Source organism: Ascaphus truei, chromosome 1 (assembly GCF_040206685.1).
Source record: "Ascaphus truei isolate aAscTru1 chromosome 1, aAscTru1.hap1, whole genome shotgun sequence".
Taxonomy (NCBI): Eukaryota; Metazoa; Chordata; class Amphibia; order Anura; family Ascaphidae; genus Ascaphus; species Ascaphus truei.
The window spans coordinates 45,536,052-45,608,140 of NC_134483.1; the positions used below are offsets into that span (position 1 = coordinate 45,536,052).

Genomic DNA, 72,089 nt, shown 5'->3' on the forward strand with positions numbered 1-72,089 from the left:
CCCAGGAGAAGACAGCATTTGTCTGTCCCCTTGGGTTCTACCAGTTTACCCGCATGCCCCAAGGCATTTGTGGTGCCCCGGCAAAGTTCTAACGGTTGATGGAGAAGCCCATCGGAGATATGAATCCCCGGGAATGCCTAGTATACCTGGACGATATCATCGTCTTGGGCAAGACTCTCGAAGAACACGAGGAACGCCTTCTAAAGGTATTAGACCGATTAGACAAAGAAGGTCTGAAGTTGTCACTGGACAAATGCCGATTCTGCCACACGTCCGTAACCTACGTTGGTCACATAGTGTCCACAGATGGGGTGGCCACTGACCCAGCTAAGGTCAAAGCCGTTATGAACTGGCTAACACCAGAAAAAATAATGGAACTACACTCCTTCATGGGATTCTGCGGGTACTACCGCTGCTTCGTGGAAGGATACTCTAGCAAAGCGAAGGTCCTGAACAATCTACTGAAAATATACCCAGAGGATTCTCGGCAGAAGGCCACATCCACGCGGCTACCCTTCGGGAACAAGTGGACATCAGCCTGCGAAAGGGCGTTCATCGGCCTCAAGGAGAGCCTAACGGAAGCACCTGTCTTGGCTTACGCCGACCCCGAGCAGCCGTATATCCTACATGTGGATACAAGCTTCAACGGGCCGGGAGCGGTACTGCACTAGAAATACCCTACTGATCTTTGCCCCGTGGCATATGTGAGCCGTAGCTTGACTCCCAGGAGTAAAATTACCCCGTCCAGAAGCTGGAATTCCTCGCCCTCAAGTGGGCAGTAGGAGATAAACTTCACGACTACCTAAACGGAGTTTCCTTTGAAGTACAAACGGACAACAACCTGTTGATGTACATCTTGATGTCCGCCAAACTGGACACCAGAGGCCGCTGGTGGCACTCTCTAACTATCAATTTACTTTGAAGTATAAGCCGGGCCCTTTGAACATTGGAGCCGATGCTCTATCCAGGAGAACTGGGCTGAGTACAACACCGGACGACAGTCTCTGGGATTCGGGCCATGTGCTCGACGGCCGCCCTAGTAGAGGGCAAAGTGGCGTACTCGGAGCTGAGGGTTGCCGACTCGCTGAGATGCAAATCCAAGGCAATCTCTGCTGCCCATTGCCATCCAGAAGGCATGAACATCATCCCCTGGAAAGAATTGGTGATGCACCAGATACAGGATCCAGTGGGTGGAACTATATGCCAGGCCATCCAAAAAGGCAAACCATCATTGGTGAAACAGGCTCCCACTGACATGGTCGCCATAATAATGCGAGAATGGGACAAGTTCCACATCGATAAGGGTCTACTCTATCAGGTGGTTCCATATCACAACCATTCAGATAGAAGGCAGCTGGTTCTACCCAGGAACCTACAGCATATTGTCCTACAAGCTCTACACGATGACCATGGACATCTGGGAGTGGACAAGACCTTCGGCCTAATACGAAATCGGTTCTTCTGGCCCCGGATGAGGGAATCGGTAGAACACCATTGCCGCCGATGCTCGCGGTGTTTGCAGCGGAAGACACTGCCACCAGAGCCGCTCCAATGGCCCATCTGATGATCTCCGGTCCCTTAGACCTCGTATGTATGGACTTCCTATGCATTGAGCCAGATTCGAGGGTCATCGGTAATATGCTTGTGATCGTGGACCGCTACACCCAAGCCTTCCCCCAAAGACCAGAAGGCCATTATGGTGGCTAAGATTTTATGGGAACAGTACTTTGTACACTACGGGCTACCGAAGCTCCTACACTCGGATCAAGGACGGGACTTTGAAAGCAAGCTTATCCAAGAGTTGCTGAAGCTGCTAAATATTGACAAGTCCTGAACGACTCCTTATCATCTGGAGGGAGATGCTCTGCCAGAGAGGTTCAATCGAACCGTACTCGACATACTTGGCACCCTAAAGAGCTCTCAGAAGACTGAGTGGAGCAAACATGTGGAGTCCTTAATGCATGCTTACAATTGCACCAGACATGAATCCACCGGATTCACTCCATATTTCCTATTGTTCGGTGAGAGGCAGTGTGCCTGTGGACATCTGTCTGAGGGTATCTACCGACAGGGTACCCAACGGGATGCACTACAAGTACGTACAGCGACTCCAAGAAAGCCTGCAACGTGCTTACCAGCTAGCGGAAAAAGTATCAGCCCATCTGAACGCCTGCAACAAATGGCGGTACGACCGCAAGGTTCGGCATTGGGAGCTTTATCCTGGAGATGCCATTCTCCTGTGCAATCTAGGGATCCCTGGCAAACATAAGCTGGCTGACCATTGGCGCGACTGAGTTTTTGAAGTGGAATCTCAGATGCCTGGCCTCCCTGTCTTCCGCATACGAGACACAGATAGCAGGGTAAAGGTCTGGCACTGCAACCACCTGGACTACCTATCCCGCAAGTGGGAGACAATGATCCCGAAATAGAGACTGTAGCATTGGCCAGTGAGCCAGTGAGCCAGTGAGCCAGAGGGATCCGGCGAGAACTCGGAGTCTGTGACAGAACAAAGTGAGGATCCTATGGAAGGTCCCTTTCATAGCACGAACAGAGATCAAGGGGCACTTCCCAAAGGAGCAATGGGTAATGGGCCTGTGCAGCATGTACCAACACCGGTGGCTTCAACAAGCCCTCCTCTGGACCCCAAGAGTCCAAGTTTTGTACCGTTAAGAGACTTTATAGAGACTGTTGCACCCCCTATGAGAGAGCCAGAGCTTCAAGCTCACGATTGCTACTCCCCAGAAGGATTCGCGGAAGAAGCACTTCACCGCAGTCAGCGAAGTAGACGCCCTCCTAATAGAGTGGCATACGACTCATTAGGGGCACCCCACTATGAGTCTCAGCAGCTAGCTAAGAGTAAGCTGGCCTCCGTCATCAACATTTTTGTGATGTACAATATTGTTTAAAGTTATGTACACTGCGTTAAGTTGTATTATATAACCTGCTTTTTTATTATATAATTCTGTGTGTATTTGTATGTTGTTCCCAAGTGGGGACGTTGGTTTCTTCACCAGGGGGAGGATGTAGCCAGATCCCCCCTTGTCCCTTTACCTCCCAGTTGGTAGCGCTGCTGGGGGGAGTCTGCGGCTGCAGCGGGAGCCACTCCGGGGCGCTGAGGAAGCGCACAGGTGCTGGGCGGCTGCATTGAGACTGGGGCAGTGGTAGGAGAGCTCCAGTGCTCCGGATTTCTGCATTACTGGCAGTGGCCATCTTGGAGCCTTGCGCATGTGCAGAGGGCAGCCCGCACATGCACAGTGCGGCAGCCATTACAGGCAGGCTCCGCAAGGGACTACAAGTCCATGCCTGGGTTAAAGTCCCTCGGCTTTGCCTCATGCCTTCAACTCTTCCAGCCAGTGCATTATTGGCCAGTAATGCCCTGTTCTGAGGGAATTATTAATTAAATAATCCATTGCAAACACTCTAAAGTGACTCCTAAATCAGAGCTGAGCTTAGAATGACACATTCTTCAATCAGATGACTGCACCAGCTAATATGTTACCATTAAGTTGAAGTATCAGTCATTTGGATTCTGTGAAGTGGAATCAGATGCATAATTAAGTCTTTTACTGCCGGGTCCTGCAATACACAGAAAGCGTTAAACATTATTTTATTCTCCTTTTCCTTGTGGCACTATCAAATATAAGAATCGGATTAATCATGTCTTTCCTTTGGACGTGGTATGTTTAGACTGAAATATACTGTAAATCAGCAGTCTTGCTTGAGATTATTGTGGCTGATAAAAAGCATAAATGTTTTGTCCCAAATGCAAAGTATGATACTTTCATTATGATATGTGACACCTCAAATATTCCATATCAATACTTATTACATATAGGTTTATAGAGTGTAAAAGGTGTGAAAACACATCTACAAACTGGCATTTTAAAAATAAGCCTTTGGGCTTTAATTATATGGTTACTTAGACAGAAATACAGTAGTATTGAAGACAATCACTTAAGTTATAACTTGTGATTTACAGTATTATCAACATTTTGGTTCAATATGGGACATGTGTCAAGATCAGTAAAAAATTGCAGAAGATGAGTAGGGGGATAAGTACTATGTGTAAATCAGTGGGTCTGCGCTGACGCATTTGCATCTAAATATATGTATTTGCTTTGTGGGATTTGCGGCATGTGTATGAATAGTATTTAAACTGTTGTACAATTTTGAAAAAATGTTCCTCTGTAATTATGCGCAGAATACGTTCTACTCCACCTTTTAAGGTGATGGAGGAAAACAACGCAGAAACCCCTAATCAAAAGTGATGCAACAAACCGTACATATGCTGTATCTTCATATACAGTATACCATTTCCATACCTGCACCGACATGCAAATGTAACTCCTCCCTAATCTCCTCCCACTTAACCCATACATCCCATACTGTAGATCTTCTCAGACCAACATACAAGAAAAATGCACACAGAAGAATAATACTTAGACACTGCCTGTTGCTGAGCTATGTTGCAGCATGATTTGCAACGAAATAAGCACTCTACGCTAACATCTAGGGGATGATACACAGACACCAGAGTTTTTAATATACCAAAGCAATCTGTACTTGTTATTATTGTTTATTTGTAAAGCGCCAACATATTCCGTAGCGCGGTACATACGAATAAGGACAAACAAGCACAAACAGATACAGAAGGCAATGAGGGTCCTGCTCCTGAGAGTTTACAATCTGGAGGGAATAAGGGGCAATGTTGAAACTAAAAGTAAAGTGACTGCTCATTGTGGGGGTGGAGAATACAGTATGCCTCACGATAGAGAATGGGCCAGCCTCACAGCTAATCCCTTTAAGTTGGGGGAAGGGGGGGGGCTGTTCAGGGTTGTTAGTGTGGAGTTTGGTTCAGGCACACAGCTGGTCCTAATAGATTTGGAGGTGGGGTGCTGGTAAATATTAGGGGTATGCCAGGTAGGCTTCCTTAAAAAAATGAGTTTTCAGAGAGTTTTTAAATGCCTGAAAGCTGGGGAAGGGTCTGATGGTGCGTAGTGGGGAATACCAGAGAGAAGGGACAGCACAGGAGAAGTCTTGTAGGTGGGAGTGAGAGGAGGCAATAAAGTCGGAGGAGAGGTGGTTTGGGGGATATATTTGGGGGTGATGGCTGAGATGTAAGGGGGGGGCACTGTTTTTTGGTGCTTTGTAAGTCCAAGCTAGGGTTTGAAATTTCATTTGAGAGGATATGGGAAGCCAGTGTACTGCATGCCAGTGTACTACATTTACATGCAGTAAATGTTATTCATATGTAGCAAATTCCACATATCATCCAAAAAGTTGCCTAATCTATGGTGGCTAAAAGTGTGTATCCAATGTGAAAGCCTTCAATTGATATTTCCACTTGTATCAGCATGAGGTTTGGGGGGCTGGTAATATAAAGCAATACCAAGAATAAGGGCAGTTTCTTGAAACACACATGGTAATGAGATGCACCAATGTTTGGTTATTTTTCTCTGTGTCTATACCCCAACACAAAGTTCTGAGCAGATGTGAAGCTATTATCATAAATACGGTTCTTAAAATGACAGATGTTATTAGTGAATAGTTTTCCACTGGCTTTACTCAGTGAGTAAAGACACTGACTGGCACTGAGTTTGAAGCAGGTGGGCCTGGTTCAATTCCCGGTGTCGGCTCCTTGTGACCTTGGGCAAGTCACTTTATCTCCCTGTGCCTCAGGCACCAAAAAAATTGATTGTAAGCTCCACAGGGCAGGGACCTGTGCCTGCAAAATGTCTCTGTAAAGCGCTGCGTACAACTAGCAGCGCTATACAAGAGCATGCTATTATTATTATATGAGTAGAAATGTGTACATGTTACTGAGTGTATCTATTTCACCTTTCCTGGCATGACACTGATTTTATGCTGTAATACTCCAATACTCATCTTTCAATAATGCTTAGCTATTTGGCATGAGATGGTAAACAATTGTACTGGCGTACAAAAAATATTATATTACTTTCTAATAATTCAATACATCTTCTAAGAAAAAAAACAAAATTGCAGATTTTTTTCAATAATATTTTTTCTTGTATCAGATATAAGTCTCAAATATAAAAACACCTCTGCAATAATAAAGAGATTTGCGATATACATGGAATTTAGTAGCATAAATGGAAAATATATGCCAGTGCATAATGGCTAATTGACTGCCCGCGATTTATAACGATAAGGAAAAAAAAGACATGAATAAACTCCACATTAAAAAGAAACTTTACCTGATTTCATTTCTGAACAGCATGATGAAGTGAAAGGCAGTGTAGTGTGTATGTATATCAATGTATTGGATCACTTCACGTGTATTCAAATAAAATATTGCCCAATGGTAAAATAAACAAATACATATTTTTGCACATAGTTTATACCATGTCTAGGAAGACATCCATCTTTATTAACAAAAAATATTACAAATATAAACAGTTGGAAGCAAAAGGTTAACGAGAATAAGAGAAACAGAGCGATTAAATAAACTACGTGTTTTATTGGGTCAATTTCGGGGATTGCACAGACTTTAGCTACAGTATGCTGTGCAATAGATCTGCTTTAAGTGGCATCTACTGTACATCCTATGGGAATTCACTGGGTTGATTATGCAAACGGTGATATTGGGCTTCCTAAAAGAAGGTGGTGAGTGAATTCAGGTTTAAGTGACTAACCCCTTAAATCCTTGGATTAAACTATTTGGATTGCCAAAAAAAAGACCAAGATTAAGGAAAGAAAATTGGGGCCACACACTCGGGGGGGGGGGTACTTCTCAAAATATTGGGAGTGTTGAAGGCTTTGTGAAGACTAAGAGACATCACCTTCAAATGTGCTGCAAAATGTAACAAATAATACAAAATCAGCACATACTGTAAAGTCCAGAGGGGGGGGGGGGACGTTATACAGAGGCTATACATCCATAATGATCTTTGTAGAGTTTGGAAAAGAAGGACCATGTAAATATACACCGGTGTTTTGTCCAGTTGTAGAAGAAACAAAAAACAGGGTAATCCATTTTTGGAAAGCAGTTTTCTTCAAAGTTACTTATATGGGTTTTTTTTCCCCCTACCTCTTTAAAAATTAATAAATACTGCCCAGTGTGAAAGTGCTAAAGGATCAGCAGCATCACTATGTTGTTATTGACAAATACACAGGACAATTATTTTTTTAATTTACAGACCCTCCCACCCCCCCCCCCCCACATTCCCCCCAGTTCCACTTCCTTTTTAAACAGAATTTTTTTTTTTTTTTTAATCTCACTTTTCTGTTTCAATGTTTCCAAAATATAGCCCGAAGAACTTTGTCTCCGTGTTAGGTAAATGTCATTATTTTGTACATCAGCCACACGATGAATAATACTTTTTGTAAACACTGGCAACAGATACTGACTTTGTAAGGAATGGAAACATTTGTAATTAGCGTTTGTGGTGGCAGAGTAAGGACAATACAAACTTGAACCTAGCTCCCAAACTGTATTGTTTCAGGCCAGCAGAGGTGAGGTTAGTGCTACGATTGTGAAGCACTGCTATATGCCCCTTAATAAAATCGGTGGATATTGGATTATCAACCTGCCTTGATTTTTCTTCAAAGACAAATTCATCATGGTCATCAATTGGGATCATGAGCAGGTGGCATTTGGTAGAATTCAACAAAGCTCCATATACAAGATAAAGAAAAACAATATTCTATCTAACGTGTCAAAATATGATAACACAGTATTGTTGTGTAATAGATTTCCCAGTCGATAGCGATTTTATAATTAAAAATGAATGATGGTGAGAAAAAAAAAAGTTAGGGTTTCTCTAAAATGCTGTCTTCTAGTTGAGGAGAACATGAATATCACTCACTGTAATCGCTTCAAGTTACATGGAAACCCGATTACCCGACTACAACCCGTGTCAGATACATAGTAGAAAACTATCAGATGCATAACCTGTACGTCTGCACAGGAGGGTCACGTATCAACTGCTTAAGCCCTCCGGTGTATTAATTTGATTTAACATAAATAGCTGCGATAGCTGCAGTGTAATTGGATATTCATGAAAACATGAAAAACAATGTTATTCAAAACTGAAAAAAGTGTAGACTTTGAGTATTCATTAAAAACACGAGAGCGTGCAAAGCACATTCTCATTTGTAAAGTCTAACACTCTGGGAAGGTGTTTTGATTTTTTTTAGGTGCTTGGCACCTGGTTGGAGAAGTCTCATCAATACTTTATCCCATATAGAGTCATCTGTAGAGGAGAACTTCCTAAATGGCCTGATGTCCCATTTTTAGATAGTTTGCCAAGGTTTCCCAATTGACTGAATGTGCTCCTTTGCTTTCATTCTCAGTGCTGCTATGCTGGTATTTCTAGGGTCTGCTTCGTCTAATGGGTATTTGTCCACATAGTTGGTCCCACATTGATAAGGAGGTGGTGGCCCCATCGCTCCTAGGGGCTGGAGAGCATGACCCACCGGTGCAGTGTTCATGAAGGGTGGTGGGGTGTAGCTGCCTGGAAGACTTTGTGGACTGGTAACAAACCCTGGCAAGGTTTGTAAGGCGGTGCTGTTGGACATTGGTGGAGTTAGCCAAGAATCCAGGGGTAAGCTGCTGCTGATCCCACTCATGGACTGTGGGGACCGGTTAAAGGAAAGCATCGGAGAATCCTGCAGCTTCACAGAAGTCATCTCCAGCTTTTCCTGCCTTCTCCATTTGGCTCTTCTGTTTTGAAACCATACCTGCAAAATGACATCACATCACCTTGACTGAAGTTTACTTACAGGCTGAGAACAATGGATACACAGGACTGCAACAGCCCATGCAGAAAAATAAACATTTGACTAAATACGAGTTAATAATGCAAATATTACATGGGGAAGAATTGAATTGGCCCACAAATGTTCAGAAGCTCAGCGTGGGATGTGTGTAAGAAACTCAGCGTGGGATGTATGTTACATGTGCATGTTCAGACTAATGGACTCTTTGCTTGGAATCTGTTCGTGTAGCTTTAGGTTAATCAATTACCTATCAATTATATTAAGATATTTAGGGATCATTTTTTTTGGAGACTACAACTTTAAATTAGCAGCACCTCCGCTATGAAGAATAAAATCAATCAGAAGATATTTCATATTGTAAACAATTTATACGATTACAAAAAAAAAATAGCATGATGAAATGTACTGTAAAATATTTATTGATAAATATAGAAAAAAATATTATACGATGTGGGAGGAATAAGGAAACCTTTACATATAACTCGGTCTTTATTTATCATTTGTATCAATTAACTATAATAATTATAACTATTATTAGAGCATTTATTATTATTATTAATATTTAAAAGGGATAACATATTGTACATTCCAATAAATATTTTTTTTTAAATAATTTACCATACAAAAATATGACTAACTCAAGTTATGCTATACAGTAGGAAAGGGATACGTAATGTGATCAAGCCTGACTGTCCATAATATTTTTCACTTTGTTAACAAAAAAAGAATTTAAGAAATGTGTTGTCCTGAAAAAATATTGATTGATTAATTTTATTTGATCAGCAGGAACTTTGTGTTTCGGAGTTTGCTTCACATATGGGAACCACAAGTTATTCTTCACAAGGGGCTGTTAGAATCACATTGGTTCCGTTTTAATTTGTTTATGCTTCACTGTTGTTATTATTAAAAAAAGTCTAATTCTCAGATGCCTTTCTTAATACCCCGGTAAATGATAACAGCTACTTTCTTACTGGTCCAAAAAAAGTAATCAGAATACATAATTATCCTCCCATCTATAAACTACGATACAATTAGTATTGTACAATTAGAAGTTATTTTCAAGTAATGTGCCTCATTTAAACATAGCATATGTGTATACCCTAAGAGGACTCCAGAAACAGTTTAATATTATTAATATCTTCAGAGCTATACATTGTTAATTTAGGTAATCCAAACCCACAGTTTTAAACATGCCAGTTTCTCACTGAACAATCCTTTCAAACATAAAGTGTAACTTGTATATACATTATAAATAATTCTTTATGTTTGTAATTAAAACGCATTGAGCAAAATATTCAACTGAAAACATCAGTATAATTATTTTTCTTAATTATATGCAAAAATATCTGCGCACTACAAAAGTAACATCGGTAAATTAACTTGTCATAAATATTTTGTAACTGGTTTGTAAATACCGTGTGTCTTCAAAATGAGCGCAGATTCATATTGTTTATGCACATACTGCATGATGCATTTGTTTATTTATAAAACGACTTTTTAGTGCTACAAATATCAGATCAGAATACATAAAGTGGTTTATATACTAAAGTCTGCTAAACTAGGACAAAACCAGTGCAAAAAAAACCCAACAGATTTGTGAAAGAAAAGAAAACAAAATTGGATTTAGTTTCTTTTTTTGCCTCTTAGAGACTGTAATAATAAACCCCTCTGACTCTGGGAGCTGTTTTCAGCCGCAGTTCTGGAATCTACCCCGCATGTTTCACAGATGAGACCACTTGATATAGAAGACTTTCAAATATTTTAATGATGAGTGACTAAAGCGTATTAAGCTTTAATTGAGGCCAATGTGTGTGCTGAATCTGGAGTTTCAGAAGGGAACACTAAAGGTTGATACTGGTCCTGGGATATTTTACTGATATTGAGAAGCAGTTCTAATGTGTGCAAATTCATGGCATATTATCTTTATTTAACCCCCCTTTGTGATTGAGTTACAGAAATAAGCATATACAACACACAAGGTCATTTAATTACTGCGGCACCAATGAATTCAGCAGATATCAAAAACAAACACTTGTAGACTTTTTTTTTTGCAGATAGATTTCTATATACTGTATATGTTGTATTCCACTGCAAAATTCCTAGTCATCTTATGGGGAGGAAGCTTTTATAATTACTGCAATTGGATTAGCGAAATCAAAGCCTTTTGATTTGCAGCTTTAGATGAAAGGGTACGAGTAATTTTTAAAGCTGGGAGTTTAGAACAAGGGGGGAGTCCCATGCCAATCTTTTTAACTCACCTGTACCCTCACTTCAGGTAGGTTGACTTTCATAGCTAGCTCCTCTCTGCTGTAGACGTCGGGGTAGTGGGACTTCTCGAAGGCTCTCTCCAGCTCGTGCAGTTGGTAAGTGGTGAAAGTTGTCCTATTCCTGCGGTGTTTCTTCTTAGGCTGGTCGTCATCTGACAATTTATTTTCACTGTTATTTGCGGAGGACAGTTCAGGGCTCAGGCTGTCATTGGAAGTCTTACTACAGTAGGATTCTGCACGTGGGGAAAGTTCATAGGGGTTAATTAACATCAGTTTCCAACTTCCATTCCTTTTATTTATTTTTGTTGAAAAGTATGTTTGGCTTTACAATAACTCAGCAGAGGAGTTTTGTACAGTGAATAAAATACAGTAAGACACGAATCTATTGGATTTCATAAAATACAGACAAACAAGTAAATCTTTCATTCATATTTATTGGTCAAACACTGGTGTGTGTGTGTGTGTGTGTGTGTGTGTGTGTGTGTGTGTATCAACAAAAGGCAAAATAGCAAATCGCTATGATATGTATATCAGTAGATATACAGGGAAATAAATGGAGAACAATTTAACTATTTTGTTTTTTTCTTGAAGAACAGAACACATTTTTCTGGCTCATTTGTCCCTAAAGGTGTTAAGGAGAAACTGTGGATCAATTCTGGGGCAAAATAACTTTACCAGGTGTATCAAACAAAAAAAGTCCCATTGAAATTCATAGGGTTTGTTTCATTTGATATATCCCCTGCCAAAGAATTGCCCCACTTTTGCCTTGATACATAGACCCCTGTATCCTATGTAATTAAATGTTTCATACACAGGACAGCCACTTACCCCCATATCCATCATCCTGTCCGTCTTCCAGCTGCTCGTGATGTGGCTGTATCTCCTCTGACATTTTGTGTAGACAGTGTCTTGAGGTCCTCTTCTCTGCTTCCTTCACATTCCTGGGACTGTCCTCAGACTGGAATGAGCCGAGGACACTGTCCTCTTTGGAAAATCCCAAGATGGCCTCTATACTGTGGAACCTGGAGGTGTTTCCTCCTGGACTTCTGACCAAGTGTCCAGAAAGAGAGAAGCCCCCATCAGCCATGTTAAGAGAGGGGCTGTGCAGGTGCATGGAGAACAATTGTGGTTCACTCTTGGGTAACAACTCCCTCTTTTCTCTCCAAGATTAGTTCTTAAACTAAAGATGTTAGTGGTCCATGTGCTTCAATATGTATATATTTTTTAATGGTAATTCCAAGAAGATGCTTCTTTCCCCCCAAACAGGACAGTTTCCTTCATCAAAACAGAAACATATATATGTATGTATAATGGTGTATGTTAAATGGCAGAATATGCACGCATATTCCACGATGACAGAGCCAGGAGAGGCTGTAAATCTTCACTAAGAAATGCTGATTCCTTTAAGCTGGCTCTGTGTATCAGAGCCTTCTGCTTACTTCCTGGGTGAATGCCTGTCCTTGAAGAGCAGAGGATCAGATCATTGTGACCTCTCTGAAAGAAATGACTCAGCCTCAGCTTGCTGAGGACTTTTAAAGCAATTCCTGGTCTCTGTTCTTTTGGGGCTGTGTCAGTTGTCCCTGCTGTGCTCTCCAAAGCTGTCACATTACCATTAAACGAGCCTTTGTCTTTTTGGTGACAGTACCTGCATGAGAAGATGCCCAAAGAAGCTCCTCCCAGCAGCAACAACTCTTAGTTGTCAGGATGAATAGCTGAAGGAAATGTTTGTTGTAATAGTTGCTTCCAGAACACTGAAAGAAAAGGAAAATTCGGCTACGCTTGTTTAACAGATTATCTATGCGCCTACTTCTATTTAACATGAGCTATTGTAGTGTAGCTAAATTTAGTATGCTGCTGTAATCCAGATAGTTTTCGATTTAGCAATAATGCTTAGATTATTCAACTGCAATTTTTTTTATTACATCTAGGAAATATATGAAATAATTGAAACACCACAGAGATTTACAATAGTCTATTTTGGTAATTATCTGACATGGTTTCTGAATAACAAAATATAATTTCTTAATATATATATATAAATATATTAATATATATAATGTTATATATATAATATATTAATATATATCACCCATTTTAAACAGCAAACAACGTTTATTTTGAAACTGTCTCATTCTTTTATTTATAGCAGTTGTAAAGTTTGTGTCACACAGTACAGTTGGGCATATAATTACTAACATACCCCGTTTGACTAATCTATATATATTCACATTAATATGTATCTTTTAAGTACATCTATATCTCTATATCATTATCATAAATGTTTATTTTATTTAACATATTAAAATCTATTCTAACAGATTTAGACAGCCCTTCGTTAATTCCCTGTTAAAGGTTTGTAACGTTTCTCATTGGCTTATCTTTCCTTTTATTTGTATTATTAAATAACAAACATGCATGATCATGTCTACAAATCTTTTGGAACTGTCTCTATATCGGTGTTTTTCAACTGGGGGTTCCTAGGAGCCCTTGGGTTCCCCGGGTATCCCTAAAGGGTTCCCTGCAATTTTCTTGTCATTAGAAAATTGTATCGAATACAGAAGAATTTACAATACATCTGATCTCAGAGTTGCTATTAGAGATGGTTGGGGGTTCCTAGGAATTTCACTCTGGGCTCCTTAACCACATATTTCTCCTGCTAAAACTTTACCTTCGTTAAAATACTGTCATCAAATACATTGTTCTGTCTGCACACAAAACAAGGACGAAGACGCGAAAATTGCATATATTTAACAATGTATGTGTTTTTGCATAAATCGTGCCCTTTACTCAAATTAATATAAACATATTTTTACAAATATATCCTCTTAAAAATATTTATCCTAGATAACTGATTAAAAATGTTTTCTCAGCCGAAAATGTACTTAATACCTGTCGCTAAATTGCTACTTAATTCTGTAATTCAATTTTGTTTCATTATTTAAGTCAAATCTATCCCCTGTTTAAAAGGCAGCATAATAACACCAACAATTACAAGTAAAAAGGTATATTTGACTAACATAAACAAGTCATTAACATACACTTTACATCACCTCGTTATCTCATGGTATGAGATCAAAAGCATTAAAAAAATAGAAACGTTACAAATTAATCTAATTTGAGGATTTTTTTTGTAATTTGGAGATGCCACCTGTTTAGTATTTTAATATGTTATTCGTCCTTTTAATGTGATTTCACTTGACTTTTAGGACATCATATACAAAAATGTATGATCTTGATAACAGTTTCTATCTAAGAAACAATGTGAATATGCATTATTTCATTTCTTTATATGTCAGATCCCACAAAGATACCAAACTTGATGTACTGGGGGGACTTTATTTGCCTAGTGAATTAATCATGCAAAGTAACCAACATGCATGGAGTTATTTTCTAAATAAACCTATTTAAAAGTAGGTAAAGAAAACGGAACATTTATGGTGTTTAATAGAATTGAGCTTAATTTAACTTAAATGGATCCCATGTGTTAGCAGCACAATCCAAGGATTTCACACAAGTACAATATATATGGATACAGTGCATGTTAATCTATTTTGTGTAAACTTCCTAAATATTAAAAAGTGTAACCACTCCCAATGTAAAATTGGCAGCATCTCATTAAGCTCTTCCCCACACGCTGCTAAGGGGCTTATGGTCTTGTTCCTACAGTTAATTCCCTTTAGAACTGCCCTGCTCTCTCTAATAGGCCCAGGTGAGGTTATCCTTTTATTTACTGTTTATTACTTGTCTTGCAATGAAAAGGAGAAAACTCAACAGGGTCCAACAGGGCAAATAGGCCAAGGACACATAAGAAAACGTTTGGGTGGCTTTTGTGCAAGGTTTAAAAACCAAGTAAATACTATTGTGAAGACATTGGAGGGTACTCAGAGCTCTCAGCCAGGGGCCATTGTTATGGTTTAATCTACATGTGTATTTCCCAAGAACTCTAATACTAAAGAGCAATGGACGTTTCTGACTTGCATGTTGCATGTAATGTTCTGGTTTCTAATGCTTCTGTGTAGCATATTATGGTCTTCTGGCAACAGCAAGGGTAATAGTGGAGTTTTCTAAGATTGAAATGAATGCAAAATGAGTTACCCACAGCAAATCAGCTAATTAGGGCGAAACAAGTTATTTAATGCCTACAAACACAATGATTCCTGATGCATGATCCGTGTTAGGTTCGGACATGGAAAACTAAGCAGATTGTATTTGACTGTCACTTAGTGTAATATGTGTGTTCATCTTCAGGTATGATACTTTTGTTGCCCTAATTTAGTTGTTCGTATTGTGCTTTCTGTTACACAGTATACAATACAGGGCATGCCAATACAGAAGCCTGAGCTGTGTGCAAATGAAACAAAACCAAGACGCTTGCCAGACGAGCTTACAATCTAATACATTTTAAACACGGAATAAACAAATGTCAATGCAGAATTTCCTAATATTTAGCTTTATTTTGAGAGACCTGAATTTTGTTATATCGCTATTAGTATAAACAAACATAAATATCCAATCAAATAGTTTGAGATGTCTACTGATATTTTGCATCAATCCGTTTTCTTTAAGCTTGCAATTAGAAGGTGCTCAGAAATTACCCTTAGCTAGTATTTTATTCAGCTTTACTGTCATTTAAGCAGGTATTTATATTGAGAAAGCCGAGATTGTTTAAATTAAGAAGATATGTGATTTCTGACTTTGTGTGCATGACACAGCTATTACTTATCATTTCTGTAGGTTGTTAACGTAGAGCGAGAAACAGTGCTTACAGAAAAAAAATCTAGAAACAGCCATTACAACATTAAATGCCAGCAGAGCCCCCTCACCTCAAGAGCTTATGATCTAAAACTTGTTCCTATAACGGAGCAAGATACTCATGAAAATATTTTATATAATAACATATATACATTTATAAAAATCACATTACATTATAAAATCCCATTATAAAATATATACATATATAAAATCACATTACATGATAAAAATCATATATTTATTACATTATTCATTTTTTCTTTTACATCCAAACCCATACAATTTCCCAGAACTGTACATGCACTGTGTGTGTGTGTGTGTGTGTGTGTGTGTGTGTGTGTGTGTGTGTGTGTGTGTGTGTGTGTGTGTGTGTGTGTGTGTGTGTGTGTGTGTGTGTGTGTGTGTGTGTGTGTGTGTGTGTGTGTGTGTGTGTGTGTGTGTGTGTGTGTGTTTATATATATATATATATATATATATATATATATATATATATATATATATATATATATATATATATATATATATATATAAAATGTGATATTGATGATAAATCGGTTTGCAGAAAATGTACATTTTCTATATTAATATAGAGTAACAAATAAACATTAGTATGCGATTTCCCACGAGAGAAGGGTTTTAGAGTTTCATGAAGCAAAGCTATATTAATGCAATCCTTCTTTACTTGTTTTCCAATTAGCTTAATTGAATTCAGATTGCATGAGAGGGGGCAACAGAGACGTTTATCTTGATGGGATGACAGCCTGAGCTCAAGCGATCCTATTAGCTGCAAGAATGCAAAGCCTAGTTACCTTCAGCAGGCACCCATGTGACTCAGAAGGAATAATCTGTCCACCCATTTACTTTCTGTTATCAGTGATATTCCACTAGTTTCCCTTTCAAACACTTTATAGTAAAAAAAAAAAAAAGTAACCTGAAATAGCCCACATGTCTTAATAAACCTGCTAACAGTTATGCCAAGACGGCTACAGCTATTTGTTTGTGCTTATGTTGTTTGTTTACATGTTGCAGACCAAAGTGATTTATTTACTTGACACTTATGCAGGTCATTGACTTGATACCCCAGTAATATAGAAGTACATTATATAGCAAACATAAAGGGTCTTTGGAGGCAGATCAACAGACCTGCTGGCTCATTGCTCCTCCTTTTCTATCCCCCAGGTCGTAACAGTGTCCCAGTGACTTCTAGTTTGAGCAAAAATGCAACTGGTTCTCCTAAACTGGTCATTATCCTAAAAGCAACATTCATTTAAATTACTAATAAAGGTTATTTTATTTTTCAACAGATGATGTAAAAATGCACTAATATGAACTGCATGCCCTGCCTTTGTGAGATCTATGCAGGAGGAGCAGGGCTATTGTGGGAGTTTGCTAGTGGAAAGGTCATGCTCAACTCACATGGGGAGGAGCTAAATGAAGTTAAATACAGCAAAAGCGACAGGAAAAAGGATGAAATAAGCCTTTATGTTGGGGATTATTTAGTCCTTTTTCTTTGCGTTCTCATACTAATCAGATGGGAGTCTTGCACCTCAGCGTTGTTTTTACTGGGTAGAACTTATTTTTTTAGGACAATTAACTGGAGTTTTCTTATTTTTTTTTCGATGTTAACTACAGATCATTGCTGTTGGGCCTGAAAACAATGTGTGGTGAGCTTGGAGCAGAGACATGAGAACATACAGGTTGGGAGCCTGGTCATTATGTTATATGTCTGTGTTCCGCAAACCACAGTCTTACAGCTGAGACTTTGCACAGCCCTTGAAAAAGGCCAAATTGAAAAATGTTTTCGGTTATTTTCCTATCTGTTTTTATTCTCTCCCAGCATTTATTGTTGTGGGATTATGCAACTTTTTTTTTATCCGACTTGGTGCTGAGTTATTCTGGTTCTTTTTAAAACCCATGTAGTCTTCTATATTTAACATACAGTCTGAAATAGTCTCCGCTGAAAGACTATCCTACTGTATGTTTCCACTACCCATTCCATGAAGATAAGTTGTACCACATTTACTGTGAGACTCCCTCCCTCCAGCTTCACTGCATGGGCTCTTGTTACATGCTGAGTGTAGTTACATATATACATACAGTAGTACTGAAGATGAGGTTAAAAAAAAGACATCCATCCATCAAGTTCAACCTATGCCACATTTAGACAACAGATACTTTATCCTATAGTTGTATTTACAGGATATTTATCCAGAGGAAGGCAAACAAAAAAAACAAAGGGAAATATCATCTAATGATATTTCATAAGGGGAAAAATAAATTCCTTCCTGACTCCAAATATTGGCAATCAGATTACTCCCTGGATCAACATCCTTCCCATGTTTATTTATTTGGTATATCCCTGTACACCTTTGCTTTCTAAAAACATGTGCAACCTTTTTTTGAAGGAATATATTGTATCTACAACAGATGACAGAGAAGCCCAATGCTACATCCAACATGACAGAAATACAAAGTAAAATGTATTAATGTAGAGAATATATAAGTATTTTACTGTGTATTTCTGTCATGTTGGATGTAGCATTGGGCTTCTCTGTCGTCTGTTGTATACATATGCCACGCTCAATAGCACTCCATTTTGACACATATACATATATATATTTTGTGGGGGCTCAGGGGTTCCCAAAAAGAACTTGCTGGGGTTCTGTGTTTTGTTAATATATTGTATCTGTCATCACAATCTCCATGGGTAATAAATTCCACATTTTATCTACCCTTACTGTAAAAAAACAAAAAAAAAACCTTTCCTTTGTTGCTGGTGAAATCTCCTTTCCTCCAACCTTAAATGATAACCCTGTGTTTGTACTGCCCTTGGGATAAATCGTTATTTTGAAAGTTCCTTGTTTTGTCCCCAAATATATTTGTATATAATTATCATATTCCCTATACTGTAGATGCCTCTTTTCTAATGTAAACAAATCTAATTTACCAAGCCTCACCCCATAAATCAGATTTGCCATCCCCTTTACTAATTTGGTGGCTCTTCTCTGCACTTTTTCTAGTTCCATAATGTATTTTCTATGGAGTGGTGCCCAAAATCATACACCATATTCAAGGTGGATAATACTTTATAAAGGGGCATAATTATGTTTACTTCCCTTCCATAAATACTTTATAAAGGGGCATAATTATGTTTACTTCCCTTCCATCGCCTTTTGCAAGATAAGATCTTGTTTGCCTTTGCAGATACTGCATGACTTTGGGCACTATTGCTAAACCTGTCATCTACAAGCACTCCTAAATCCTTCTCCATCAAGGATTCCCCTAATTTATCCCCATTTAATTTATAAATTTCTTGTTTATTCTTGTTTCCCAAATGCATAACCTTACATGTATCTGTATTAAACGTAATTTGCCATTTACCTGCCCAAGTTTCAAGTCTATCCAAGTCATTCAGGAGAGAAATTACATCCTACTTTGATTTTACTACCTTACACAATTTAGTGTCATTGTAAGAGACAAGTGCAGAGGTATAACCAGGGAGACATAGATTTGGGGGAAATAAACATTGGCTTTTATTTAGCTCATATATTCCAAAACAACACAGCTTTAAGGCAGCATACAAAATAAACATAACATCCTATCCCTTTGAAAGGGCTAACTCATACTTCCCAGAACAAATCTGCAAGACTGAGAGGATAGGCCTCTGACCAGCCTCTGACCCCAAAGTCCACAGAGGTACCTGTAAGCAGGAGGCTCTTTATATCAGTCTCTGGGTCTGGAAAAGGAAGTGGCTGGGGCGCTAGCGTGTAATATCAATGAAATTAAATAGGGCAAAAAAATTGTGATAAACACCTGTGCTTGAAATGCAATGTGATAGAATAACATACAATATAGTTCTGCAGCCGGAGTACAGTGTAGGGGGTCTCTAGCCCCCTGCAAACAAGTGAAGAAAGTAAAAAGCTCTGGCGCATGAACCAATGATCATGACTAATTGGTAATGTGATAATAGAAACAAATTTCTGACGAGGTCCTGGATGACAAAGCATATGAAATATAAAAAATGACATGTATTAAAATAGAAATTTTAAAACATTGATCACAATATGTGTTGAACCTAAACCTTGATTAAGCTTAATCAATATATATACCACAAAGAAAACCCTCACGTGTCCATTTGATGTTAAATATCCGCATTCCTCTAAAAAGGAGGGTTTGGCTATAAAAAAAAATAGGCGCAGTTTTGAGACAATAGAAAAGAAAAACAAACGTATGTCTTGAATATTTGAATCAGTTTTTCAGGGTAGGTTATACACTCACATTTTAGTAATTCAATCACACATTTCTCCAAACATAAGTTGGAACTGGAATGAAGAATCTCTCTAAGGCTGCTGGTAGTTGAGTATTTTGAACGCCTGCGGATGTCCCCGACTTTGAATCTTTGAGAGTGACGTAATTTCTGCTATTCACGGCACTCAGTATCCCATCAATGAGTTGGTATGTGAAGGTATAGATAGAGAAAACACATATAGTGTAATTCTGATTTATTAAAAATCTTCTTAAAAAACAAGTAAGCATCACACTCACAAATTGTTCGTGTGATCTGCGCAAGTTTAAGAGATTGAGCAGGTCTCTCACCCCTGTCTCTGTCGGCGCTTCTCTTCACCTGCGTTTTAGTCCGTACCCAGCTTACAATCTATGCACTTCAGCGTCACGTGGCAACGAGTTCTCTTCTCACACGACTAGGATGGGAATCACCAGCTTTTCTCCCGGAGCTCTCACAGGACCGCTCGTTATACCGCTCTCTTGCGCGTACACCCTACGGGTTTCTCCTATGCGACTTCTTCAGGGGTTAATAATGTAGCATATATCCCTATCTTTATATAGACACCTCCCTTCTTTGATTCGTCCAGGGATATGTATTCATTGACCCTTGTAGCTAATGAACAATCAGATGGTTAAAAAAACATTTATAAAGCAACACATTAAAATTTAGATTGCTAAAAATGAATTCATAGTAAATATATGTGTGTGGTTTATAAACTTCTAAGTTCTAAATAGAAATAGATAGATGTTAATGGATACATATGCTATCATATCATATGGGCATGATTAGCCACTATGGCAGTCAATGGGCAACCTGAAAAAAATACAGCACCAAAAAGTCACAACAAAAAAAACCTAAAAAGCACCCAAACAACACAAAAATAAAAAAAAACTCAAATAAACAACACAACTATTAAATAAAAAAACAAGCATCTAAACAACACAACTATTAAATAAAACCAAGCACCTAACCAACACAACAATTAAATAAACCCAAGCACCTAAACAACATGACTATTAAATAAAAAACCAAGCACCTAAACAACACAACTATTAAATAAACCAAGCACCTAAACAACACACAAATTAAATAAAAACAAGCCATACAAATACATAGCAATTAAGTAAAAACAAGAAATAAAAATACAAAATATAACAATAAAAAACAAGCATTTGCCAAAAAAATGCATTGCCTGTCATTCATTTTAGCTCTGGGGACCCCCTGCTTCCGCAGATACTTACCTCCATAGGGGGTGCCGGTATCATCTCTGGGGGTCACTATATGTCTGCATTTCAAAGTTGCCAGGCCCTGTGGGCCAATAGAAAGCCGTGATGTCATCAGGTGTGGCTTCCTATTGGCCCATGTCATGAGGAAGCTGAAAGCTGCAGAGAGCTGTAGGAGATACCGGCACCACCTTCAGAGGTCTGTATATGTGGAAGTAGGTGGTCCCAGAGCTAAGATAAATGGGGGTTAGCTCCAGAGACCCCCAGCTTCAATTTTGTACTAAAAAAAAGCTGTGTGTGCGGTGCACGCGCATAGTAAGTGAAACTTCTTTGACTTTTGTCACAGAAATTGTATTTGTGTTGGTGATGTTTTAATTAAAAATCAAAATACAATCTCAATGACAAAACGCAAATAAATTTGACTTAGAATGCGCGTGCTCGGCACACATCCCCTGTATTAGCTATTTGCACTAAGTGTGAATTCCTCGTGTGACTGAGTGTGCGTGTGACAGAGTGTGCGTGTGACAGAGTGTGCGTGTGACAGAGTGTGCGTGTGACAGAGTGTGTGTGTGACAGTGTGCGTGTGACAGAGTGTGCGTGTGACAGAATGTGCGTGTGACTGAGTGTGCATGTGACTGTGTGTGCCTGTGAGTGTGACTGTGCCTGTGAGTGTGAGTGACTGAGTGGGACTGTGAGTGTGACTGTGACTGAGTGTGACTGTGAGTGTGACTGAGTGTGCATGTGACTGTGAGTGTGCGTGTGACTGTGCGTGTGACTGTGAGTGTGCGTGTGACTGTGAGTGTTATAACCGGCAGCCTGTCTCCTCTCCTGTGTGTGTCTGGTTACCTCTCTGTGAGTCACACGGTGACAGCCTCCCCGCTGGCTGTGTTCTCACTAACCTGTTGCTCTCACACTCTTCCTATCGAGGACTCCAGCATATCTAATCTCCCCTCCTCCTCCTCCTGTATTACACTAAGCAGCACCCCAGTCTGCCCCCTGCCGTCTCTCAGCTCCTTCCCCCCACCTCTCCGTTTCTTCCCCCCACCTCTCCGTTTCTTCCCCCCACCTCTCCGTTTCTTCCCCCCACCTCTTCGTTTCTTCCCCCCACCTCTCCGTTTCTTCCCCCCACCTCTTCGTTTCTTCCCCCCACCTCTCCGTTTCTTCCCCCCACCTCTCCGTTTCGTCCTCTCTTCCGGGATCTCCGGCTTTGTCTGGACTGGGGAGGAGCCGGGGACCGGAGGAGCCAGGGAGGGGTGAAGAGGCCGGTACTGAGCCGCCCGAACGTCCTGCTCCTCTCACCAACGGCTCCGCTGCCAGCCGCTTCTGCGCATGTGCAGAAGTCCGTAAGCGTCGCCATTAGTAGTGCGCGTGCGCGGCATGGCAGCGGACGTGTGGGGGGAATGGCAGCCGTTAGGAGCGGCGCCAGCGGCTATCGCCGCCGCCGCATATGTAATCGCCCGTGTGGGGGGAGCAGCGCCCGTTTGGAGCACCGCCGGCGGCTATCGCCGCTGCCGCCGGATGTGACACCGGACGTGTGGGGGGAGTGGGGGGGGGGCCGTGACGTCACTTCCGTTTCACATTTCGCCCCCAACTCTCCATTTTACCCCATCAGAATAGGTGCCACTAAAGAAGTTTCACTTCAATAATGAAGGGCAAAAACCATCTGGGACTGTCTCTTTAATACTAACAGCACTTCTTCAGGTTAACTCCACACTTAATACAAATAGCACTTGAAAATAAAACAGTGATTCAATCAGACAAATCAGGATACGAAAGCTCATGATTCGTTACAAGCCTCTGTTTTAAAGACAGACACACACCAACCAAGTGTGTTGGGAATGCAATCAACTAACTCAGTGGTGCGCAAACTGGGGGGAATTACATTTTCTAAGGGGGCGCCGCACTTACAGGGGCCCCTCGGTCTTCCCCACAAACTTTTAATTGATTGCCAGAGTAGAGAGCAGGGCCTCTGTAGCTGCCTCTTACCTTCTCTCTGGCTTCGCCTGACGACGTGTCGCCATGACAACGCGACGTCACATGACGCCGCAGAGATGAGATGCCGGTGAGCAGGTAAAAGGCATGGGGGGCGCGACTTAAAAAGTTTGTGCACCCCTGAACTAACCACATGCACTGCAGGTTCAACTGGGCAGGAGAGGGGGAAAAAGTTACAGACTTTCAATTCCCACACAATGAAAATTAAATGAGACCACTGTACACTCCCCAAGTTGTGCCACCCCTGCTAGTATACACTAGTCCTGCGGTGTGCAAAGTGGGGGGGGGTGCCCCCCAGGGGGGGCCGCAGACTCGCTGCGGGGGGTTCAGGGTTTACAGAGGCCCCTGCATGCTTCCCGAATACATTTAAATTAATGCTGAGGGAGCTGCAGGGCCTCTGTAAAGTTCTACTTACCTTGTTTCAGATGCTCCTGGTCAGGCGTCGCCATGCAATGCAGCGACAAATGACACCGCATGGTCATGGGACGTCGTGTTGCCATGGCAACGTGACATCATGACGCCAGGACGTCTGAAGCAAGGTAAGCGCGAGGAGAGGGGGACAGACGGCAGGGGGGCGCAGCGATAAAAGATTGCGCTCCCTTGCACTAGTATACACAACACAGCACTTCCCTTCCTTTCTGTTTCTAACTGCACACTTAATACAAACAGCACTTAAAATCAACCAGTCACACAGATCAGGACACGCAAGCTCATGATTCATTCCTCTTTGTCTGAAAAATGCTTACACTTTGTACCTTATTGATGCTAAATATTTCTCTTCTTCATTCTCTCTTTCAGTGCGTCCTTTAGGCTTTTGTGATAAATTGTATCATACGAACCATGTACAACATTGCTGTGATCATGCAAGAAAAAACCAACAGGGGAAATTAAAGCCAGTGTTCTAATGTAAAGCTACCACATATCTACAAGGCACATCTGGGACATGTTTACATGATGGTGAAAGTTATGAAGGGCACTTATTTAATATAAAAAAGTTGTAATCAGAAATACAAATGGCGTGAGCATCCATCCCATTACCCAGCTCAGCACATGATACACGGTTCTTACAGTCTTGAGAAGTTGCTGTGGCCTTGATGAACAGTTAAAGAAAATCCTTTGCTGGCTTTTCCTCACCTCTTGCAAACCCTTTCATCTCCACGATCAAAATGGGGTCACATCCAACTAAAACAAAGTTGAAAAAAAAAAGAGAACAAAAAGCACAAAGAAGTATAAGAATGAATCTGTATTCAATCGTACCCAAGCACAATATAGACCTACTGTCCATTTAAAATAATGATCTGCAGCATAGCGGGTGATAATATAATATATATAATATGATATGATATGATCACCCATTATATAGATAATTATGTTAAATGCAAGTTTTTATCGTGCTAGAGCAGGGGTACGCAAACTGGGGGGCGCGAGATTTTTTTGGGGGGGCGCGGTCCTTACAGAGGTCCTGCGCTCTTCCCCAAAGCATTTCATTTAAATGCCGGGGACCGCGCGAAGCCTCTGTAAGTATTTCTTACCCTGACTCAGACGATACGTTGCTATGGCGACCCGTAGCGTCATTGACGCTGTAGGAAGGTAGGGGGCGGGCGCGAACACGGAGGCAGTGCTGGCAGGGGGCACAGTGCCAAAAGATTGCGCACCCCTGTGCTAGAATACTATTGAACACAGATTGACTCTTATACTTCCTTCTTTTTTGAAACATGATCCAAAATGTTGTGAGAACCTAGTAATAATATTCCTTTTGTACATGACTAGTTTCTGTTCCATTTGGGAACCTCCTCTGAAATGTGAGAACATTGTGATTAATATTATTTTCTAATACATGATTACACCAAAACATGAAGTCATGTACCAATAAATCATTATTATTATGTTCTCACTACACAAAAAGGCCTTCACACTGAGGATCGCGAAAGGCTTTTTTTGGTGCAAATTTGATGCAGGGAATTCTCATTTAAAATGACGCTCGTGTGTGCCTACTGTATGTACTAACCTGAACTTTCTCCATCTGTGCCAGCAGAGTAAAAAAAAAAAAAAAAAAAAAAAGTTATTTTTTTTGGCACACAGAAATAGACTGCATTTGTTTTCTATTTCTGTGTGCCAAAAAAAAAAGAAGAGTGTGTCAAAATCGTCTGCAAAGTTCAGCTTGGCAGAAGTCCTAAAAGTCTGTAGTGTTAGCAGCACAGAATTTAGTTACTTTGTATAAACTCAAGAATGTTACACGTAGCACGGATGTTTCATTTACCAATTGTAATATTTGTACAGTATGGCTATATAAATAATATTCCACTCAATTTATATTTACTAATACTAGTTATTCATATCAAAAAAATGCATAGTTTAAAATAAAATATATTTTTTGATGATTTTAGCAAACCTCTTATGCTGACCGATTCCTGTCCTTTTTTCCCATTTCGTTAGACTGGTGCAAACCAGGTCATTTTAATGATAGGGAGAAGGAGTGGCTCAGTGAGTGAAGACACTGACTGGCACCTGGTTCAATTCCCGGTGTCAGCTCCTTGTGTCCTTGGGCAAGTCATTTTATCTCCCTGTGCCTCAGGCACCAAAAACATAGAATGCAAGCTCCACAGGGCAGGGATTGTGCCTGCAAACTGTCTCTGTAACGCGCTACGTAAAACTAGCAGCGCTATACAAGAACATGCTAAAACATAAGGTTCTTACTTCCAAAAAGAGTCAGAACTGGGCAAATAACCTCTTAAAGCATCTGCATTTCTCAAAATATATTTGTGTCCATATTTCTCTTAGTAACTTTCAAGATTCTCTATGAAGCTGTGATGTCAATAGGTACCATTGTAACAACAACAATGTAGTTATAGAATCTCTAGAGGGTTTTATTCTAAACGCCTTCACTGGCAGAGGGTCTGCTAACCAATTGCTCGCTAATGCTAATTACAGGACTTTCTGGCAGAGAGACAGTTAAGACTGTCCAAGTTCCTTAGTATGAGAAAGCCAGGAAACTATTCAGGGACAAAGGAGCAGATAGTAAATAGATAGATGACTAAGAAATACCTGGACAAACAGAAATGAAAAGTATTTTTAAATGTTTTCAATATCATGTCAGGTTTATTGTGGGTCTGTTCTTTTATCATCCTGTATTATCTTGTCCACACACTTAATTTTGCAGTCTACTAGTACAACTACTTATTTACTTTAGGAAACACAACCTAGGACGCATATTGCTGGCATCATTGAAGAGATGCCTTTCATTGGGAATTTTTCTCAGATTTCTACATTTATCCAGTTGCTGCATAAAATGAATTGATGTGCCTTGTAGCCTCCTCATTCCTGGGAGGCTCAACCAGGGCAGATTTATGAGAGCCAGAACATTTTTTTAAAATTGAGTAGGGACTTACTGTAAAAACAGAATCTGCAAAACGTTATTTAACAAACCTTTTATACTAATAACTATCGTCATTCTTAACATACTTCAGCTTTTCTATAGGCTAGTAAAAGCCTGGGAGAGTCGTGGGGTCGACAAGGATGTTTGGAATGCTTTCCTTAGTTACACATGTGCTTCTAGTAATAGCAGGATGGATTGCATATTTCATGCCCTGGTAAATGTGGATGAGAAAGTAGTCAGAAATCAGATTTCCCAGGGCCCAGGACTAGAGTTACATCCGACCGGCCGGGCCCCCCCAACTCACCGGGCCCGGGACGCCAACCCCGGCAGACCCACCCTGTTGGTGGCCTTCAAAGTAGTGGTACTGTGTTGGACATTATGAACCAAAAACTTCTGATTTTATTAAACATAGCTATTTTTCCTGTATTTCAGAAAGAGTAATACAATATTTCTGCTGAGAAAGCAGAAAAGGAGAGAGGCTCCCTCCAGTTAAACAAATCAATTGATCTTTTAAGAAAAGGTGGAACAGTGTGGGTGTAAAAAAAGGTTGTGATACGTGAACTTCTAAATAAAAAGTAGTGACAGTCTTTATCACACTCCTTATCACACTCCTTATCACGCTCCTTATCACACTCCTATCATACTTTGACCATTGATTTTATGCCATTATGCTTTTTTCTGTTTATTGCAACTTCCATTTCCATTGTTAAGTGGAACCTCTACTTTAACACAAGCAGTCAATTAGGAAGCACAATACTTTCAAATTCAAAATAATTGTTGCTATCAGATTAAAGCAACTATTGTCCAAATTCCTGCCATAATACACATATCAACCGCAGTTGTGTTAAGCAGGTGAATAGGCTACCGTTGTTGTTACATGCAAATACTGTGTTATGTTCATTAGACGCTTCGCCTAATTTGAAAGGGATTAGTAGGGTTTAGTTAGTAATCACTTTGAGATAATCCTCCAGACACCTATTAAACAAGCCAGTTCCACTTCTTAACTTCAGGCATTGTTACTGAGAGACACCTGTAAAACAGGTCTAAATAATAGGTTCAAGTAAATACACAACAATTCAGTAACAATATTGTTCCTAGAGAAAATGTGTTCTTTTGGTAGTGTAATTTGCAACAAGGCATTACAGAACTAACCAATAAGGCCTCAAAAGCTCACGAACAAACTGTGTCTATCAAGTACTCTCTAGTTTATCCACTAAACAGCATTACCATTATTACCTACTATGGATTAAGTAACCCCTCCCCTATTGTTTCAATTGCTTCCTGTGCTCAATCAACCAACTATACACAAAACAGCATAATACACTGACCGAGGGATGCATACATTTTATAACTCGTACTGGGGACTGAGGTTTTTTATTTACCTCTCTATTGTGCTAAGTAGAAGAAACATGTTAATTTCTTACTGTCCAGACAAGTGGAATAGCCAGAGGTTTATACCACTTCAGAACAGGTTGATTTTAGTTACAGATAAAAGAGTGAACTGTGACAGCTCCAGACACTAAATATTATGGGGGTAATTTATCCATGTCACATGGCTGCAAAACCGAGGCAAAATCAGAGAGAAAAAAAACAGTACAATATTCATCAAGAAAAGAAATCCCATAGAAAGCAAGGGTTTTTCCTGTGATGCATCTGGTGCAGTGATCTTGTACCCGTTTTGTAGCTAGGAGACCCTGTCGGAAGTTTAACTTAATGTGAGACATACGTTTTTCAATCAGTCCAAATAACCAGGGGGCAGGTAGTCTGTAACACTAGCATTATTTATAATAAGAAAATCCTGGTGTAAATTATGGAATATTTGTCTAAATTTGGTGCTGTCTTATTGCATTAGTATGGGGCCACATTTGCAGCCCGGATATTTTGTTAAATAACCCCTTTGTATTTATAAAAGTGTTTTTTTCCTGCTATGCCTGAGATTGAGACAGCACATAAAACACAGACAAAGCTCAGTTTTAGCACATCCAGTGAAACTCATACACGGTACAGTGCCTAAATATATATGTATAAATATCTATTAAGTAAAATGGTCTTTTAGTTTGACATTTTTGGCCAAAATTGTTGTAAGCCCCTGAGCCAACGTCACGGCAGACCACGCTAATATAAATTCTTAATAACCTGTGTAATAACAGGAAGAATGATTTATAGTAAATCTGTCAATATTAGTTGCAAAGTTCTAAGTCTGATTGAAGCCTTTATTAACCTGTACATTACCAGGAAAAGCACTCTGAATTAGAGTTGTCACAACCATCCTGCAAGCAATATATTGCCATGCTCAGTAGAACTCCTCTGTGACACTCATATGCTTATATATATGTTGTGGTTATTTTGGGGGTTCAATAGGAGCTTGTTAGGTGTCCAGTATATGCCTGAGATTGACCTGCATTGTTGCTGTGCATAGTTGCTGTACCAGTGTGCTTGATGTTAAAGTTGGAGAAGATTGTTCCATTCTGTGTAATTGTTTTATCTTTATGTACCTCTCCATACACTTGGAGTTTACAGAAATTATTTGTGTATTCTAATTAGGGGTATATTATATACATATAGTATTCCAGAAATTAGGGAGTTAATTAATTGGCTCTTGTATGGTCTTAGCCTATTTGTTTAGAGAATGAATGAAAGATACAGTAAATCGGGTTGTTCTGCACCAGTCTCGGGATGTTGGTTACTGTGAAATATGTGAGAAAAGCTTCTTGGTTGTCCATGACAGAAATGATCAATTAGCCATGGCCATTCAGCCACCGAGGGACTGTTGGTCGAAGCTGTTTAGCTGCAAAATTTTTGACCCTGAGGTTTTAAGGGTTTAGGCGGTAGGGTAAGTGGTTAAGGTTTTTTGGGTAAGGGACTAAGGTTTTTAGGGTAAGGGTTTAAGGTCTTTAGAGTAAGGAGTTAAGGTGTTTGGGGTAACGGGTTAAGGTTAGGTTTTTTAAGGTCTTTGGTTAGGGCAGGGGTGCCCAAACCGGGGGGCGTAAGGTTTTCTGGGGGGGGGGGGGCATGGAGGTTACAGAGGTCCCGTGCTCTTCCCCAAGGCATTTAAATTAAATGTCGGGGGGACCGCGTGGGGCCTCTGTAACTAACTTACCTTTGCTTCCAGTGACGCGTCGTCATGGTAACCCGGCATCAAATGATCATCAACGTGATGTCACATGACCACGGCATAATTTGACACCGGAGCCGAGCAGGGGTGGGGGGGACGTGGGGGGGGTTAAGATTTCTGGTAAATTCTTCTTCTTTTTGTTTTATTAGTTCACATTTTACATGTTTATGATGTGACTTTTCAGCAACCAGTTGAGGAGTATTTTCAAAATTATCTAAATAGACAAAAGGCAAGCAGCGCCAGCAGGGCCAACAGTAATGAGGTACCCAGCTGGGCATGAGATGGAACTGTATGTATTGGAGCACTGACTATAAGGATCTTCAACATGGATGCCCCCTGACTTCGCTGCCCATACCAACATGGCCGCAGAGGTAGGAAGTCAGCCTCTGCTTGAGCTAAATTGCACACACCTGCCTTCTCCCTTTATAAGGCTTCTATTATCCTCTCTGCTTGCCTGTGCAAGGTACTCCCTACCTCAACTCCTGTTGGAAGCACTTTCGCCTGCCTCTGACCCCTGCCTCAGACCCCTGACTGCTGCCAGACTTCTCTGCCTCTATCTAGCCCTGACCCTGAAACAGTGAACATGACTATCCTGCCTCTCTCCTGACCTGACCCCACTATTCTACTGATTCAGGATCTACAGTAGATCCCATTTACGGATCGGTCTATACTCTCCACTTCTGCCTAGCGAGTCTGTCTCCTGAACAGTACAAAGCGACGTACGAAACGTAACACTAACAAGGATATGTACAACGTGCAGCAGGAGGGAGAAGTAGAGAGAGCATCCCGTCACCCTGGGGTGACGACAGCAGATCTGCGGCAGCACTGAGACATGCAGCCATTCTCATTGGCCCAAAATCATAACCCCAAATGGGGTAAGGAGGATTTAAGGAGGGCCATAGATAAGATGCAGGTAATTATCAATTATTCTGCCCTCAGGACTTGGACTCGCCCACCTACTGCAGACAGAGGCCATTGTTGATTCATCTGTCATTTCCATGTTCAGCAATTGAAAAAGGAAGAATGGTGGAGCACTACAACAATGTCCATAGAAAAATAAACAAACAGGAGAGTGCGTTTCCCATAAAAAATAATTATTTAATGGTCATGAGGACAAGAAAAGGGCAAAAAAGCCCCACCAACGTTTCATGCTTCTCAGAGCGCTTTGTCAAGGTATACACAACAAACTTTATTAACAAATATATAGAGACATTTTAAAAACGAATGACCAATGAACATAGCACAAGAGCAACACACCCTCTATAATTACTAATGATCTCCTGATGTGTGAGAGATCAGGCTACGTGTGCGGGCTCAGCAACCGATAGTCCCGCCCCTAGCAACCAATCCAGAGTCCAAACAGGTCTAGCAACAACTCAGGCTAAGAGCTTGTGCAGTGTCTGGCTGTGAATAGATCCGTTGGGACAATGGAGGCTAATTACAGGACGGGAGATCGGCGGCAACAGCACGCATTATGTTGCACAACACTAGCAAGATGCACCCGCGCATGTTAACCCCACGAGCCCCCAAGTCTCAAAACACCCGATGGCAAGAGGGGACCGGCGCGGCGGGCCAGCAACCGATGGTCCCGCCCCTAGCAACCAATCCGGAGTCCTGTCAACCCTAACAACCACTCTGGTTACGCGCTTGCGCAGTAACCGGTAGTGGGTAGATGTGTCAAGGCAATGGAGGCACCTCAAAGGGCGGGAAAAGGTGGCGCCAGCCAATCACATCACGCCAATCACAACCAACCACCATGCTCAAGCGTCGCGCAACACATAGGGCTGAAAACGTGCGCATGCGCAAACTAAGCTGCGCAACACCCAATAAACAGAATAAAGATACATATTAACCATAGGTTAGTACAAAGAGTGCTCATATGAAAAATACAATCAAACAAATAGAATATGATTAAAAGAATGATACCACAGTACATAAATTCACAATATACAACCCAAATCTATTCTGTACATTTTTAACTGTATTTCCTAGAAAGAAAAGGGCAAGTATAGGATTATGGCTGTGTGATCTGTACATGAATGTAGAGCCCTAATCTAGCAACCGAGGCTGCGGGTCAGGAGACATCGAGAAGGGATAGGTGATAAATGTAAATTTTAATAATTAAACAATTCATATATATACTAGTGTAATGTTTAATTACACCCAACCCTAATGGATGACCCCATCTGATACATCTCTACAAAATGCATGGTCAGGAAAACAAAACCGGTATATTGTATTATCCATAAAGTAAAAAGGTTAAATAAAAATATAAAAACTGGAAAATAGAACAAGAGGATATATAATTACATATTTTACACTATATCAAGTATTACATATAATAATAACCTGGTATTGAAGAAGAACAAAGAGGATCCATCTAATCCAACGTTGGCATCCGCAATGGCGTCCACCTCCGCTTGGGGTGAATTCTGGCATGGATAATATCACCTTACCGTCCTTACCAGGTAGCTGGTCTGGTCCCAGAACACAGGCCGCAGTCACCGCGTGGCGTCTCACCATGCTGTACCTGACTATATGCAGCTACCGGGGAAAGGTCCCTAACTATAGACTTTCACTATAGCAGCCACAAGCTACAGTGAGTCGGGGCCTAACTGGGGCCTAAGGGGGGAGATCTGGCCTAGTCCAAGGAAGCATTGCTTCCTGGACACTACATACTCCTCCAAGGTCCCTCTTCCGACTGGCATGGTCCCTGACGCGCCAAAAGTATAAATTCCTGGCTGTAGGGGAATGCTGCAGCCCGGTTGTTTGGGATCAGATGGCTGCAGCCCCTGGGGCTGCTGGGGATTGTAGTCCCCTGCGGAGTCCTGCTGCAATTGCCGCCGCTTGTGCTTGCAATGCACATGCACAAGGAGTCCAAGATGGCCGCCACAACAGAAACACTGCCCTGCACATGCACGACTGCATTGCGCATGCGCGAGCAATACCAAGATGGCAACGCCCTACAACGGAAGCCACCGATGCCTCCGGCGACGCGCTTGCCTGCCACAGCACTCTGCACATCCTCCTGCTGCAGCGGGGGAAACGGGGATCTGGGGAAAGGGACTGTAACGATGCGCGGAACACGCCCCCTGTGGCATGTTCCTTCCTTACCTGTTTACTTCTGATCGCCGCCCTCTAGCTGCGAGTCAAGATCCTGTGTCTTTAAGGATTCTGAAGCAAGCAACGCCATCTTGCTTTCTGGCAAACCCTGCCCTCTTCCTCCTGACAGGAAGTAAGCCTCTCTTTGACTTTCTCTTTGCATTTAGTCTTTTGAACAAGCCCTGGTGCCTGCTAGTACTCATCGCATACTGTTCCTGTCTGGACCTCCTTGGGACCTTTACTTATCTCCTGTGGATTCCGGAAGACTGGGACAGTCACTCTTATACTACTGAGGTTAGTTTATCGTCGGGTAGTGTAGGTACAGTACCTGCTTAGTAGGGTTCACCTTGACGTGGTAGCAGGCTTATAATTCCTTGGCCAATGGATTAGACTAAGAAACCTCATGTTATGTTTAGTTTTGCTGCACCTTTCTTTTTCTGGCACTATGCCTTTAAGAAGTTTGGACGTTCTCCAAGAAGCAATCCTTCTCTGGATGTTACCTTGTGCTCTGGACTCCATGCCCATGTTCCTGTACCATGTTCCTGGTTTCCGTTTCCAGACTCCTGTGCTGAAGCATTGGCTTCCCGCAACCCCCGCGTTGGTGCCTGAGAGCGCGCACACTCCCGCTCTGCTGTCAGAGCGTGCGCGCGCGTGCAGCTGGATCACTTGTGTCTCTGAGCAGGCACCGCACCTCCGGACGCATCGCGCATTCTCATGCGCGCGGTGCGGTCACGTGACTGCGTGCACCGATCCCCAGCTGCACGGCAACTTACTCCCTTCTTAACCCCTGCGGCCTCCCCACCTCGCTAGTGGGTCCTTCCCTTTCTTCCCTGCGCTTGTGAGGAGAGCACAAGCGTAACAGGGACCCTGCTACATATACAATAAATGCAGTGGCCACTATCAAACCCCATTAATAGTGTAAAGCAAATTATTGTATGCAGTATTTGGAAAGATAACGTGAGGATGGGCTGCACTGAACCTATCTTAAACAAAATCTCCAGATTGTGAAAGATAAATATCCGTACTGAACCATGGGAGGCTATGCAACAAAGTGCTTTGTGCCACATTTGCTCCAATTGCGCCAGTGAGCGTTTTGGGGAGTGGTTATAGGGGTAATTAGGGGAGGAGGCAGCAAGCACAATATTACAATAAGATGTACGGAAAGCTGCGCTCATTACTGGTGTAGTTTTTCTCTCCCTTTGCGTCAAATAAATCCACCAGGTCTTAGGTGGTTTTAACCTCTGCCCCTAAGGCCGTGATTATACCAGAAGTTGCCGGAGACGCCGCGTGGTGCGACACCGCGCGGCTTGAAAACAAACTGCTTAACTCCGCTGATGCTTTACATACCAGCGCGCTGCGTGGAGCTGCAGGGTGGCAGTGTCCTGAAGAGATTTGTAAACTTGTTTTCTTGACACGACGGCCGCGTCACATGAGCGGTTCAGCCAATGAGGGTGAACCGCTCATGGCCACGCCTCCAAGACTCCTCTGCTCTCCCTTTCCGGTATAATCAAGATGCTGCGCGGCGGCAGCGCTGGGTGACATCAAAGAATAGTTCTGCCGCCCTGCAGCACTTAGTATAATTGAGCCCTAAGAGATCTGCGCTACATGCAACAAGCTCCACAGAATTGCTGCTGGCAGCATTGTTTTCAATAGAAAAAAAAGACGTCCGTTTTGGTTAAGTAAACGTCCCTGGCACCCTTTTTGTTTTTTTCATCCTCCCCCTCTCTCCACCCTGCCTAAGATTTCCTGTAGCCATCTACCATATCCCTGAGATGCACCTTATACCAGCTGTCCTCGAAGACTATAACCATAACACAATCCTGTTGGTTGGCCAGTATCCACCATACACCGCCGGCCAGGAGGGCTACGTATGGTATTTAAGTATCTACTAGAAAGATAATGGAAACAATCGCAAGGCCAACTTCATCCAGGAAAAACATTGAAAATGTAATTTAGCCCTGGTATTAACCTGGTGTTAACCCTTTGAGATTGAGTGTTGCACAGACAAATGGAAACAATCTCCCAGTAATATTCAACAATCCTATATAGCAAGTCTCAAATGATTATTATATTATATCTCCAGTTTTTACACAAATAAAATATACGCCACCAAAATATACTGCATTAAAGCAGCTCGATGTTATTTTTTCTTTTTAATTTTTCTTAAATCTTACCTGAACAGGGGGGTCCAACGGAAATCATTGGTGGATCCCGGACGTCTGGGGACCCTGTGATTCCAGAGCAGCAGCAAGCCCAGGGTGGACCAGAGTCCACCTGCAGAACTGGGGAAACAACATGGCTCGCATGGGCAGCCAATACAAAAGTTGAGCTGATTTCTATGGGTGACCACAGTAGACATGTTTGTAGTCCCCCACAATATTAGTAGGTTTTTTTTTGTGTCAAAACTGGCCAAAAATAAATACAAAATATCTCCTGACAACAGATCATCTCTGTGGTGTGAAGAAAAAAAAACCTAAAACGAGCAGCAGGGCTTGCATCTTTAAATATTCCCAATCTCAAATAATATTTGTATAAACAATTTATAAAAACGTGATAGAAACATAATTGCTTAAAGCAGCAATCCCCCAATTTGTTTGTTTTGTGCATCATCGGGTGACGGGGGGTCCGCCAGAGCTGAACCGCGCTATTCCTAGCTCAGGTTTCTGAGATATTTACCTTTTTATGTGCCAGTCAAAATAAAGTGATTTCAAACATGGCCAATGGAGTCGTCCAATAGAAAGCTTCTCTCGTGTTCTAATTACAATACGGCTTTCTCTTGGTCAGTGGGAGTGAAGCTTGGTGGCAGCCATGTTGATTTCCCAAATGGGACCACAAACACCAGCACATACAAAGGTAAATATTTCAGAAACCAGGGGGTCATTGGAGATTAAAAAATATAACACGAGTCAGCTCAGGGGACCCACCTGGTTCTGATTTCTGTAAACTATAATTATAATAGGGGTATTGCTGCTTTGAAGCAAGGTTCAAGCAAGGGTCTCCAATACATATTTTACGATTTTAAACAAATCAAATAATTTTTAGATTGCAATGACAACTATACATATTTTTAAATATTTTTATACTTTAATTTTAAACTTTAAGTGACTCTTGTGTGTAAAAAAAAAAAAGGACTTTTCTTTTTTTATAAATAAATATGTCCCCACATGTTAGATTTAGTATGAAACACATATAATGTGACCTAGTTCCCCAATGTGATTAATTTCTATACATATATATATATATATATATATATGATATTATACACTATATAAATGTGCCCAAAATATTAAATAATTAGCTTAACCTTACAAATAATTATAATTCATTGAATTTTAAAATGTATAGTTGTCATTGCAATCTAAAAATTATTTGATTTGTTTAAAAATCAATATATATTTTTACATTGATTAAATGACCCCCTTTGTTTGGGGCATCACATGGAGACTACAGCAACTACGCATGAAGAAAAAACCTATTGTACGTAAAAACTTAGAACAAGGACTTTTGGGAATATGTCATCTAATATTATCCAATAGACTTAATTGTTCCTTGTATATTTCGTTTAATGGAATAAATATCTATATATTTTTTATTTTCTTAGGGTTATACAAATGAAAAAAATATTACAATGTTGTAGTTTTTGTTGTCCGATCCAAATGTTCTAATCAGTCAATATTCCAATGATATAGTAATTAGTTGCAATCAATGTTGTTGTCTCATTTTTTGCGAATTTACCGAATTTTTGCGAATTTTTGCTGCCATTAGCTGATGTTTGGAGATGTTAAAGCTTCTCTATTCTAATCTGAAACTCACCAACTCTTTTCTCCCTTGTACCCAATTTTCAAACTCGATCTGCCCATGAAATGTCTGTGAATTGACTGTATAACTCTGTTCATTTAATGTAACCATTATACTTATGTGCCTCGGACATACGTGAAAACGAGAGGTAATTCTCAATGTATTACTTTCTGGTAAAACATTTTTTACCTCAAATTACAGGCGCTGCATACTTCTCTGACGCAACTACCTTGAGGTTTAAGGTCTCTGTGTCCAACTCTTGCAGCTCTTCCTCACGTTACATCCGTAGAGCTTTCAAACTGATGGGTGTTCAGAAAAGGTACATACCGTAACATTCTCAAATAGATTACTACAGTCTTTGGGTACATATTGTCATGGGAGAGGGGGTTTGGCCCGGTATTAAAGGGGTTACGCCCCATTTGGCCACACCCTGCTCTCACTTGGGAAGCAAGGGGTTAACTGGACTGCGGTCCAGTAATGTGTTTTTACCATGCTTCAGCACCCAAATGTGTATTCCCCTGTAAATGTGTATTGTTCCCATTCCAGTGTCTACACCAACACATACACTGGGATCGATGCGGGAGGGAAAGGGTTAATAGTTAAGGAGTGATTATAGCCCTTTGTTCAATTTTCCCGTGTTTGCAGGCTCCATTTTGCAGCTCCCCATAGGTCGCCGTTGCAGCTCCATACGATCCTATGGGGAAACTGGCGATTTGGGCCCATTTTCATCAGAAGACCTGCAGGTGGCGCCCGAGAGGAGCAGCGGCGGTTGCCCATTGTAAGTCAATGGAGCCATTCATTTCAATGGGGATTCCTCGACGCCGACCTCCAGGAATGGGTTGGCAGCCATCCAAACCGCAGACCACAGAAGCGGATACAATATCTAAAAAAGAGCTTTGATCACTCCCCGGTCAAGTTCAATCACAATTGGCGTGGGAAACTTAGGTTCTAGGGCACCCAGGAATAAAATTCTTTTTGCCCCTAGACCCTAGGAACTCCCACACTCAACCACCACCGGGTCCGAGAAGTAAGGACCCCCGTAAAGGGTCGCGCTCGCCATGAGGGTCGCGCCATTGACTCTAATGGGAGCGGAAGTCCCATTGAATCCTATGGGCGGCGCCGGTCCATGCATTTCCTATGGAGGCACCGGCCATATTGATTTTAATGGATTAAAGCCGCGTGGCTTTGAAACGGCTAAGTCCGAAAGTGTGAAAAGTGTAAGCCTATATCTCCGGTTCTGTGAGTACCAGAGGGCTGGGATTTTGGTCGCAGGTAGTCACTGTTCCGGCATGACTGCATGGCCATTTCCAGCCCTCTCCGATCAACCAGACGGAGTATGGGCAAATGTGAAAATTGTGGTTTTCCCATTGACTTCAATGGCGGAGTTGCTCCATTGAAAGCCTATAGCGGTGGAGCCCATTGATTTCAATGGGAGAGTGAAATGCAGAGATTTCTTTTAGCTATAGCGGAGAATCCTGCATTAAAGTTAATAGGGGATTTTAACTTGTTTTTTGTATCTCCAGTTCTGGGGGTTGTGGAAGGCTGATATTTGGCCACTATGGCAAGGGTCCTCCGGCATGAGGACCTGGCAAATTTCAGCCCGCTCAGACCCACAGAACGGATTATTTTAATATGTGTAGATATTAAAGAGTGTATTGTATTTTGGGTCTGGTATAAAAACCCAGAGCCCATATGGTATGTTAATGCTCAGGGGGGAGACAAGTGGTCTTCAATAAACCCCCTGATCAAAGGCTTCCCCACCCTGCTTGTGCATGCTAGCACAAAGGAAAGCAGGACGTGGGTACTTTATGATAAGTGTTGTGTTTCACACCTTGGGACAAAGGGTTTCCTGGCCCAAGCAGACTTTCAGACGCCAGTCTTGTGGGAGGGGCGCTAGGGAAATAAGCCCCTGATTAGAATAATATCCACCCAGTGGGCAAGTATTACTGTGCCTCTCAAGTGAGGTGGCAAGGAGGGATTGGGTGCAGATAATTGTCCTCCAATGACTTGCACTCAATGCCAGGGTATAGGAGTGAAACTCCATATAAACGAGTTGTAAGCTCTATACTCAGTGTCTTCTCGTGTCTTTCGCGATGTCGTCATTTGAACCTGTATTGCTGAATGAATTGCCAATCCTGTACCTGATTGCTTCATTGTCCAACCCTTAAGTAAGTGTCCCTATTTTGTCTGTTATTTGTATTATCTTGTGTGTTCTCCTTCTTTAAGGAATAAACTATATTTATTATATCTAAGTCGTGTTCAATTCAACCCAGAGATTTTGGTGTATATTATACCCTGTCACAAGCTACGGTGATACATATAACTAAATTTGTATTGCGTTGGTGTGAATAAACATCAATTTCTTTACATGTTAAGATCCCTTTAATAAGATGATTTAAAGCAGCAGTTCAAGCAATATCCTACATGTTTGTGTTTTTGTTTTTTAAATAAATCAGTTCTGTACGATGAGAAAATACTTGCAGCATTTAAATTAAACATTTTTAATGTTTCTAATGTAGGAATCATTTCCAAAGTCACATCCCTTTTCCCCTTCTGATAGGCTCTGGATTTTGAGCTCCGCCCCCTCTCTAGCAGTGAACCAATTGTATCTAGTAACTGCCCAGTCAATCATATTCCAGGAACTACATTGCCCAAAATGCTGTGCAAGAACTGAATTAAATAGCCCCAAGCAAGCGATCGATTACAGGAGAAAAGATCGATCTGCAGCTTAGCTAATCACTTGTCAGTGTGCAGATGGTATTGATGCACATATTGAATGGGTAAACAAAATATATATTTGTAGCCCCGGACCCCGTGGGCTCTCAGTGACCCCCCCCCTTTACCTCCGTGGGTCATGCAGGTGCGGGGGTGCGTTTCTGGTGCTTGCGGGTGTCGCCGGAGTCAGGGACAAACAGCTGACTCCTCAGAAAGGTGGGGGCAGAGTGCAGGGACTGTTCAGGCGCTTCAGAGGCTCCGCGGCTGCCCGAGCGCTCAGGGCGCCACCATTTTGTAGTTTCCGCACGCGCAATGGATGCGAATCGCATGACGGCCAGTAGTAAGTCGCCCATGCGCATGGGAACAGGCACTGGAGTGGCAACTACAGGTCCCATGAGCATCGGGGGTGGTCACCTTCTGTGCAGCAGCCAATAGGGCTCTAGAGTTTCCCTGAGGAGAGGATATTGTCATAATACCCAGGCGATGTGATTCAGTGTGTGCCAGGCAGGGATAGGGGACAGAGGGTCCATGCAGAGAGGCAAGTAGCCTCTGCACTAGGCCAGCATACCCCCTAGGCCCCATATAGGCCCTAAGTCATTCTATAAGTTTGTGGTTGCTCCAGGGACAGCCCTAGAATAGGGAACAGATCCCCTTAGCACGGCAAGATAGTTAGGGACCCAGCGGATGCTGCAATCCCTGAGGAGAGATCTGGGACCAGGCCTCATCAACAAGAGAGAGACATTACCCGGGTGGGATCATCCCTGACGGATGTCGCGGAGGAGAGTGGATCGGCGGATCCTTTTTGAAGCCTCTGCGGACCGGGTGCTGGGTAATTGGCTACTTTAGCTAGTGCTGTCTCAGTGGAGTGTAGGGGATGGAAACCAGATTGCAAAGTCAAGCAGGGAGTTGGATGTGAGAAAATGTCAGGCGGTTCTACACAAATTGCTCAAGTAGATTGGAGATAAAGGGGAGAAAAAAGATAGGGCGGTAGTTAGAGAGGGAAGCAGGGTCAAGAGAGGGTTTCTTTAGAGTCGGCGTGATGAGTGCATGTTGGAAAGAAGAAGGGAATGGACAGAGGTGAGAGAGGTTAAAAAGGCTTAGTGTGCCAGAGAGGAAGCTGATATTTGAGGGAATAGGAATAAGTGGGCAGGTTGTAGGGCAAGATGATGACTGAAGTGTGTAGACCTCATCCTTAGTCACAAGCAGGGCCGCCAACAGCTGGGGAGAAAGGGTACTGGTGTCCCGGGCCCCGTGGGTCAGGGAGGCCCGGCGGCTGGGCCCCAGTTAATTAGATAAATTTTAAAAAAAGTAAAAAAAAAATGGTGGCGATTCCCCTGCGGTCCCAGCGCGCATGCGCAGGACCCGCTCCCCCCGCTCCCAATGTGGGATGGAGGGGGAAGTACCAGCTTCCCCCCGCTTCCCCTGCGGCCTGCTTCCTCCCGCTTCCCCCCGCGGCCAGCTTCCCGCGTGGCCAGCTTCCCGCACTCCCCCCGAGTCCATCTCCTGTGCCCTCCCCCCCCCCCGAGCCCACCTCCCCCCCGAGCCCACCTCCCGCGCCCCCAAGCCCACCTCCCCTCCAGGCAGCTGCCGCGGGGATATCGGGGGCAGGAAGGGAAAGAGTCCGACGGCAAGCTGCACCCACACGGTCAAGGTAAGTCACTATCACCCACCCAGTCACTGTCACCCAGTCACTGTCACCCAGTCAGTCTCCCACCCACCCAGTCACTGTCTCCCATTCAACCACCCACCGCCATTCACCCACCCACCCACCGTCATTCACCCACCCACCCACCGTCATTCACCCGCCCACCCACCCACCGTCATTTACCCACCCACCCATCCACCGTCATTCAAACCCACCCACCGTCATTCACCCACCCACCATCATTCACCCACCCACCGACTGTCATTCACCCACCCACCCACCGTCATTCAGCCACCCACCCACTGTCATTCACCCACCGTCATTCACCAACCCACCAACCGTCATTCACCAACCCACTGTCATTCATCCACCGTCAATCACCCACCCACCGTCAATCACCCACCCACCGTCAATCACCCACCATCATTCAACCACCATCATTCACCCAACTGTCATTCACCCACCCAGTCATCAACCCAGGCAGGCAGGCAGTCACATGTCTTTTGTTGAAAATATAAAAATAAATAGGTTGCATTGTAATGTTTTTTTCTGTATCACAATAAGAAAACAGTTAAGTAAAAGTTGCGCGCTAAAATATATTTTTTCGTGGTAGGTGCGCTATGGATTCGGGGGGGGGGATAAGCTATGAGTTCAGGGGGAGCGCAAGGGGGGGGGCCTGCTTCTTTCATTTGTCCCGGGCCCCATGATTTCTGTTGGCGGCCCTGGTCACAAGGGATAATGAGCGGAGGGTGGATTTAGGTGTGCGAGCGGAAGTAGATGTGCTGTGTTGAGCTTGACATGAAGAGATGTCATGCTGCGAGTACTGAACTGTGCAAGTGAATTGCAGTTTGATTCAAGTGCACTTTGGATCAAGTATGGTGTTATTTCAAGAATTAAAGTATTATTAGCATTGGCGGGTGAGATTGGGAAGTGTACAGTGGCTTCATTTATTTTTATTGTGTGGGAATTGGGAGTCTGTAGCAAACTTTTTTCTTTTACTGCCTGGTTAAGAGATTGCAGTGGGTGGGGTTAGTTCATTGCTTACCTAACACACCTGATTGGTGTGTTGGTCTGTATTTAAACGGTGGCTTTTAACGAATCATTGAGCCTGCGAGTACTGAGCTGTGTGAGTGAATTGCAGTTGGATTAAGTGTAGAGTTAGAATCAGATGACGTTGAAACAAGTAGCTGTTAAACAAGGTATGTAAAACTACAGTAAATTGTTAGCACTTAATACTCCATAGTGCAACAATGAGCAGGATTGAGAATGCCACTCCATGCATAACTAGCCACTTGTATATGCACTTGGAGCAGCTGTTCCAGGGAGCATACCGCTGTGAGAAGTGTAGCAGCTGGACTCTTCAGAGTCTCAGATTGTTAATCTGAAGAGACAATTTGCAACATTGTGGGACATTGACAATCTTGAAAGGAGTTTATTGCCCACTGAGAAGGCCCTGGCTGGGACTAGGGGGGTGGAGATTATGGAGCTGTGACTGAGGACCATGAAGAGGAAGGAGCTGTCCCATCTCAATAAAGTTGCCAGATTGAGTGAAGATATTGATGGTATCGGGCAGGAAGGGCAAGGCTGGGGGAGACTGATTTCTCTAGCAGCCAGGGGAATAGATTCTCCAGTACAGAGGGGACTCAGGATATTCAGAGACCAAGAAGGGTTATGGCGGTAGGGGACTCCGATATTAGGAATGTAGATAGTACCATCTGTGACTACATGAACCAAATAGTTTTTGTCTCCCAGTTGCTCAGGTTCGGCACATTGCGCATCGGATAGACAGATTGTTGGGAGGGGCTGGGACGGAGACGGCAGTCTTAGTACACGTTGGCACCAATGACAAAGTTGGAGGGTGCTAAAAAATAATATTGGGGATTTAGGCCTCAACAGTGGGCAAGAACCTCCAAGTTAGCATTTTCTGTAATACTATCAATGCCATGCCCGATCCCAGGGAACTAGTAAGAGCTTAGGGTGATTAATACATGGCTAAGAAAGTGCTGTAGAAAGGAGGGTTTGGTGTTCTTAAAGCACTGGGAATCTTTAGCTGAGAAGTGCCATCTTTAGAGTAGAGATGATTGCAATTCAACGAAGAGGGATCTTCTGTGCTAGGGGAAAGAATATTAAACAGGTTGGAGGAGATTTTAAACAAGGAAGGAGGAGGGAGGGACAAGCAAGAGGTAATGAAGTAGATAGAATAAGATAGGAATGGGGAAATAGCTAGGGATCATGGAGGTAGAGTGGGGGGAAGTGGTAGTTTGGCAAGCAGGGAAGCACCCATATTAAAAGCAGATACTAGTAAACTTCTACTAAATAAATCCAAACGAAGTAGAAAGGCAGGAGCAGATAAGATATCAAAAGCACAGACTGGGAAAACCATTAAATGCATGCTTGCTAATGCAAGAAGCCTGACAGATAAAATGGGGGAGCTTGAATTAATAGCTAAAAAGGAGCAGTATGATATCATAGGTATTACTGGAACATGGTGGGATGAAACTCGACTGGGCAGTTAATTTAGAGGGTTATTACATTTTTGGGAGGAATCGAGCAGATAGAAGAGGTGGCGGAGTATATTTATATGTTAAACCGTATTTAAAACCTATTATAAGGGAAGATGTTTATGAAGCGATTGATGAAAATGTAGTGACCTTATGGATAGAAATTAGCAGTGGAGGTAAAAGTATAAAGAAAATGTTTGTAGGGATATCCTATAAACCAGGGGTGCGCAAACTTTTTCGTCTGCGCCCCTATGCCTGCTCTCCCCCACTGCTCGTGTCCCCCCCTTACCTTTTCTCCGGCATTTCTCACATCATGATGTCATGTGACGTCATGTGACCATGCTGTGCCATTTGACGCCGCATTGCCACGGCAACATTTTGCCAGAAGCCACCAGAGAGCAGATAAGAGACCCCCCAGCATTTTATTTAAATGGCCTCTGTAAGCCAAAATGCTTTTGCAAATAGAGAAGGCATCAAAACTAGGTAATGTTTGCATAATGGGGGATTTTAATTATGCAGACATAAATTGGAGCAATGAGATTAGCATTACCACCAAAACAAACAGGCTTTTGGGGGTGCTAAAAGACAATGACATGACCCCAATTATTGAGGAACCAACCAGGAGATGGGCAATACTGGATTTGGTAATATCAAACAATGTAGAAGCAAATATTCAAGTCAGGAAACCTTTGGATAACAGGGATCTTCATTTGAAATAAATTATCTAAACCATATTATACGGGTTCAACAAAGACTTTAAATTTATGATAGGCAGATTTGAATAAATTGAGGAATAATCTTCAAAGAATAAATTGGGATGGTATTTTTGCAGGAAAAACTGTAGAAGATAAATGGGCAGTCTTTAAAACATTGTTAGAAAAGCACACTTATCAGTGTATACTCTTGGGTAATAAATATAAAATAAATAAATCAAAACCAATGTGGCTAAATAAACTGGTAGGGGAGGAAATGGAAAAGAAGAGGCAGGCATATAAATTCTCACGGTCAGAAGGGACGGAGGCATTGTATCAGAATTATAAGTAATGTAACAAAAGTTGCAAAAGGACAATTAAATTAGCAAAAAATTAAAATGAAAAAAAAAAAAAAAGGATTGCAATAGAAAGTAAGATCAACCCTAAGAAATTCTTTTAAGTACCCTAATAACAAAAAGATTACAAAATACAAAATATGACCCTTTCTGTGTGAGATGGGCAATCACATTATTGGAGAAGAGGAAAAGCAGAGGTATTAAACAAATTATTTGCCTCTGTATTTATTAGGGAAAACTAAGAGTCAATTGCAAAAATATTGCAACAGGAGGAAGCCAGAACCTCTATATTAACAAACAGTTGGTTAACTGAGGAATAATAGAATAGGTATCTTGATAAAATGAAAGTAAATAAAGCACCTTGCCCCGATGGCATGCACCCAAGGGTTCTTAGGGAGCTAAATTTAGTAATAGCCAAACCATTACATTTAATATTCAAGGACTCCATTTCCAAAGGCACAGTACCACAAGATTGGCATAAAGCAGACGGGGTGCCTATATTTAAAAAGGGAACTAGATCACAACCGATGAATTACAGACCTGTAAGCCTGACATCAATAGGGGGAAGCTACTTGAAGATTTGGTACGTGATAATATTCAGGAATAGCTAATGGATAACAAAATTACTAGAAATAGTCAGCATGGATTTATGAAGGATAGGTTGTGCCAAACTAACCGTATTAGTTTCTTTGAAGAGGTAAGTAGGAATTTAGACCAGGATAATGCAGTTGATGTGGTTTACTTAGGTTTTGCAAAGGCTCTTGATACGGTGCAACACAAGAGGTTAGTGTACAAAATAAAGGAGAGAAGAAAAGAAACTTCGGCGGTCACAGCAAACGAAGGAGCTCAGCCATGAATAAATAAAATCACTATTTAATCAAACTTGGTGCTGGACATTACAGGGATTCACCTTCTCTGACAATGCCACTACCTCATTCAGTCAAAACAAGTGTACTAAGGGATCCGGGCAGTCAGCCTCAGCTTTTTTAGATATGGGGGCCAGAAGCAGGGGAGAACGCGCAGATCCCAAAGAAAACGAGGGGGGCAGGGGAAGGTCCAAACGCAAGAAATACGACTAGAGTCTAGCGACAATATCATCAATTTATCAGGTGTTGAATTAAGTATAGAACAATTAACACTTTTGAGTAAAGGACTAGGATTTGCCCCTAGCCAAAATTTTCAGCTTTTTCAGACGGTCATTGACCTACAAAAATTCACTAGGAAACTGGCCCTGAATAAAATAATGTCCACTAGAAGCAGTTTTGACGTATCAAAGCCCTTTGAGGATCCCGAACAACCAGTTAATATACATGGTATTAATGATGTTCCAGATATGAATTTCATGGAAAACTGTATCTTGTCAGATATGGACTCCTTATTAGAAGAACAAGGAGAACCCCTCACTACATACACTCAGCCATTTTTTGGCAGTGAGGATTCGGGATATCGACCTAAATCATTGTTTTGCCCCAATTTCAACAGGGGGCCTGCTATCAATCTTTTTGAACAACTGGTTGAACGGGACCTACGTATATTATCAAAGGTTTTTTCTAGCTCTTATGTTAAACATGGTAATCTGTCTTACTTACAAGTCCAACAAATAGAATGTCTCAAAAATGAACACAATATAGTTCTAAAAAACGCCGACAAGGGCGGGGCTTTGGTCATATTGTCCAAATCCCAATATCATGCTGAGGCTATTAGACAATTGAGTGACAGAAATACCTATCATCTGCTACATGGCGATCCAACCTCTGAGTACCGCCTCGAGTTATTAGAACTACTGGAGACGGGGCAGATTATGAATGTTATCAATCACAAAGAATATCTATTCCTCTCCTGTCCACATCCCGTGATTCCGGTATTCCACCATCTCCCAAAGATCCATAAGTCGCTGGTCGACCCTCCTGGTCGGCCCATTGTTGCGAGTATTGGATCTTTGGGAGATGGGTTATCGCGGTATGTGGACAGGTTCTTGCAACCCCTGGTACACAAATTACCATCTTACATTAGGGACACTACGGACTTCCTCGTCAGTATATAGGAGTTATCCTGGTCACATGAGTACAGGTGGGTCACTATGGATGTGACCTCCCTGTACTCTATTATTGAACACCAACACGGGTTAGAGGCTATTGAGCACTTTTTGGATCAGTCTACTTTATCTATCTCACTTTGCACTTTTTTATTACAATCTATATCCTTTTTATTAACACACAATTATTTTTTATTTGACTCACTCTTTTACTTACAGAATTTGGGTACTGCAATGGGCACAAGTTTCGCTCCATCGTACGCAAATTTATTTATGGGCTTATGGGAATCACGTTTCATTTATCACAGCACCAATTCATATCGTCATAATATCGTCTATTACAGACGCTATATTGACGATTTGATCTTTATTTGGAAGGGGGATGAACAATCACTTTATTCTTTTTTCACTTATCTTAATAATAACACTTACAATATTAAATTCACTTTTGAGCACCATATTAATTATATTCATTATTTGGATTTACTCCTATATATTGACGCAAACAAAAATATACAATCTGACATTTATAGGAAGCCTAACTCGAGAAACACATTGTTATGTGCTCAGAGTTCCCATCCTCGATCATTGATAAAAATATACCAGGGGCCCAATTTATTAGATTGAGAAAATTATGCTCAGACAACGAAGTGTTTCAGTCCCGCGCAAGGGAAATGTCTGATAGATTCTTAGGACGAGGATATTCAGCTAAAGACATAGATATAGCATTTGCCAAAGCAGACCAGATGGATAGGAGTGAACTTGTGTGCAAAAAATCTAAAAAATATATCTCAAAACAAGATAGAGACACATTAGTGAGAAGTAATAACAAAAAAAGTCCTTTCTTTATTAGCACATACAGCACACAATCCCAGGAAATTTGCAATATAATTTCAAAGCACTGGCATACACTGCTACTAGACAAGGACATCTGCCCTATGTTGGCACAGGGCCCTAGATTTTCCTATAGGAAAGCAAAAACCCTCGCGTCACATTTATCACCTAGTATGTTTATTTCTAAGTCAAATTCAACCCAAATTTCTAGCATTCCAAAAGGGTTTTTCAAATGTGGGTCTTGCTCTATGTGCCAGTATGCTTGTCAGGTGAAATATATTTCCTATAATTCTAATCTTAGGAAATATTATATCAAGTCCTTTCTTAACTGTAATATATCATTCATTATTTACGTTCTTTTCTGTGGTTGCGGACAAAAATATATAGGCCGCACCATAAGACCACTCAGAATAAGAATTTCTGAACATGTCCGATTGATTAAGAAAGGGGATGTTAATCATCCAGTTCCCAGACACTTTGCACGTTGTCACCAAGGGGGTATCAAAAACTTTTCCTTCTCTGCCATAGAACACATAGCTTGCCATCCCAGAGGAGGCAACAGGGAAAACATGTTAAACCAAAGAGAGATGTATTGGATACACACTCTCAACACTCTCCATCCATTTGGCATCAACCACGAATGGGAGCTAAAACATTTCTTGCATGGTTGATGTCCAAAACAGTGTTGGGAGTGTGTCCCCATCCATCCTCATACATACTTCATCGTTTATAAATTTATCAAACTTCTTAATAAATACATATTTCAAATTAAAATATAATATAAATCAACCTGGTATCAATATGGTCCATAATGTGGTCTATTCGTATATAGAGGTTATACAATTATTAGCCGTTCATGATGCTCTATCTGTATAATTACATGTCATTTAATACAATTTATGTACATAAGTGCATGATAAAAACATCATTTTTATGAAATAATTGAAATTTCATCATCTTGTTTAAATGTAAATATGTTAACCATGCGAAACAGGAACCAGTATTGTTTGAACATTAATGGTTACCAATTAGGATAGAGACTTATGTGCTATGTATAATGATTATTCATGATCAATTAACCTTTCATTTGATTTGTGTATCTTCTTCCTATATATGTGTTTCCTCCCAGTGCAAAAGAATTCCCAGTTACAATTTTATATTTCGGTTGCTGTACATTATTTAGCTTTGTTTTTAATGTGTTATTTTGTGTTCAATGTCTTTGTAATAGATGGTTGTTATCACGTGTTTGCATGTTTTTGTCAGTTCACAATACATCTTGATAGACAGAATCCATCTCCACATAAGGGCTCAATGATGATCATATAATTCATTAATTACTTTCCACTGATCTCAATTAAAAATCAGCCAATAGGAGACAGGATCCTGCCTATTTAGGATGCAAGTGAACAGATTCATTGTACTCTTTGATAAAGTTCCTTGCGGAATGAAACGCGTCAGAGAAGGTGAATCCCTGTAATGTCCAGCACCAAGTTTGATTAAATAGTGATTTTATTTATTCATGGCTGAGCTCCTTCGTTTGCTGTGACCGCCGAAGTTTCTTTTCTTCTCTACTTTTACATTCAACGGCTGGAGCACGCTACAGATCCTCTGCACTGAGTAGACGTCACTACATCTCCTCCCCTGGCTATCGCGAGGACAGCTGGTGATCGTGGTGCGTCTCACTTGAATTTCCCAGACCTACAAGGTTGGCGCCGGCGATGACGTCACACGGAGGCGCCATACACGCGGCTTAGAGCCGGTCTCATCACGGAGCCAGCAGTGAAGACACCAGGCGGGCGGAGGGCAGCAGGCACCGGTTGGCGTACATGAGTACAGGAGAGGAGTTCTTATCCAGCTTCTCATCCTGACTCTTTGTGAATTCCTGCACAACGGGGCCCCCCCCCTAGGTTCATAAGTCTGCAGATTGTTGCTCCATACAACCACTGAATGCTTCACATATTGATTGCAGTGGGATCTTGTTTTTTGCCTTTTGCCTTTTACCAACCAAAGCTTACAAAGTACTTCCAACACCGAGACCCCTATTATACATATGCACTTGTAGAGCACCGAACTCCATGGGGTTCATTCCCCTTATTCTATACAAAATAAAGGAAATTAGTCTCAGTATAAATATTTGTACCATGATTATTGTATGTCTTTATTTATATAGCGCCAAAAGTGTACTCAGCGCTTCACAAAGAATACAGTACAGGGAATTATATTTATACAATAAGTGCAGCAAAATCAGAAAATAGGAAAGGAAATCCCTGCCCCGAAGAGCTTACAATCTAAGAGGTTTAATGGGAAACTTACAGAGACAGTAGGTGAGGGAGTAAGTGCTGTACATGGCAGTGCTTGGTCACAATGGGTGGTAGGAGTGACTGAGTGTGGGACAATAGCCATGAGTGCAGGCTATTGGGATACTTGATTTGTGGGGTGAGATTTAAGGTAGGTCAGTATTAAATGAAAAGGTTAACACCATTTACAGGGGAAGAGATGGCAGCGAGGCATGAGTGAGATCAGGTGTGTATGTCTGGCTTCAGGCTTAGGGGAGATCCCCAGTTGCGGGAAGGAGTAGATAGAGGGTGGGAATAGAGGATTTGTGTGGGTGTTTTTTTATTGCGGGGTATAGAAGTTGTTGGGAGAGAGGTGTATAAATAATGGTGCAGTGGGGAGTGGGGATGTTGGAGAGAACAGAGACATTCACAAAGGAGTGAGGAAACAGTAAGCAGAAAAAGCAATAGGGAGGCCATAGTAAGATGCAAGAGAAGAGACTTCACAGGTAATGGAGGATAAAAGTGAACAAATAATCACAGATGTTAAAAGTGAATGTCTCACAGTGGCAAAGTTGTAATGCAGAGTCCAGATCTTCCTCAAATCTTCACCTCCAATTTCAAATAGTTAGATTATCAATTCTCTCTCAATTGATAGGAGTCAGCTCACAAACATACCAAATAGCTAGATTATCAATTATCTCTCAATTGATAAGAGTCAGCTCACAAACATACCTGTTTGAAGAAATTAATCAGAATATTAGTCCAGATATTCAGAATGCATCCATGATTAAAGATAAAGAAAGAAAACATCCAGAGATGATTCACTCCAAAATTAACTCTTGTAGACACTTTAGATATGCCACTTAAGATGTGACTCTTTTGATGTTACACAGCCAGATTAAGAACTGGTTGAAGGATAGACAACAGAAAGTTGTTAGAAATGGAACCATTTCAGGTTGGGCTAAAGTTGTGAGTGGAATACCTCAAGGATCGGTACTGCTTTTTATTTTTTTTATTAATCACCTTAAGGTTGGCATAGAGAGCTGTCTCCATCTTTGATGATGATACTAAATTGTGCAAGGTAGCAAAATCAGAGCAGGATGTAATTTCTCTCTAGAAGGACTTTGATATACTGGAAACTTGGGCAGGTAAAGATGAGGCTTAATACAAATAAATGCAAGATAATGCATTTTGGGAAATATGGAGTACAGTTTTGGACACCACTCTATAAAAAATAGAATATGGAACTAGAAAAAATACAGAGAAGATACACCAAATTAATAAAGGGGATGAAAAATCTGACTTATGAGAACCCAGCTAAATTCGGTTTGTTTACATTAAAAAAGAGACGTCCAAGAGTGGAAATGATAACTATATACAAATATAATTTGGGGTCAATACAAGGAGCTTTTAAAATAATTATTCATCCCAAGGGCAGTACAAAGAACACAAGGTCATCCCTTTAGGTTGGAGGAAAGGATATTTCACAATCAACAAAAGAAAGGGTTCTTTACAGTAAGGGCAGTTCAAATCTGGAATTCATTACCCATGGAGACTGTCATGGCAGATACAATAGATATCTTCAAAAAAAAAAAAGGATGGACATCTTTTTTTAGAAAGGAAAGGTATACATGAATATACTCCAAATAAGTAAAGATTGGAAAATATGTTGATCCAGGGAGTAATCCGATTGCCAATATTGGAGTTAGGAAGAATTTTATTTGTTCCCTTTATTAGACATCACTGGATAATGTTTCATTGGGTTTTTTTCTGTTTGCCCTCCACTGGATCAAAATACTGTAACTACAAATATAGGATAAGTATCTGTCATCTAAATTAACATACAGTAGGTTGAACTTGGTGGACATATGTCTTTTTTCAATCTAATCTACTATGTAACTATGTCTGATTGATTGAATCGTGTCTGTGAAGTAGGTGTCGATGACTCGGAACATGAGGGTAGATGTGGGTGCAGGTGCAGTTGGGCTGAGAAGGGAGTTAAAGGCATTGAGGGTTAGAGGACAGAGTTTGTATGAGTGAAGAAAAGTGTCATAGGAGAGGAAGTCTGCTTTAGAGTGGGATTTCCTCCAGTAATGTTCTGCAGTGTGTGCGAGCACTTATTGAGGTAGTGGGTAAAGTGTGTGTGCCACGGTTGTGGCCTTCATTGTCGGGGGCGACGTGCAGTGACATGAGCTGTCTTGTACAAGAATGATGAGAGTACTGTTGTATAGAGGGTTGTTAGGTCGGTGCAGGAAAGGGTAGAGATGGGAGAGAGGAGAGGTTGTAAAAAATTAAACAAATGGAGGGTATCTAGAGCATGTAGATTTTTGTATGTGCGTGTGGAAGTACTGTAGGTGTTGTGAAGGGTGCAGACAGCAGAGTAAGGCTAAATGTAAGTAATGTAAGGTAGAGTAAGGAGGTGATGATCACAGAGATGAAAGTATGTGTAAGAGGAGTTATAGACAGAGTTGAAGTGGGAGAATACCAGGTTAAGGCAGTGTGTCCATTGAAGTGAGTAGGAGAGATGGTTCACTGCATTCTGTACACGTTGCACACATTACATTCTGTATGGACAGAAAATCATGTTATGCATTATGCATCTACAAATTGTCTATGTTGTATGCTATTGTAACACAGATCACAGATCATATGACTCCACTTAGTTTTCTTCTGCGTTCCAATCATTTTCATGCATTATTACCAATAAAGTGGCTGTAACTGATAGCACAGGGGAGGGAATGGGTTATTATGTGGTTTTAAGGGGGTGGGCCAAGTACTGCAGTGGGATACCTCTGTATTCAATGGGAGGGATTACATCTTACATAGTTTTACAATATTTGTCTGGAATTACATTACAGAACATTTGTCTTCTGCTGCTTGCTTAATTTCAGTGAATGTAGCTGTAGCCTTCTCTTTAATAGTGTCCATATTCATATTTTGAATGTTTTGGATGTGTCCAAATATTGAGTCTCTTTCTTCCTCTTCATCTCGATCTTCAGCAACCATCTTCTGGAGATCCACTGGTAACTCCACATCATCGCCCGCCATCTGTATTTGATTATCATCCTTTTCACTCTAACAAAAGGAGACACGAAAAACGTACATGAAAACAATGTGCACTGACTATTTCTAATGTGCACTGTTGCCAACAATTCTAATTTAACAATAAGGACAGTAAGGGTGTAAGAAAAATGTGTCCTATTACTGTATGTAAAAACAGTAACACAATCATGGAAGGTCTGCAACACAGTGATAAGTCACACTTTAGCGCTACTGTAAAGGTGTTAGATATAAAGAAAATAATTGTAATTTTAAATTATTTTAACTAAAGGGAAGCAGTGTATCTTATGCAAGCTTTGCATTTGGTCATAAAATAAGAAGACCTAATTCTGGAACCCACGTATCAAGCCCAGTGAAGTTCCCACAATAATATCTATATATGAGCTATATAGCTGAATTACAAACAAATGATAGAAATACAAGTGATTTTATCATGGTATTGCAAAGTGCTGCACTGTAATAATACCATGGGGAATTTGCATATATATTGCAATCCACTGCGTAATGTTTTTGATGTGTATATGTGTGTATATATATATATATATATATATATATATATATATATATATATATATAGTACAAAAAACCGCAAAAGGCACAAATCAGAGACACAGGTGCATGGATATACAACACCTGAAGGATAAATACGTGAACAAGTCCTATATTCGAATTCCACAACGAGATGTACCTATAGATGAAAAAGATACCAATATGGTGAAGTACGTTCACTCGGTGAGATTAGCCACAGGGCTTAATTCTCAGATTGATATAACAGTCCCAAAAGCCTTTAAATAAGGCTTTGCAGCAAATAGAAAGGCAGTTAGAAAATACTGTTATTATTCTGGGGCCCCAGAAGAAGTCAAACGAAACTTGTAGGGTGAGGATCTCTTAGTAGATCTCCCTATTTTCTGTTGTATTCAGTATTTTTAACTGTCTTTCTATTTGCTGCAAAGCCTTATTTAAAGGCTTTTGGGACTGTTATATCAATCTCAGAATTAAGCCCTGTGGCTAATCTCACAGAGTGAACGGAGCCAGCGGTATCCCCGTTTAGGGGAGTGACGTCACCATCAGAGGACCCGCGCAACTGCTGATTACAGCTGAGCAGTGACACTTCCGCGTCCAAGCACACAGACGGAGTGAGCGGTTCCTGAGATTATCAGCCCCTTTGATGCAGCGATCTGAAAGCATTTTACTGATATGCCTGATATTTCTGCTACATTGTAAGTAGCCTCTGTTGCTTGCGCAATAATTTTATTCATAAACGTACTTCACCATATTGGTATCTTTTTCATCTATAGGTACATCTCGTTGTGGAGTTCGAATATAGGACTTGTTCACGTATTTATACTTCAGGTGTTGTATATCCATGCACCTGTGTCTCTGATTTGCGCCTTTTGTGTTTTTTTGTACTTTGTATTTACTTTGGGGTGGTGTACACCCATTACATTGTGGCAGCACTCATAGACATCATTGCAACACTATTTTAAATCAGTTTTGCGTACCTTATACTTTTTTCTTTTTAATATATATATATATATATATATATATATATATACACACACAATTGTGTAAATAATATACTGAAATCATGTAGATATCTCATCTATTGTCAATAAATGAATCACAGAGCTTCCCTGTAACCAGGGTAAGACTGAGTTAGTTGCAATCAGTGTGAAACAGAAAACAGTCTTTCAATTCCATCTCCTTTCCAGGCAAATCCCTAAACGGAGATTGATTTCTTATTGAGAGCAGACAAAATAAAACACTCAGAAAAGATTACCCGGACAGACCTTTCAATTAACTTCAGCATATAGCTATCTACACCAAATGGAAAGCTATGAGATACAGAACACAATTGTTAGTAGAGAATTGTTTGTGCACATCTGGATATAGGCACATTTTACAAATCTAATATTTTTCAGGAGTATATCATTGGGGTAAAATCTTAAACTTAAAAAACACGTCTTGTGTGTATATGTATATAGATATATAGATATATATGTATATATATATGTATATATATATATATATATATATATATATATAACATATGAACCAGCCCAAAGACCAGAAAAGAGACAGCAACCAGCAAGGAGTAATCCAAAATAATCTGTATTTAAGTAAACAGATACACGAAAGCCAACGTTTCGGTCTCACAGGGAGACCTTCCTCAGGGCCGTGAAGGTCTCCCTGTGAGACCGAAACGTTGGCTTTCGTGTATCTGTTTACTTTAATACAGATTATTTTGGATTACTCCTTGCTGGTTGCTGTCTCTTTTCTGGTCTTTGGGCTGGTTCATATGTTATGTGGATTCCTATGGGACTAGCAACTGCCTTTTGCCTTACATCAGAGTGCTGACTTCTTGTTTTATGTTATATATATATATATATATATATATATATATATATATATATATATTTTGTGGATTTTGGCAGGTCTGTCCATCCCTACCCAGTATCCTGAAAAGGTATGAGAGACTACGCACAGCCATGTATATATATCCAGCTCGATGTAAGCTCCTTTAGACCAAGGCAAGGAGGGTTACATACATGTAGGCAAATGGAAGGGATAATAATGTGAGTTGTGGTCAGTAGGAAGACACAAGAGTGCCACAGACTAGGAGTGGGGCGGCGTAAGGAAAGCGTCAGGGACTTATATAAAAATTGTCTCTTGAATAAGAAAACTGTAGTAATACAGGTAAACCCCGTTATAACGTGCCTCGCTATACCGCGATTCGGTTATAACGCGGTTTTCCCGTGGCTCCCGTTTAAAAAAAAAAAAAAATTAATTTTTTTTTTAGGTTTTTTTTTGCACACTGCACACACTGCACACACTGCACACACTGCACACACTGCACACACTGCACACACTGCACACACTCACTGCACACACACTGCTCATTGCTCACACTGCTCATTACTCACACTGCACACACTGCACACACACACTGCACACACACTGCTCATTGCTCACACTGCACACACTGACACACTGCTCATTGCTCACACTGACACACTGCACATTGCTCACATTGCACACACACTGCACACACACTGCACACTGCTCACACTGCACACACTGACACACTGCTCATTGCTCACACCACACACACCACACACACACACACACACACACACACATAAATCAGCCTTACCTTGGGGATGATTGGTGAGGCATGTGGCTACAGGGGGGGGGGGGGGGCGCTGCGTGCCGCTGGGGGTGGTGCTGCGGTGGAGGGGGGTGATGGCTGCGGGGGCTGGTGGGATGGCCCGGTGCAGCGCGAGGGGGCAGGTAGGTGGGGGTAGGTTGGCGGTACGGCCCGGGGCGGGGGGTGGGACGTCATTGGGTCGGGGCCCTGCGATGCGGCGGAGTGGCAGGACGACCCTGCGATGCGGCGGGGCGAGGGGGCCCGGTCCTGCGAGGGGGAGGGTGGTGACGGTGCTGGGGGGGTTGGTGCTGCAGGGGTCAAGGCGGCTGATCACCTGTTCCCCGGGCCTCCCTCTCGCGCCGGAGCTGATGACTTCCGGCAGTTTTTTTTTCTTCTGTTCCCCGGGCCTCCCTCTCGCGGGAAGGGGCTGGGAGGGAGAGGGAGGGGGCTGGGAGGGAGGGGGCTGGGAGGGAGAGGGAGGAGGCAGGTGGCCCACATGTAGGGCTTCCGGACACCTCTTCCTTCCCTCCTCACTCCCTCCCGAACAGGCACGCGGCGGCCATTTTTTTTTCAAATTAGCGCGACCCCGTTATTAACGCGGTGGTCTCGGGGTGGACCCCGAGGACCGCGTTATAATGGGGTTTACCTGTAATAATAAAAGTCTTTCTATCAGGATCAGTTCTGGGTAAATCCTAAAAGGGGCGCTAGCTTGAGGGTGTTAGAGGAGAGATGTGTAGATATATAGGGCTTCAAAGGGAAAAGAAAGAGAAAGAAGCACACCAGAGATAGTAAAAATAGTCCTTAATAAAGTACGTATACATCACTTACATATAACAAATTAATTTATGGGCACATCAGGTGATGCATTGCCAAAACAGTGCATCCTCCGTATGATGTAGTGCAGCCAGGAGCAATAGAAAAGGCTGCCGGAGTTCAAGCAGTCTACACCTTTAAAGCAATCAACACACCGAAGTCCTCGCGGTAACCTACTCACGTAAACGTATCAACATCAACGCATTTCGTATGTTCAATCGTACTTCATCAGGGCTTGCCAGGTACAGTACTTCTCTTTTGGCGTGGGTGGCAGGAGTATACCCCCTTTCAGATACCCTCTAGCATAACTGTTCCCTGATGTTCACATCTTCCCAGGGGGCTCATGTTGTATATGGGCTTGGTTCACCAAAGTTGAGTTCAATCCTTTCATTGTTCATAACTCCTCACAATGGCAGCTCCCCCTCATAACATCAACTCTGTCAAATTTCACACATTTTACGTGAGTCTCACGCATTTCGTGCCAGTGTCACAGTCTTGTGCATTATGTTTCCTAATCTCACGCTGAAATCTAACCTTACCCAATCAAAATCTGTTTGGCATTCACAAGAATGCTAAAATGATTCTGATTTGGTTAGGACATCTGAGTTGGACACTACTAGTATAAATACTAGTATATATAGTCAAGCTCGAGTATCATGTGAGTTACAGAGCAATGCAGGCGTTCCAGAGGAGTCAGGAGTTCAGAGTAACTGCGACTTTGCTCACATGCACACAGCGTGCTACTCAGGTTCTCTTCATGCACGACATGATGACCAGCGGCCGGAGACTTGTTGACTGCATTCGGTGTCACTTAATGATTGAGCAGTTCTCTTTATTTTGGCGTACTCTGGTTGCTGATCTGAGTGATCCCGACTTGGCTGCAGCAGAAAGACTCATTGATTGAAGTCATCAACGCAGTTCTTTCAGGCTACCGGATGTGGGTCATTTATGGAGAGCCACAGCACTGTAACAAGGTGGCTCCCTGTCAGAGCAGTGGTGGTATGTGGGAGGACTGGGCTTGGAGACTGGGTGACCTGCTTAGCAGGAAGTTCTGAGTCAGACAACAGGCTGAGGCCTAATAGACATCTCTGTCAGAGACCACAGGAGAAGGAATGTAGTAGTAGTAAGGAAAGGGTAACAGCCATGATTTAGTCGGGACGGTCCAGAACATTTGGTGCCGGACTTTAGCCACCACTCACCTTGCCGCAATGAGATTTCTCTGCAGCTGTTTTGCCATCAGGGTAAGCCCCTAACCTTATGCCTTACCCTAAAAATCCCTAATCTTAACCCCTAATACAAACGCTGCCCCTACCCTAAAAACCTTAACTCCTCATCCTAAACCCCTTATCCTTAAACCCCTATCTTTAACCCCCTACCCTAACCGCTAAAACCCCTTAAGTTAACTTACCGTATTGGTGAAATGGCCGGCGGCTGAGTGTCCAGCGGCAGAGCAGCTGCGGCAAAGGCTCCATCGGCGGCAAAACACCGGCACCGACTTGGTCGTGCCAAATTGCCACAACCAAATGTCAGATTCCATACTCGGTATTCCATTCTGCATAGGCGAGTTCTCGAGACAGCATCATTGGGAGTGAGTTGTATTAACGTGAGGCCTAACTTGACGGTTGCAGTCTTTCAGGGGGAGGGTTTTCCTGCAGGGACTGCACCTATCTCTGATAGGCCTTGTTGGAATGGATGCGCTGCACCGAAGATAAGAGCTACAGATCAAAAAACCTGTCCTGTCTAACCCCACTAACACCGGTGGACACTCAGAATCCTGTGAGCAGCGCTACACCGGTAACCAGAACCAAATCTCCCTTGGAGGGGGGGGGGAGGGTGGGAAAGGGTTACATATACATAAAGTATTCCTCCCTGTGTGGTCTTAAAAAGTGTGGTGCTTTGTTATGTAGATTTTGATACCTGTCTAAAAAAGGCTTTATATTCTGTCATGCTTTAAAAAAAGCTTTTGATAGTACAATCCGATAAAGTCACTAACCTTTGCAATTGCAAAGTGTGGGTATCACATTCATTCACAACCCAGCCTAGCCTATTCACATTTTTTTTTACTGGCAATTTCCCAGAGCTTTGCAGTTTAATAATGGTGTAGTATCATATCTCTGGACTAGACATTACCTGTACTGACAAGCAGCACGATGTCATAGTAAGTAGATTTTATTTGTTAAACCAAGTTTAAATAATGTCCCTCTTGTTTTTCAGCCGGAAATCTCGGTGTCTGTTTGGGTTGTGTTTTTCCTGAAACATTCAGGAGGAATGAAGTTACATGAGACGGTGAGTGGGGCATGAGCCAGGGTCACGGACAGACACACAGACAGTGACAGATCATAGAGAGGGACTGGAAGACAACACACGGCACAACCAAATATGTATTTAATTGCTAACGAGAAATTCAGGTAGAGAAACAAACATTGTATTGAGGAATGAAGGTACCACTAGTAGGGAGGGAATAGAATGATGAGGGGGGATCATTTGACTTTAAGGCCCTTATTATATAAAATGGATTGGCTCTATCGCAGTTTATAGAATAAAGCCCCATTTATGTCAATGGGCTTTGAGGGCGATAGAAGCAAACTGGCACTATCACCGTTTATAGAATAGGAGCCTACGATGGACCCAAGTTGCGACCAGTACATTGACTCCTTAAGCCGGGATGGGATGTCTGACTCAGTGTGCTCCTCTCTATGGTTCTTCTGTCCTGGCTCTGCCTCTTCTCCGTTGCTGGGCTGAGCCATGCAGGATCAGAGGGTGCCAGAACCGTGCCACCCTTGCCCAGCACTGACCAGAATTTGACCCTGTTCATGTGTGACTGTCCTAAGTGTGCCCATTACTTTCAAGCACTCTGTGCCGTCGTGTCACCAAGACAGCTTGCTGAAACAATCCCTGGCTAGCTTGAGACTGTGGAGCAGAACTGGACGACAATTACACAAGAGAACATTATTGATTAACATTTGTTTTAATGACTGTATGATGTAATTACAGTGTAAGAACTTCTGTGTCTGAGCAAATCTCACAGTGAGTCACGCATTCCAGAGGGCCGACCTTGCGGTGACGGGATATTTAAACATGGCAGCTCCATAACCTCAATGTACAGTAGGTCACCCTCCCCCCCCTCCATACCCCAGACTGCTTCCTATATGGGAGAGGGACCCTAAGAGGCCACCCCCACACTGATTAAATAAAAAGATGAGATATGAACTTTGATGCTCACCACACAGTGGTTGATCGAGATGACTTGACCTACTTAGCGCATTTGTGACTGACTTACATATAATGGAGATACCTACTGTAAAGTACATAATAATATTTTTTCTCTTACGTAGCACTAACAGTGCATTCAGCACATATAAGTTTGCTTGCTCAATGAGTCACTGACCCAATGAGCTTACAATCTGATTTTGTTGCTCAAGGCACAGGCAGATAAAGTGACTTGCCCAAAGTTATAAAGAACTGACACTAGGATTTGAACCAGGCTCCCCTGCATCAAAGCCAGTGCTGTTTTCAGCATCATTGCCTTTACTCACTAAGCAACTCCTTCAGTCCCGTTACTCTACAATGCATGGCTAGTCCAGACTGCCTCTCTATCCCCTGTCATGTAAGCCCTTAGTAGCTACAGGCTGTGACAGGTTATCCAGTTGGCATTGAACCCCCTTATGCTGACTCTCTGAGTGACAGGTGGTGACTCAGGGTCTGTGTACAGCCAATCATGGTAAAGAACTTGTGCCCTCCTCTTTTGGAGTCGCAAAGAGAAAGTGCCAAATTGTAGTTAGTCCAGTTCCACCCCTCCTATGGAGAGTAGGTGTGTGCTGCTCCTCCTGGCTAGGAGTGAGTCAGGCATGTCAGTCCCCCCAGGGCTGACTGGTAAAAGAGAGATCAGAGGCATCAAGTAGTGGTGTACCGAGTACCCGGAATTACCCGGTACCCGGCGTTAACCGGCACATTTCCAGCTACCCGGACATGACCCAGCAACTGAGAAGTGGGCTCGGCGCCGGGTAATACCTGGCGTCGGGTAATGTCAGGGCAGCTGGAAATAATCTTATTACTTACCTTTCCGAAGACATCTAGGATCAGCAGCAGCAGTCCTGTGGCGTTGGCAGCATCGGAGGCTGTCCAATAGGAACGCTCCGTCTCCTGCTCCGGTCACTTGGTTCCCCGGCGGCTCACACACACACTGTTTAACCTGCTCCGGTGCTGTGGAAGTGATCCCTGCAGCTCCCCCACCGGCTGAAGACACCTCCGATGCTGCCACCGTCACAGGACTGCTGCTGCTGGTCCTAGATGTCGCTGCCACCCTGCAGGTAAGTCCCAAACCGGGTAACCGACCGAGTAGAACCTTTCATTTTGGCCGGGTACCCGGTTTTTTTTTTATAAATGAGGACCCGGTCCAACACTAGCCGGGGCCTGGGACCCTCTGTCATCAATCTGCATCCGCTGTATACCATCTGCAGCGACTGCCAAATAAAGCATCCCTTTCTCTATAACTCTGCCTGAGTCTACAGTCTATTGGGCAGGGGTGTGAGAGAAGTCTGCTTTGGTGGGGACTGTCTCTGGGAATACTGGAGTCCACTGAAGCTGGAGGCACCGACACCCTGAGTTAAACATCAAGATCATCAAAAGCCTGTCCTGTTCCCCACTCCATCGCGGACCACTCAGCTCTCCTGGACCCTCACAGGTATGCACCCACCACAAACAGCAGTAACCAGTAGTACATCTTCCAGAGAGGGGGTAGAAACTGTGTTACACATAGAAGCAATGAAAATCCCTCCAGTGGTAAAGGGATATATAGCCTAAATCACACGTGACTAGGATGTTGTCTCACCACAGTATATTGATGCTGCAATTTTCCCCTTTCAACAGTTTATCTATGTTTATTGCCCTGCAAGGGCAATCCTAATAAATCTCTGCATGTTATTCCAGTAATAAATCCGCCCTTTTCTTGCTCAGTCCTATGATTAAGCATGGCTGGTATAAACATGCAGCCACACTGAGATTTAATTTGCAGTACAGTGAAAGCACTCAGCCATGCAACTATTCCACTATTATTTTAATGGCACTTTAGTAATCTGAAAATATGTCCCCAAACTTTACTCCTATGCACAAAGCATGCCCTGCCTAGAACAGGTGTGCTCAACGCCAGCCCTCAAGCCCCCACAACAGTCAGTTCTTCAGCACAGGTGGCTCAGTCAAAGACTGAGCCTCTGATTGAGCCACCTGTGCTGAAGCAGGGATATGCTGAAAACCCGACCTGTTGGGGGGCTTGAGGACTGGAGTTCAGCACCCCTGCCATGGAACACTTATAGCACATCATTCTTATGTCAGCAGCTACCTAAAGTTAATACGTACTGCACGGGTGCCATCGTTTCAGAGACTGGGACTGCGCAAAAAACGTTTTTAGAAAATCCCATAGTAGCTATTTTTGGAGCGTCCTCCAACTAAGATTTTTACATCAACAAATCTCCAACTCGGAACACTATTGGAAGAGAATCCCGGTGTGATTAGAATAATAACGGGATAGTAAAAAACGTTTGTGCAAAAAAATAAAATAATTTTAAATTACTAAATGGAAATGTATTTTTAATTTCGAGATGGATGAGACCAAACGAGGTTTGCTGGTGGAATGAATACAATCTACTGCTAGGGTCCCCGAGGTCACCATAACAATATATGGCAACTAATCCTTCCCATGAACTCTGCTACATTTTTTTCATATGAATCACTTATCCATAAGGCCAAGAAAGTCCCATTATCACATTCTCTCCTGCTAACATGAAATCACTTTGGATGAGCGATTGAGTCACAGTGTAAGTACTATACTTGACGCAAGTAAATTAAAACGTTCACCAGGAATTGCACATAAGGCCACCACAAATGTAACTTGTGGAACACAGACTCAAGACAACCTACTTCCGCCGAAGGAAGTTTCCAGAGAGATGTTTATAATAGGCAGTTCAAATGAAGATTGTTCTCAAACGTAGGGGAGCCAGGTATCAGTGTAAAACATGTACAAAAGGAAAACACAACAAAGAGCAATAAAGTTTAAGTAAGGTGAATGTGTTGGAAGAAGATCTCTGAAGTGGGAACTCACATTATCCCAACATAAATTGGGCAAATCCAAAACTGTGGCAAATGTTGGAAGTACAGGTGAGTGATGTTCCCCCGGTGTGGTGTGGTATTTTGGCTCTGGTGTAACGTTGTTCCCCATCTCATGTGGTATACTGTAGACGTGGCGACGTCAAGTGGCAATGGGGAGTTAGAACAAAGAAAGCCAACATAGTGTAATCCAGTCGGATAAATACAGCTTTATGGGTAAATCTAAAATCAAAACTTACACAGCGTCTACTAGAGAAACCCCCGCTACAGCTTAATAATAGTACTGATAGAATGGTGATGGTGCTGTAGAGGACACAAACCCCAATTTAATAGCACTCTATCACTAACTGGGTGATTAATGAATTAATTAAAATATACATTTTTATTAGGAGCAAAAGATAAAATGCAGGATGTTAAAATCAATTATGCATTATTTAACTGGTTATTTTAACACCCTGTATTTTATCTTTTGCTCCTAATAAAAATGTATATTTTAAGTCATTAATTACCCAGTTAGTGATAGAGTGCTATTAAATTGGGGTTATTGTCCTCTACAACTGTTACTTACATAGTGTCATAAGGTATCAGGCAAATAAAATATGGTGTGATGAGGTACTCTCCCCGAAGCATCCGTGTGGCACCTCTCCGTCGCGTCACTTCCGGTTGTGACGCACTTCCGATCCCAGATGAAGGAGAGCGTATTTTGTGTTCCTGAATAGAGATTTTTCCTATTACTTAAAATCCGTCTGAATTAGAATCCGGCAAACGGAATCAGAATCCGGCAAACGGAATCAGAATCCAGCAAACGGAATCAGAATCCGGCAAACGGAATAAGAATCCAGCAAACGGAATCGGAATCCAACAAACGGAATCAGAATCCAGCAAACGGAATCGGAATCCGGCAAACGGAATTAGAATCCAGCAAACGGAATCAGAATCCAGCAAACGGAATCAGAATCCAGCAAACGGAATCAGTATCCAGCAAACGGAATCAGTATCCAGCAAACGGAATCGGAATCCAACAAACGGAATCAGAATCCAGCAAACGGGATTAGAATCCGGCAAACAGAATTATTATGGAAGTAGTAAATAAATATCAATGTAAAGACGTTCGGATTTAAGTTTAATCAGTCGATGGATTCCTCAAAATCCGTGCGGCCGAGACCCAAAGACGGATTTTGAAGAATCCGGATGGTCATCTGACGGCGGATCGGATTTAACTGGGGAATTCCACAGATCGGATTCACCCACCTCTATTCCTGATCTTCTTACAGTAAATAAGTAGCCTCTTCTTGACATATTAAGTCAATTTAACAAGTGTCAGTAGGAACACAAAATTAGACTGTACATGTAACCCCTTTCATATTTGAAACTAACCATTGTACTACATAACTTACAGTATGATATGGGGTGAGTAGAAATGACTGATGCTATTCGAGATAGAATGAGGAATCAGAAGGTTCTTAAAGCAGCAGTCCAAGCTGCCGTTCCCCCCCCCCCCCCTCCTCCCCCTTTAACATGTGCATCAATACAATCCACACAAGGATAAGTAATTAGCTAAGCTGCAGATTGATACGTTCTCCTGTGATAGATTGGCAAAGATTCGGCTCGGGTCAGTGCAGCAGAAGAGGACCCAAGATGCAAAGTTCTATGGGGAAGATCATGTGACCAGGCAGTCATTATATACAATTGGTGCACTGCTAGAGGGAGGGCAGGGCTCAAAAAGGTGTGCCAGAGCCTGTTTCAGAAGAGGAAGGGGATGTGACTTTGTAAATGCTTGCTATAGAAACAAAAAATGCTTATTACATTATAATACATTAAAAGTGTCATTTACGGTTGATTTAAAAAAAATGCTACAAGTATTTTCTCATAGTACAGAATTGATTTATTTAAAAAAACACACATGTAGGATATTGGTTGGTCTGCAGCTTTAAGTAAATAGAGCAAAAAAAAAAAACGAATAACTGTCAGTCAGCTCATGACTGGTAGTTTTAAATGATTTAACTTAACTGCAACATATTTAAGATCAGTGTTATACTTTTTACCTGTGGGAGCCTATATTTCTCTCTCAAATGAACTCGCAGGGAAGCTCTCTCTGCCTTCTTTTGGGTAAACTGGGCATCTCTCTCCATCCTGCAAACCAAAACAGAATGATTTTGTATAACAGTAAAACAACATAATTGGAGATAAATAATGAGGTCTATTTAATCAATGGCCATTAACAGTCTCTAAAAGCTCTCAGCATCGCCTGAATAACCCTCTCTATGGGGCCGAATCACAAAGCAGTGATAAAATCAGTGCATCTGCGTCCGACTATGGAGCCTATGCACTAAGCGCCGATAAGACACTTATCGAGGCCTTTTCGCCAAAAATGCCTAGTGCTATTCAGTAAGCCCTGATAAGTCACCGATAAAAGCCCTTTTCGGCAATTTTTTTCCCAAGAAATAATAAAAAAAATCGCCAAACGCACGGCGAGATGCCACTAATTGGCAGGTTTTCAAACTCGAGCAATTCTAGTAGCCCCGATTAGTTTATAGTTATATAGTTTATAGTTATAGCCCCGAATAAATAAATATATATATATATATATATATATATATATATATATATATATATATATATATATATATATATAATAGCTGTCCCACGGACTGGTGAAAAAAGTGTAAAAGCCCCGAAGGGATTAAATAAAGCATGATCTTATGTGAATAGTGCAATTAAAATCTGGCTAAAGCCAGTATCATACTTACCTTTACTATAGAGGTAAACTGGGTGCACAAATTCCCTGATGTGAATATTATAAAACTTACACATATATATATATCTCTGTCAGCCTTACACATTCACCTACCATGTTTATTGTGGGTAGCAGGGGTGGGTGAAGGGGGTATTGTGCCCAAGGATGGGTGTTTAGGCCTACCGGGTGGGTAGTGGGTTAACCGCTTAATTACTATAGCGGTTACTAACCGCTAAGGTGATTAAGGGGTTAGGGGACATTAGATTGTCTTTTTTTTATTCTTCTGTATTGTTTGTAGCAACGGAGGACATGGACGGTGATGAGGATGAGGACGGCCCTCATCGTGGCAGCCTGGCAGGGGTGAGTGCAAGATTTATGTACTTTATTTATGCTGCTTAATGTTTTACTTTAAATGGGCAAATGCACTATTATCCATATCTAGATAATAGTAATTTTGCCCATTATTGTACTGTATGTCTTAGGGGGTGGGGGGAGGGAGGGTGGTGTATTTATTTAAAAGTATTGTTTATTTTTTTGGGACACACCATTGGTACCGCAGGCCAGCGGGATCACCCGAGAGCCACGGACTCCCGCGGGGATCACGCGGGGACAACCGCCGGCCTGTTGTATTAATGGTGTGTCTGAAAAAAGGTAAACAAAGCTTTTTTGTCTATCTCCAGCTTCTTGTGCACCTGCCTTTAGCTGGTGATTTTTTCTGGCGTGCTTTTAAAGCATGATTCAGTTATCTCTGTTTAGTGAATGCCGCTGACTGTCAAAAAACGGTGCGTTTGCTGTTTTTGCCTGATCGGACGTGTTTTGCTCGCAGGGCTGAAAAAATGCCTTTTAAGGCCGATAAAGCGCTGTTATCACTGCTTTGTGAATCGCGCAGCACGCTGTATCAGCCTTAAAAGCCACTTTGTGTTCTTAAAAGCAGTTATCACTGCTTAGTGCATAGCCCCCCTAGTCTTCTAATGCCATGACAAAGTTTAAACCACGAAAGCCAATCATTTAAAAATGCACATTGTTCAGTCAATTCCATTTGCTTTGAAAATTCTTTCACCTTTTCAATGAGCATTGGGCCCGAGATAGGGGCCCCCTCCAATCGTTTCAACAAAAACCCTTCATACAAGACACTGTAACTGCACTAATTTAGGCTTATGTAGAATACAGAGTTGTGCTTTATTTGTCTCAAACTAGCAAAGAATTTGAACAATTGTTCATTTTGAACTTTGATATCATATATTGTTGACGAACCAACATTATACTGTTTCATGAAAACATTCTGATTCTTGCCCTTTCCAAGACATTTACAGATGTCTATTTTCTGCGTTAAGGTCAACACAACTCTCTTACGCATTTCTCCTTTACTTTTCGATGATATATTGGATGCCATAATGGTAGGGTGGGGATCTTTGTGATGAACACAGTGCACTAACAAAAACACAGATCACAATGGCAGATGTCAAGTATAGTAGAAAGATTACCGGTACCAGCAATTTTATTAACGGCAGTAGTGACAAACACCCGACTGCACCCGGAGGTGCCAGGGTGCCGGATAGCTTTGGCATGAATTTCTGTTACTACATTGAAGATTTGTATAGGGAATATCATAACATCTAGATACTAAAGCTTGCCGGTTGGTAAAATGTCAGATAACACGGATTTGACTGTATTAGATATTTCTAGGCAGTTTAAAAATGCTTTGCAATGACACGATTACCTTGGCTGATGCACCGGCATAATTTATCAAGAAAAATAAATTGCAAAGAACTTGACCACATTTCGTACAATAAGAGTGGCATTATTAATGTATTAAGAAATGTTATATTTTACCCAACCATAAGTTGCATAGTAATAACTGTTTGGTGCATGTGCAATTAGCTTGAAGGTTCTCTACCACTGAAACTCCAGGTAACATATACAGGGGCCAATTCACACAGCAGTGATTAGTGGTTGTAAGTGAGATAAATGCCTTTACAGCGCAATACTGCCTGCTGTGCGATTTGCAAAGCAGTGATAACAGTGCAGTATCGCGCTATAATGGCTATTTATCACCAATAAACAGTCTGTGGAAAAAAAAGTTGCATGATAGGTCAGAAAATGGCAAACCCGACGTTTTTTTTGCCAGTAAGGGCTATTCACAAAGCAGTGATAACAGAATCGTACAATTAAAGCTCGCCAGATTTTTTCACCAGCTAAAGGCTGGAGCAAAAGAGATGGAGACATGCATAAAAGCATTTTTTTTATGCACAGCATTATTACAAGAGGCTGGCGGGGGTCTCAGGGTGATCCCGCGGGTATCCGGGGGCCCTCGGGTGGTCCCTGTGGGTGTTTGGGGGTCCTCGGGTGGTCCCTGCGGGTCCTTGGGTGGTCCCTGTGGGTTCCAGAGGCCCACGGGTGGTCCTGGCAGGTGTCTGGAGGCCCTCGGGTGGTCCCTGCGGGTGTCTGGGGCTCTTGAGTGGTCCCCGTGGGTGTCTGGGGGACCTCGGGTGGTCCTCACAGGTGTCTGGGGGCCCTCGCTGGCCTGCGTTACCAATCCTGTGGGCACATTTTCCCCCCAATACATTGAAATAAATACACCCCATTCCCCCCCCCCCAACACATACAGTACTGTAATGGGCAAAATAACTATTATCCAGATATGGATAATAGCTCATTTGCCCATTATAAAATCAAACTTTAGCCAGCCAGCATAAATAAAGTAAATAACCTTTCTACTTACCCTTGCCATCATGAAGGGCATCCTCGTCAGCATACTCCAGGTCCTTGTCTTCCGATGCCAGCAAGAATACATGAAAAAATACAATCTAATGGCCCCTAACCCCTTAATCACTTTAGCGGTTAATAATCGCTATAGTAATTAAGGGGTTAACCCCCCCCCCCCGCTACCCACCTGAGAGGCCTAACCACCCACCTGAGAGGCCTAACCACCCACCCCGGGACCACTATACCCACCCTGTACCCATTGATTGCATAGTGGTACATCATACCCATAATAATATTGTGGGTGGGTGGGGTATTTATTTAAATGTATTGGGAAAAAAATGTTGGACACAGGATTGGTACCGCAGGCCAGCGGGGACCCACAGGGACCACCTGAGGACCCCCGCGGCCTCTGGTATCAATCATGTGGGGGTAGAGGATGTGGGTATTAGTGTTTTTGTGGGTAGCGACGGTGGGTGAAGGGGGTATTTGGCCCTTGGTGGGTAGCGGGAGGGGTTAACCCCTTCATTGCCTTAGTAGTTAGCCACTAAGGTAATGAAGTTGCCTGTAAATGCATTTTTATTGCATGGGATTCATGCAGGGGGTCTCCGGTGCTGATACTAATGGGTATCAGCTCCGGAGCCTCCAGGCATCAATCCAATGCAGAAAAAATGCATTTTCTTTCTAAGTCCCCCCTTGCTGCTTATTGGCAGCTTCTCACCACCTGTTCCAGGCGGGAGGATTTTGGGAGGAAATCTCTTATTCTAGAGCCGCGATTAGCCTCGATAAACTAAACGGGGCTAATAGAATTGCACGAGTTTGAAAACCTGCCAATAAGTGGCATCTCGCCGCGCGTTTGGTGATTTTTTTTATTTTCATTATTTCTTGGAAAATAAAGGGGCTTTTATCGGTGACTTATCAGGGCTTATATATATATATATATATACATATTAGTGTAGGTACCTGCATTAACAGTTATGCCTTGACGTGGCATGCAGGTTTACAAATACTTTGGCCAAAGGGTTTAACAAAATACCCTTTTACATGAGATTATTATTTTATCTTAGCCTAATTGGTAGGAGCGCAGGAATCGTTCTTTTTGTTCCACAATAAACACTAACACACACAACAGCCCTACTACCCACCTCCTAGGCCCCCAATAAAGAATTACAATATTTAATAAACAATACACAACCCACAATCTGTGCCCCCACATAAAACCAATATTTATTTATTTTACACACAGGATTAATACCCCAGGGCGGCGGGGGTCCCCTGGTGGTCCCAACGGGTGTCCGCAGGCCCCCCAGTGGACCCCAGGGGGTACCCACAGGTGTCTGGGGGCCTCCGGGTGGTCCGCGCTAGGCTCCATGGCCTCCAGGTGGTCCCCATGGGCCCCAATGGGGTCCACGGGGGGTCCGCGTGGGTTTCTGGGGGTCCCTGGGTCGTTCCCACGGGTGGTTCCCATGGGGGTCTGGGGGCCCTCAGGTGGTCCCCGAGGGTCCCCCATAGCTGTGGGGCCCCCGGTTCTTCCCCGCAGGTGTCCCCCCGTGGGTCTTCAGGTGGTACCTGTGGGCGTCCATGGATACTCGGGTGGTGCCCGTGGGTTCCCGCAAGCCTGCAATACCAATCCTGTATTAAAAAAAATAAAACATATCCTACATTTAAATCAATACACCACCCCTCCTTCCCCCCCAAACATATACAGTACAGTAATGGGCAAAATAACTATTATTCAGATATGGATAATAGATTATTTGCCCATTTTTAATCACAACATTAGCAATGCAGCATAAATAAAGTAAATAATACAGTTCTACTTACCCCTGGTAATATGCAGGGCGTCCTCGTCAGCCTACTGCAGGTCCCTGTCCTCTGTTGCCAGAAAAATACATTCTAATGTCCCCATGCCTCTTAAGCACCTTAGCAGTTAATAACCGCTATAGTAATTAAGGGGCTAAACCACCCTCTGCCACTACCCACCCAGGAGGCCTAACCACTCTCCCCAGGCAACCACCCCCACCCTTCACCCATTCATTGGTACCGTGGGTACATCATGCCCATATAATATGTGCATGATTTACCAATATACCAAGAAATGAGGAAGGATTAAAAAACAGGCACAAATAAAAAACATTACATAGCCAAATAAAACACAGCACATATCATAATAAAACACACCACATAGCAAAATAAAATACAGGACTTTGCCAATTAAATAGATAACAAATGCCAATAAAACAATTGAATGGCACAGTAGGTACATGATACCCATATAATCTGTGCATCATTTAACACTATGCCAGTCAATGGTCAAAATAAAATAAACAATCACAAACAATCAGAAAATAAAAACAAATCAAAAAGTAAACAGAACTAAATTATCACCAATCAATGAATCCAATCAAAAATAAAGACCAAAATTCACAATTAAAATACCTAAACAAAACCATTATGAAATAAATGAAAGCTCAAAGAAACCACCATCCAACAAAATCTAACTACCAAAAAGAAACCACTATTAAAAAACAAGCCCCCCCCTGCAATCAACTATTTAAAACACCACTAAAAAATACATCTTACTAAATAAAAATTACATTGCCCAAACATTTCTAAACAAACAAGCAAAATAGATTTAAAATACATAAAAACAACCATTGATTGTCCTCTGTATGTATATCCATAGAGACATACATACATACAGTGGTAATGAATGGGCATCCCCACAAAAATTCATTCACAATAAAAAATGTCTTCACCCTCCGAATCCCGGGGACACTGCAAACTCTCGAACCAATCCACGAACAGGAAGCAGGTTAAAAAAAAATCCAAAGTCTTTTTCTTCATCTGTTATTTGTAATCCAATTTCGTCACTTTCTTGGGTCTTCTGGGGGTCTTCTTCTTCATCTGTATCTTCTTACTTCTTCTGTAGGCACGCCCTTGAGGTCTTCTTGGTGGAGGAGGTCCTCCCTCCTCGGCTTCTTGCTGTCAAATTAGGGGGTAAGATGGTCCGTGGTTCACAGCAACTTCAGCAGCCAACGCATGGATGTCTAAAAAAACTTTATTGATCGCTAGCAGCAAACATCAGGCAACCACTCTAACATGTTTCGTCCAGGCTATGGACTTTTTCAAAGTCCATAGCCTGGACGAAACATGTTAGAGTGGTTGCCTGATGTTTGCTGCTAGCGATCAATAAAGTTTTTTTAGACATCCATGCGTTGGCTGCTGAAGTTGCTGTGAACCACGGACCATCTTACCCCCTTCTTCCTGTGTCATCATTTCCGGCGGAGCACGCTGACGCCAGCTACACCAGAGGAGGAAGCCGCTGCAGAATTCCCTGCACCAACAGGGACGGCTTTTTCGTGAGTACTCCTAACCTCCACGCGGTATTTCAGGGAGATTATTGAGGCGGTTAGTGCCGGGCTGTGATTTACTTGGGGGCGCCCCTTAGGGAGGTGTCCCCCTGTACCTCTATCCGGCTTACTATTACCCAACTCCCTGTTTTCAATACCGGAGGCTTATTGTTTCATTAATCATTGCTGGGTCTCTCTTCAATCAAGTTGCCATAAAGTGTGTGCACTACCTGTTAGCAGCCTCGGTATACTGGGTAATTCCATATTCTCTTGCTGTCAAATTAGGCTGCATAGGCTTTTATAGGCCTATGACATCACATTTTCTGCAAATGGTTCCACGGGCCTGATTGGCCAGTGAAAACCATGTGCTTTTCTTTTCTTTTTTTTTTGGTGACGTCATGTAAAGAAAATGAAGCCAGCCAATCAGAATGACTGTGCTTCCTTTCCCTTTCCCTTTAACATGACGT

At 42.0% G+C, this 72,089-nt stretch overlaps 2 protein-coding genes and 1 long non-coding RNA gene across 3 annotated transcripts in view; 1 reads left to right on the forward strand and 2 right to left on the reverse strand.

The window, feature by feature from the left end:
• Positions 1–7,194: 7,194 nt before the first annotated feature.
• On the reverse strand, positions 7,195–12,649 carry RAX (retina and anterior neural fold homeobox). The gene is made up of 3 exons (XM_075587368.1): positions 11,838–12,649; positions 11,001–11,242; positions 7,195–8,703 (listed from the first exon to the last, which is right to left on the reverse strand). Exons 1-3 carry the CDS (start codon positions 12,121–12,123, stop codon positions 8,257–8,259), a joined length of 975 nt encoding a protein of 324 aa, XP_075443483.1. The 5' UTR covers positions 12,124–12,649; the 3' UTR covers positions 7,195–8,256.
• Positions 10,972–38,899, forward strand: LOC142487677 (uncharacterized). Its single transcript, XR_012799282.1, has 3 exons — positions 10,972–11,105; positions 36,854–36,971; positions 37,298–38,899. It is a non-coding gene; the product is annotated as an uncharacterized LOC142487677 (long non-coding RNA).
• A 10,654-nt stretch (positions 38,900–49,553) lies between these two features.
• The window catches only part of CPLX4 (complexin 4), a 36,370-nt gene continuing 13,834 nt past the window's right edge, over positions 49,554–72,089 (reverse strand). The window contains exons 2-3 of the mRNA XM_075587390.1: positions 64,875–64,962; positions 49,554–52,781 (exon numbers count right to left, since the gene is read on the reverse strand). Coding sequence (XP_075443505.1) covers positions 52,554–52,781; positions 64,875–64,962 — 316 coding nt within the window. The 3' untranslated portion in view covers positions 49,554–52,553. The remainder of the gene's footprint in view (positions 52,782–64,874; positions 64,963–72,089) is intronic.

Coding starts and splice junctions, on each gene's coding strand:
- RAX (XM_075587368.1), bottom strand. CDS start 12,123: ATGCACCTGCACAGCCCCTCTCTTAACATGGCTGATGGGGGCTTCTCT. Junction 11,243..11,837: donor ACAGGATGATGGATATGGGG/GTAAGTGGCTGT, acceptor CCCCACGTGCAG/AATCCTACTGTAGTAAGACT. Junction 8,704..11,000: donor TACCTGAAGTGAGGGTACAG/GTGAGTTAAAAA, acceptor GTCATTTTGCAG/GTATGGTTTCAAAACAGAAG.